Raw genomic sequence first — 72,089 nt, 5'->3', positions numbered from 1 at the left:
AGATTGTACATAATGTAAAACTGAGGGTTGGATCATTGTGAAATCATCCCTTGCTGTGTTCTGGACAATCTTCCTACTCCAATTGTCTTGGGTATACCTTGGCTTGTTAAACATAATCCGTTGGTGGAGATTATTGAATGGGGAGATTACTGCCATGAGAACTGTCTAGATATTTCCATTGCTGCTGTCTCTACGGAAATATTACCTGCTTTTCTGTCTGGTTTTGAGGACGTTTTTTCTGAGAGGGGTGTCAGGATTTGCCTCCTCATCATGCTTATGACTGTCCTATTAACCTGACCCCCTGAGCTAAACTACCGATGTCCAGACTGTATAATATTTCTAGCCCTGAGAGACAAGCCATGAAGGATTTCATTGTGGAAAGTCTGGAGAAGTGACATTTCAGACCCTCATCTTCGCCCGTGGTGGCAGGGTTCTTCTTTGTGAAGAAAAAAGATGGCGGTCAACATCCCTGTTTAGATTTCAGGGAATTAAATCAAATTACCATCCGTGATCCATATCCTCTTCCTCTGATTCCTGATTTGTTCAGTCAGGTTGTGGTGGGAGCTAAGGTATTCTCCAAGTTGGATTTAAGGAGAGCTTACAATCTGGTTAGAATCAGAGAAGGGGACTAATGGAAGACAGCGTTCAATACCCCGGAAGGACATTTCGAGAGTCTGGTTATGCCTTTTGGTTTCACCAATGCACCTGCTGTACTCCAGAATTTCATTTGATATTTTTCCTTTGGTGGGGAGGTTTGTGGTGGTCTATCTGGACGATATTTTAGTTTATTCACCTGATTTTGTGACTCATCGGGGGCATGTTAAGCAGGTGCTCCAGATATTAAGGGATAACAAACTTTATGCCAAACTAGAAAAATGTGTTTTCACTGTTCAGGAGGTGCAGTTTTTGGGGTACTTGTTGCTATTTTCAGGTTTTTGGATGGATCCAGAGAAGATCCGTGCAGTTCTTGACTGGAAACATCCCGAGGACCTGAAGGCTCTACAACATTTTCTGGGCTTTACTAATTTTTACAGGAAATTCATCCAAAATTACTCTGTTATAGTGAAACCCCTTACTGACATGACTAAGAAGGGGTCTGATTTTTCCATATGGTCGGATGCTTCCCTCCAGGCTTTTTCTTTCTTAAAGAATCATCTGCACCTATACTCAGTCAACCCGATGTTTCTCAACCCTTTATTGTGGAGGTTGATGTGTCGGATGTCGAGGTTGGGGCTGTGTTCTCTCAGGGTTCATTCCCTGGTAAATGGCATTCATGCGCCTTCTTTTCTAAAAAATTGTATTCGGCTGAGAGAAATTATGAGGTGGGTAATAGGGAACTTATGGCGATCAAATTGGCGTTCGAGGAATGGCGACATTAGTTGGAGGGGGCTGTCCATCCTATTACTGTAATTACTGACCATAAGAACCTGTCTTATCTCCAGCCAGCTAAACGTCTCAACCCCAGGCAAGCCATATGGTCCCTGTTTTTTACTAGGTTCAATTTTGTTGTCACTTTTCATCTAGGGGTCAAAAATGTCAAGGCTGATGCTTTGTCCCGGAGCTTCCCTAGTGGTGGTGACCATGAGAACCCTTCCCCGATATTACAGAAAGGGGTAGTCAGTTTGGCTCTTTATCCTGAACTGGAGGGTGAGGTGTTGGAGGCTCAGGAGGATGCCCCTGCCTCCTGCCCTTCAGGAAAGTTATTTGTACCATCTGATCTGTGCCGCAAAGTAATTAAGGACAACAAATACATATAAGTAAATACGATGATTGTGTCAATACCAAACAAATAACCAAAAGATAGACACATCCACCAAATATAATAATAAAATGTATCACTTCTATTCAATACTTGATAATAAAAATATAGTAAAAACACACAAAAATAGTAACAAAAGGGAAAGGTGATAAAGACACTCACATACAGAGAACACTTAGGGTAAAATATTATAAACCTATTAATTGGACAGGTATCACATGCGAAAAAATCAAATGTATCTTACGTGTATACATCCACAGAACAGTGCACTGTGCTATTGCATAAAGGGTAAATATATAAATAAATAGATATAAATATAATTATCATCATATTCATAATAAATAAATCCAAGTGGATAAATAAAGAATCAATATAACTATATGTATAAACATATTAGGGATATTGCACTAAGATAGTAAAACTCGCAAAGTGAAAGGTAAACAGAGAAATAGGTACTAACTAGTGTTGAGCGAGCACTAAAATGCTTGGGTGCTCGAAGCTCGGGCCGAGCTCACTGTGATACTCGGGTGCTCGACCCGAGCAACGAGCCCAATGTTAGTCTATGGGAGACCCGAACATTTTTGCGGCGGCTCCCCCGGCAGTCTGTAGAAAGCCTAAAAAGTGCCCAAAACGATAGTGACAGTGCTCAAATGACATGGGGACAGCATGGGGATCGCCCCTGGAAGCATTTCTGACCCCCAGGTCACTGCTGTCACCAACATGGTCAGAGGTATTAAGCCACTTTTACAGGCTCACAATAAAACGTTCAAAAACGAAAGTGAAAGTGCTTTCCTGTGAAATATGTTAACCCCTTAACGCCATGGGTCTTTCTGTTTTTGTGTTTTCCTTTTTTGCTCCCCTTCTTCCCAGAGCCAGAACTTTTTTAATTTTTGTTCAATATGGCCATGTGAGGGCTTATTTTTTGCGGGACGAGTTGTAATTTTAAACACCACCACTGGTTTTACCATATCGTGTGCTGGAAAATGGGAAAAAAATTCCAAGTGCAGTGAAACTGCAAAAAAAATGCAATTCCACAGTTGTTTTTTGGGTCCTTTTTTTACCACGTTCACAGATTGCTAAAACTGACCTGCCATCATTATTTTCCAGGTCGTTACGAGTTCATAGACACCAAACATGTATAGGTTCTTTTTTATTTAAGCGGTGAAAAAAAAATCCAAAGCTTGCTAAAAAAAAAACAAAAAAAATGACGCCATTTTCCGAGACCCTTAGCTTCTCCATTTTTCGGGATCTGGGGCCAGGTGAGGGCTTATTTTTTGCGTGCCGGGCTGACGTTTTTATTGATACCATTTTGGGGTAGATCCGATGTTTTGATCGCCCGTTATTGCATTTTATTGCAAAGTTGTAGCAAACAAAAAAACTTAATTCTGGCGTTTAAAATTTTTTTCTCGTTACGCCGTTTACTGATTGTATTAATTCTTCTTTTATATTGATAGATCGGGCGATTCTAAACGCGGCGATACCAAATATGTGTATGTGGTTTTTTTTATATATATATTTTATTTTGAATGGGGCGAAAGGGGGGTGACTTAAACTTTAATATATTTTTTATTTTTTTTATTTTTTAAAAAACTTTTTTTTACACTTTCTGCTTGCTTCTATAGTCTCCAAAGGAGACTAGAAGCAGCAGTTGTCTGATTGCTTCTACTGCATACAAGCGATGAGCAGATCGCTTGTATGCAGGAGAAATGCTCACTTGCTATGAGCGCTGACCACTAGGTGGCGCTCATAGCAATTGAGACATGACAACCACAGGCATCTGCTGCAGACCCTGAGTTGTCATGCCCACCTATTGGGGTCACGGGGTCACTGATGGACGGGGCTTAGGACTCCCGGAAGCGCGAGTTAAATGCCACTGTCAGAGATTTAACATGTTAACAGCCGCGGGTGGATTGCGATTCCAATAATCAGCTGACATGTGCTCGCTTCAGTGCGGGCTCACCGCCGGAGCCCACGCTGAACCGGCCTTCCCGACCTGGTGCATACTATTACTGACCAGGTCAGAAAGGGGTTAAGGAACATCCTTTCCAGGGTAAAGACTTGTGTATAAGGTAAAATAAATAACCAAAAACAAAAATACTCCTCCACACCTTGGGCTATGTTCACAAGTAGCATTTTTTATGCGTTTTTGCATGTTTGTATTGCTTTCAACCGTGACAAATGCATTCACCGGGAAATGTCATTTTAACATTTTACAACCTTATCTGGCCATGTGCTGTATGACACATGCATACAGTGCTGAAAAGACAAGGTATCAGCATGGGGAAGACCCCTGGAAGCATCTCTGACCCCCAGGTCACTGTCTAAAAGTGTGCCCATCAGAAGTGATCGTTGCCGCATCAGAAGATGCAGACTTGCAACTATCCCCGTGCAAGTCCTTGTCCCAGGGCAGTGTTCAATTGTACCTCCCCCATTCCTTGCAATGCAAGCGAAAATATGCAGCAAACCACCCACCCACCCGCAGGCTGCAATACCATACTGCTAGCTTTCACTTGAAATGGGGCCTTTTAGTTTGGAGGAGGCCGAAGCTGGCCACTACCTCATGGCCGCTTCGGCAGCGAGGTATCCATACTCTATCCCCAGCCGCCCGGCGGCCGGGTGTCCACGCTCGGTCCCCAGCCGCCAGGTGGCGGCCAGGTGTCCATACTCGGTCCCCAGCCGCCCAGATTTCTCCTGTCACCTTCCCCCACATTTTTCTTAGCCTGGCCTGCTTTAGGGCAGCACTGGACGAGCCCACCAGAGAACCAGACTCCTCCGGTGGGCCCTGGCTTCTCCATCAGGGGAGTTGAGAGTGCCTAGGTGAGGAGCATGATGATGATGATAGAAGTTAGCATCTGCTTTGTTTTCTTGGAATGCAAGCGCATGTATGTAGTAGCGGCTAGGCCTGAGGTGGTCCGCGTTTTGGCGCATATCCTACCTCCTCCGAGGATTGCTGGATGTTTTCCTGCTACTATCCCAGTTCTATGACTCCCGTTAAAACAAAGCTTCAGGTGATAAATGATGGATGAGGTGGTGGCAAAGGAGAAAGAGCAGGAGGAAGAGGGACCATTCACATCAATATCAGGCCAGTCAACCAGATATGTCTTGTAGGATATGTTTCTGTAACAAAAGGAGCGGTTCGGCTACACTGTTATAGGGCATACAGTGAGTGCAATGCCTACCAAAAATTTCGAGCCACTCCAATGCCCCTTGGAAATGACATGGAGGTCAGAGGGCGTTAACTAAACCTTTTTTTCCATTTATAGCAACTGGGTCTCCCGTGCACTGTTGGCCTAAGCAGTGAATGGAAGGCTTTCCAAAAATTATGAGGAACTGCAATGCCCCTTACAAGAGCCATGTGTGGCACCCCAGGGGTCTGGTCACCACAGTAATAGAGATATTACGTCGGAGAGCAAGTGGGAGGTTTCCTGGTCAGGATTCCTTAAACATGCAACATCCTCCTGCCCCAGTCCTGGGAGGGGAGAATTCTGCCCTTATAAACTGGATCTGGGGCGTGGGTTGAGTGAGTCCGAGAACAGTCAGAGTCAGAGTGAGAGCAAGGGAAAGTAACAGCAAGGAGCTCTGTAGGAGCTAGGAGCTAAAGACCAGGGGCTGGAAGCTGAGTAGAGCTCGCCCTGGCAGAAGACAATAGGAACCGGACACAGGAGTCCGAAGCTGTGAGGACTTATATATCCAGCAGCAGAAACCAGCCGGCAGGGGATTTCAGGTCCTCTGGCCATAGAAGCCCGGAGGCTCAGTCACAAGCAAGGGACCAGCACCTCCGTCGTGGAGCGGAGGCTAACAGAAGGCCCCAAGTCACCAGCCATACGGGTGAGCACTACACGGTACACTCAGGGACGTGGGCTACTTCTACCCGCTTACAGCAAGGTAGCCAGGAAGAGTGCAGACAGATGGGGAGGCCTACAACTCCACCTGGCCAGGGGAACTCCTGCTTGCTCACAGACTGACCAGGCCTCTTATGCTAGCCAGTACTCCCGGGAGGGTCTACCTTATAATCATCAGTAAAGACACTGAACTGCACTGCAAAGACTCTGAGTCGTTCCTGCTGCGCTCGTGCACAATCACCCCCATCATCCACACTCACTGCCCTGAGGCTATACTCCTCCCGAGGGGAGTTATCCCATTCTATGCTGCGCACACAACACCAGCCTCAGCGGTCTGCCTCGCAGCGGTTGTACTCCCTGACCGCAATCCACGGGTGGTGCAGTCGGACAATTAACCTCAAAACCTAAGAATGACTGCCACTGGTTTGACCAGCCTGAGCCACGGGACCGGGTCACCGCCACGGAGACTACAGACACCAGAGACCCGGCACCGGGTATCCCACACACGTGTACACACGGCCCAGGGGGCGCGTCACATGCAGTACATCATATTACAAACATAAGTCCCATTATTGGGGAGTGGGTGTCCCATAGTATTTGCTTATGCCTTGCAAGCAAAAGCTGCCAAAAATTAGGACGGAGCAACTTGCAATGCCCCTTACAAGAGCCATGCAGTACAGCATGTTACAAACATAAGTCCCATTATTGGGGAGTGGGTCTCCCATAGTATTTGCTTATGCTTTCCCAGCAAAAGCTGCCAAAAATTAGGATGGAGCAACTTGCAATGCCCCTTACAAGAGCCATGCAGTACAGCATATTACAAACATAAGTCCCATTATTGGGGAGTGGGTGTCCCATAGTATTTGCTTATGCCTTGCAAGCAAAAGCTACCAAAAATTAGGACGGAGCAACTTGCAATGCCCCTTACAAGAGCCATGCAGTACAGCATATTACAAACATAAGTCCCATTATTGGGGAGTGGGTCTCCCATAGTATTTGCTTATGCTTTCCCAGCAAAAGCTGCCAAAAATTAGGACGGAGCAACTTGCAATGCCCCTTACAAGAGCCATGCAGTACAGCATATTACAAACATAAGTCCTATTATTGGGAAGTGGGTGTACCATGGTATTTGCTTATGCTTTCCCAGCAAAAGCTGCCAAAAATTAGGACGGAGGAACTTGCAATGCTGGCACCCTGGTGGTATAGTGGTGGTGGAGGCTTATGATAAGGAGAAGGAGATTAAACAGCCGAAACGAGGAAGCGTATACCCATGTGTGGGTGTGAAGCGGTGCATGTGAATACACCTCCCGAAATATCACAGTGGATTTGACTTTATGTTTAGTGTTGAGCCACCCCCGTAGTGTTCGAGTTCGGTTCGGTTCGTCGAACACCCGTGTGTTCGCCGAACTGTTCGTCGAACTGTTCGTCGAACACCTTCGAACACCGTTAAAAACAATGGCAGGCAAACAAAAACACATAGAAACACATAGAAAACACCTTCAAAGGTGTCCAAAAGCTGACAAACTGCTCAGAAGACACAACTAACACATGGAAAAGTGACAAGTACATATAGTCATGCGAAAAGAAAAGAGGTGGAGGAGTAAAAGGAGGGGGAGACACAGATATAGGCATGTCATGCCCTTCTAAAATCCAAAAAGTGAGAAGCCGAGACGGCCAGTCCGCTCCTGCCCGTGCCACCTCCGTGTCGCCGGGTTTGTGCCAGAGCCGCGGTGAACCCTGACGGCCAGCCCCCCTCTCCCAATACTGGTGCCTGTCCGCTGGTGGGTCGAGAGAGCCCCCCTGTGGTGGAGGCAGCTCTAAGCTTTTTAATTTAAATTGTCCCTCTAATTTGAATGAATACACTTTAAATCCATTTACAAGGATCTATTGGAGGGCAAGTCTCATGCCAGCAGCCGCGTAATTCCAGCTCCAGTAGCGTCCACTAAAGCTGCTGCAGTTAAAAAGCTTTTATAAGGATCGAGCTCGGCTGTCCACCGCAAGGCATCCTAGTGCCAGTCCCAGCCCCTATGCCTTGGGGTGCCTCCTGATGCTCTTCACTAAGTATCCCGTGGTCCCGAAGCATTTCCTTTGAAAAAATTAAGTGTCCAAACTACAGGTGGTGTAGCTTGCTTAACAGCCGGGATAATCCGCTGACTAGCAGACACTGCTACTAGGCACAAAGTATTTCCTGGGCTAGATGCAGTTAAAAATTTGTAAGTAGATACTCTCGTTGGATGCTGAGAAAGCATTCCATAGAGTCTCCTGGCACGCCATATATGATTCTCTTAAAAAGCTTGGGGTAGGGGTCTAGGGGACCCTTTTATAGCCAAAATCACGGCCCTGTATCACAATACGTCACCTAGGCTGAAGATAAATGGAACTGTAGCACCGAGGGCTCGGTTGCTACAGACGTATTGCACCTCACCCAGAGGTGTGATATCTCACTCTCAGATAAGGATGGAGTGTGGATCAGGACCCGACACCTGCATGCATTACACCACATTGCCGTGGGGCAGGGCGACCAATATGCCCCTGAGATGGGCACGACAGTCCCTGTCCCTGGCTGGAGTGGGGGGAGGGAACACTGAGGAAGGGGAACCCTGCAGTGCAGGAGCAGGGAGGAAGCAGTTCCTGGGTGCATTGAGAAGGGAGTATAAAAGGTGGGCACCATCTTAGTTCAGTGCAGAGAAGTCTGAGCAGAAGTGGCAGGGAGCAGGGGCTCTGCATGAGCTCTGCTCCGGAGGCGGGCCTAGTAACAGAAGCCCAGACCTGCAAGAGGGAGAAGGAAGGAAGAGGAGCGGAGAAGGCTCCAGGAACGAGGAATGAAGGGATCCCAGGGGTGCGGACGGGCGAGTCGCCACCGCACGCCCGAATCCACCTGCGTGGAGGGGTCAGGCCAAAGGGGGAGACCGGTCCCCGAACTAGTGGAGGCAGGAAACGACCCTCAGATAGAAACCGGAGGCTCTGACATTTTATGTGGCGCAGCCCCTTGCTCCACCCGCTAGGAAGGCACCACATAGGGTCAGGGAAACTGGCGCCAAGTTTACCAAGAGGAGGCCCGAGGCAGCCGGACAGAAGTGTTGGTAAGAAAGGCCAGACAAAGGACACACAAAGGGGGTCCTGTGAAGCGCTCCAAAGTTATCTGGGAGTTGTCTGAGCCCCTCACCTGGTGAGCACAGTACGACGTGGGCAGCCGTTACCTGCAGACGTGGTCTGGATAATAAGAACTGTGAGTAAAGGCCCTGAACTGCATCACTGACTCCGTGTCGTTACTGCTGCTGCCCTGCACCATCACCCCCATCCTCCGCATACACTGCCCTGAGGCTATACTCCTCCCGTGGGGAGTTATGCTACGCTCTGCTGCACCCACAACACCAGCCTTAGCGGTCTGCCCTGTAGCGGCGGTTCACTCTGACCGCAATCCACGGGTGGCGTAGTCGGACATTTAAACATCAAAACCACATAAATAGTTCCGCCACTGGTTTGACCGCCCTGAGCCACGGAACCGGATCGCCGCCACGAAGACTACAACCACCAGCATCCACCAAAAAGGGTCCGGCTCCGGGTGTCCCAAGGCCCAGGGGGTGCGTCAGAACATTTTCATCACCTTTCACAATCACCAATGGGACAAGGCAGGGATGTCCTCTGTCCCCTCTCTTATACATCCTAGTGACGGAGCACCTGCTCTCATCAATTCGCCATAACCCCAATATTAGGTGGATTGAGGTGGGAGGCACCGAGTACAAGTGCTCTCTATTTGCTGATGATGTCCTAGTATATATCACTCAATCACATATATCCATCCCTGCTGTTATGGCTGAAATAGATCACTTTGTTACATGGTAAAATTTTAAAATCAATGCAGCGAAGTCTGAGGCCCTCGATGTCTCCCTCCCTAAATCCATATAGGATTCCATCCAGTCCAACTTTCCCTTTGCCTGGCCCTCACAGGGTATCAAATACTTAGGAATTCCTATTCATAGAGACCTCTCCCATCTATGTTATCTTAATTTTGGGCCCTTTATTGAACAATTCCATACAGACCACGGTTGGCAAGTTAGAACTGTAAGATTCACTACGTGAACCACTGGTGTTTTGTGGAAAAGCACATGTACACCGCGTTCCAAATTATTATGCAAAAAGTGTTTAGGAGTGATAAGGGAAGAATTTGTTTGTTTGTCAGTTAAACTCATTGATGGTGATGTGTGTCAGGGCTCTTTATATCACTGTAAGCAATTGCAGACACCTGTGCTAATTAGTTTGGCAGGTGTGTCCAATGAAAGGCAAGACTACTTAAGAAGGCTCTCTCACATTATTAAGCAGCCTACATTTTCTGCCAAAATGGGAAAGAAAAAGGATGTGTCGGCTGCTGAGAAGCAACAAATTGTGGAGTGTTTAGGTCAAGGCATGACTACAATCAACATTGTGCGATGATCAGGATGAAGTGTCTTGGCAATCAAGAAGTATGTAGCTGATTCACAGTACACACGTGTGCGTGCTGATAAGGGCAAATTGAGGACTCTTTCCTACAGGCAATTACGTCAGGTTGAAACAGCAGCGGCAAAAAAGCCTTGTCATAGCAGCAGACAAGTTTTTGAAGCTGCTTGTGCCTCCAACGTCCCCCGAACAACAAGATGCAGGGTCCTTCAGAGGTTTGCAGCTGTGCATATGCCATCCTGTCGACCTCCTCTATCCACTTCACACAAGCAGAAACGGCTCCAGTGGGCCAAACATTACATGAAGACTGATTTCAAAACTGTTTTGTTCACGGATGAGTGCCGTGCAGCGCTCGATGGTCCAGATGAATAGAGTGGAGGATGGCTGGTTGATGGACACCCCACGCAAACACGGCTACAGCGCCAACAAGGAGGAGGTGGAGTAATGTTTTGGGCTGGAATCATGGGGAGAGAGATTGTCGGCCCCTTTAGGATCCCTGAAGGCGCTAAAGATGAACTCCATAATGTATGTGGATTTTCTCAAACAGCACTTCCTGCCATGGTTCAAGAAGAAGAACCGTGTATTTCACAGCAAGATCATTTTTCTGCATGATAATGCACCATCTCATGCTGCACATAAAACATCTGCATCTCTGGCTGATATGGGCATAAAAGGGGACAAACTTATGGTGTGACCCCCATGCTCCCCTGACCTCTACCCCATTCAGAACCTTTGGAGCATCATTAAAAGGAGTGTCTATGATGGCGGGAGGCAGTTCACATCTAAGCAACAGCTCTGGGAGGGTATTCTGTCCTCATGCAAAACAATTGAAGCAGAAACCATCCAAAACCTGACAAATTCAATGGACGAGAGAGTTCAGAAGCTCCTTTCGAACAAGGGGTCCTATGTGAAAATGTAACATCACCTAGAATAAAGTTTTGAGTTGAAAACTGTTTGATTTCAGTTTCTAACAACCTGCTAATGCTTATAATTTCAAAAATGACCATTTTTTTGGTCTTTATTAAAATGAAAAGGTTGATCGAAAAGTTTGGGGGATCTAAGAGTGTGGCAACCCAGTAGTCATGATTACTTCGAATTCTGACAATATGAGGGTCATGCTGCAGGTAGTGCAGCAAGAAGGCACTTATGTGTCTTGCGCATCTTGGAGCCCCAAAATTATTTTCCGGGCTAGATGCAGCTAAAAATTATTTTTAATTTTAAATCTGGTGAAGCTTATTATAGATGGCCTAATAGGATCAGTGCTGCACACTGCTACAAAGCCCAAATTATTTTCCAGTCAAGATACAGATAAACATGATTAGTAATTTGAAAGCTTAAAACGGTTGGTAGGGTGATTTTAACCAATCATCAAGCTTTTACTCTCCCCAGGATGACACAGGGGTAGAAAAGTCGTTTCGGATCCATGATTTGTTCATCTTTATGAACGTGAGTCTGTCTACATTATCAGTGGAGAGCCGCGTGCGCTTATCTGTCAGCACACCACCAGCAGCGCTGAACACACGTTCAGACAGAACGCTGGCTGCGGGGCATGACAAGATCTCCAAGGCGTAAGTGGCTAGCTCCGGCCATTTATCCAGATTGGAAGCCCAAAAAGAGCAAGGGTCCAGTGACACAGTCGTGGCTTCAATGTTTACTTGGAGATACTCCTGTACCATCGTCTCTAGGCGTTGACTATGTGTCAGACTTCTTGTCTCCTGTGGCCTTGCAAAGGATGGGCTAAAAAAGTGGTGAAATGATTCCGCAAAATTGATGTTACCAGCAGATACTGTGGTTCTGTTACGGTTTGAGTGCTGAACACTTGACGGTCCCACGGTTGGCAAGTTGGAACTGTGAGATTCACTACGTGCACCACTGGTATTTTGTGGAAAAGCACATGTAAGATTCTGCAACAGTCTCTGCTGATACTCCTGCATGCGTGCATCCCTTTCTATGGCAGGAATAATTTCTGCAAATTTACTTTTGTACCGGGGATCTAACAGTGTGGCAACCCAGTAGTCAGGATTATTTCTAATTCTCACAATTCGAGGGTCATGTTGCAGGTAGTGCAGCAAGAAGGCACTCATGTGTGTTGCGCATCCAGGAGCACCAAGTCCCTGTTGTGTTGGTGGCGAGGTAACAATCATGCTTCCTTCCTCTGTCCTCTCCCCCCAACCTCGCACAACAGAAATGTGATCAAGGTCTCCCTCATCTGATGAGTCTTCCATCAGTTCGTCCTCCACTTCTTCCTGGGCTCCTGCACCTTCCTCACTAGTTTGGCTGCTACCATGCGCCCTGGTAAAACCATCTCCCCCACCCTCACATGCCTGCCGCATTGGTGCTGCCGACCGTCTGGACCTTGCAGATGTTAGCCCTTCCGCATACAACTCCTCCTCCTCTACTTCCTCCACCTCCTCTTGTGCCACCACCTGACTCCGAATTCTGTTTAACATGTGCTCCAGCATGTAAATCACCGGAATAGTCATGCTGATAATGGCATCGTCAGCACTAAACATCTTCGTCGCCATTTCAAAACTGTGCAGAAGGGTGCATAGGTTCCTGATCTGAGACCACTTCTCCAGCGTGATTTGCCCCACCTCTGAATCTCGTTGGCCCAGGCTATACGTCAGAACGTATTGCACCAGGGCTTGTCGGTGCTGCCACAGTCGCTGCAACATGTGCAGAGTTGAATTCCACCGGGTAGGCACATCGCATTTTAGCCGGTGAAGTGGCAGGCCCAACGACTTCTGTAGAGATGTAAGTCGCTGAGCTGCGGGATGCGAACGGCGGAAGTGAGCACACAGCGACCGTGCCCTCTGCAGAAGGCCATCTAGTCTGGGATAGTGGGCTAAAAATTGCTGGACAACCAGGTTCAACACGTGAGCCATACAAGGCACGTGTGTGACATTGCCCCGGCGAAGGGCCGCACCCAGGTTTGCAGCATTGTCGCACACGGCCTTCCCTGGTTTCAGGTCCAGTGGAGACAACCATTCATGAAATTGGTTCTCCAGAGCTGACCACAACTCCTCAGCTGTGTGACTCACATTTCCCAGACATTTCAATGTAAAAACCGCCTGATGACGTTGAGCCCTATTGCCAGCATAGTAAGGAGGTGTGCAGGATCCCTTCTGCGCAGTTAGAAAGCTTGTGGCATGACCAGACAGGCTTTGGGTGCAGGTGGAAGACCGAGAGGAGGTTGAGGAGGCAGAAGCAGTGGAGGAACTTTGACATAAAGAGGATTGACGCACAACTCGTGGGGACGGCAAGACTTGGACAGCAGCCCCTTGTCCTGCTGTCACCATAGTTACCCAGTGCCCAGTCAGCGACATGTAACGCCCCTGTCCATGCCTACTCGTCCAAGTGTCTGTGGTGAAATGCACCCTGTCACACACAGAGTTTCTCAAAGAAGCGGTGATGTTGTGTGCGACATGCTGGTGGAGCGCAGGCACACCTTTCTTTGAGAAGTAGTGCCGACTGGGCATCTGGTACTGGGGCACTGCGACGGACATAAGGTCTCGAAAATCCTCTGTGTCCACCAGGCGGAAAGGCAGCATTTCTGTAGCCAAGAGCTTGCAGATGGTGAAATTCAACCTCTTAGCTTTCTCATGGCTAGGAGGAAATGGTCTTTTACTTGTCCACATCTGAGGGACCGAGGGCTGGCTATTGTGCTTAGACGGGGTTGATAAGGGTGTCCCCGGCAAACTGCCGGTCTGTGAGGAAGATGCAGGCGGACATGTTAGGTTGCCTTGATCCAAAAGTGGTGCTATCGATGTCGGACAGCGCTCAACACCAGCTGGTGTTACCACCTCCAAAGAAAATGATGACCTGCCAATCACGCTGGCTGTTGCGGGTAAAGAGGTGGCAGGTCTGCGCCCCAAAACAGGTGTGACTGCTGTCCCCCCAGTCACAGAGGATGAAGAGGCCGCGGATGCACAAGATATGGCAGACGGTGATTGGCCCGGCCGGCTAGGCCGCATTGTAGCACACTGAGCTTCCCACTGCAACTTATGCTTCATGTCCATGTGCCGGTTCATGCATGAAGTACTCAAACTATGTATTTTTTGGCCTCTACTTAGCTTTTGCTGACAAATGTTACAGATAACACGAGTTGGGACATCTTTATCGATATGAAAAAATGCCCAGGCTATGCAAGGCTTAGCACCCATGCGACCTGAAGAGCCACCACGACTTGTGGTGAGAGGCAGAGTTGTGTTTGAGGATGCAGTTGTTGACGTGCTTCCAGTACTACGTCTCTGTCCAGGAAGGCGCAACCTGACCTCGTCGTCACTAGCATCTTCCTCCACCTCCTCTGCTGACCTCATCTCTTGGCTGACTGTGGGTTGACAGTAAGTGGGATCTCCGACCTCATCATCATCACCCTGTGCGTTATCACACCCGTCGTCCTCAGAGCCAACCTGTTCCTGCCCTGACAAAAAACTAAAGTTGTCGCTCCAATCAGGTATTTGAGTCTTATCATCGTCTTCCTCATTGTCTCCACCAACAGGAGTTACAGTTTGGGAATGAGGGTCTACATTATGGTCAGAACCTTCTGCGTCTGGTCCTGGATCCGACTCATAAAGATTCTGGGCATCAGTGCAGATCATTTCCTCGTCTGGATTCACAGAAGCGCTGGAGTCGACCTCTGATTCCCAGGCTATAGTATGAGTAAACAGCTCTGCAGACTCAACCATCTGTTCTACCTCATACTCAGACGGGCAGCTGGAGATTTGGGAGCTGTGAGGAAGCAAGTGCGATTTGGGTGACACCTTTGAGGACTGGAGTATTTGTGATGTTGAAGTTGATGTGGAGGAGAGCCCACTTAAAGGAGCACTTGATATCCGTTGAAGCACCTGCTGTTTTTGTGCCTCATCTGGAATTTGTAGCGATTGGCGTGGCCGTAAGAAAGGGATCTTATCACATTGTCCGCTAAAAGAAGTAGACATTTTAGTTTGGCTGGAAGATGGTCTTTCTTCTGCACCTACCCCACGGACACAACCTTTTTTCCCCTTCCCAACACGCCTATTCCCCTTTCCACCAGCAGCAGGCCTTTTTCCACTCATTTTGGTGGTTAACTAATTCACAACTCTGGAGTTGTTTGCACAAAAAAACAAAGGATGGTAACCGAGCAGAGCTGAGTGGCCAAACTGTGGTATTAGGCCAAAACTATTGGCTGGGCTAGATGCAGAAAAAAATTATTTTTAATTTGCAACCTGATGGAGGTCAGTATAGATGGACTAATAGAACAAGTCCCACACGCTGCTAGAAGCCCAAATATTTTTTCAGAGATAAATGAAGAAAAAAATTATTTTTAATTTGCAACCTGATGGAGGTCAGTATAGATGGACTAATAGACCAAGTCCCACACACTGCTAGAAGCCCAAATATTTTTTCAGAGCTAGATGCAGAAAAAAATTATTTTTAATTTGCAACCTGATGGAGGTCAGTATAGATGGACTAATAGACCAAGTCCCACACACTGCTAGAAGCCCAAATATTTTTTCAGAGCTAGATGCAGAAAAAAATTATTTTTAATTTGCAACCTGATGGAGGTCAGTATAGATGGACTAATAGACCAAGTCCCACACACCGCTAGAAGCCCAAATATTTTTTCAGAGCTAGATGCAGAAAAAAATTATATTCAGTTTGCAACCTGATGGAGTTCAGTATAGATGGACTAATAGAATGATGCTATGCCCAAAAGATTTTACTTCACTAGGTGCAGTAAAAAAATTGGTATTCTATACACAGGTGGTATATCTTGCAACACAGATAGGCTACTCCACTGACTAACACACTCTGCAATAGGCCAAAAAGGATTAGCTTTGCTAGATTCAGCCAAATGCTGTGAAAAAAACTTGCACAGCACTGGCACAGACCTGCCTGGCAAAAACTGATAGGAACTGATGTAACCTAGTCCTGAAAAGGACTCCAATTACAATTAGTCTTTACTCCCACAATCTATCTATTTAAGAGCACAGACCTGCCTGATAAAAGTCGTAGGAAATGCTGTAACCTAGTCCTTAAAAGGACTGCAATCACAACTATTCCCTACTCCCAAGCTATCTGTATATTTGTGCAAAAATTGGCTTGAAATTAACAAGGTATAGCGCACACAGCAACAGCGGTGCCGTCTAACACGCAGCTGCAGCAGTGAGAAAATGGTGGCGACGGGGAAAATGGCTTGGTCTTATAGGGCAAGGACATGTGACATACACTGCCAATCACACATGCCCTTGCTTGTGTGAAAAAAAGCACTTCGCTCCGTGTGTGCGCTGCTGATAGGCTGACAGATTGCACCTCCCCACTGCAAATGCGGGAAAGAGAAAAAAAAATGGAGATCTTCATTGTTCCTGCAGAGATCCATCCCCTGCCCCCCCCCCCGCCCCGCTGTACACTCAAACTGCGTATTAGCATTAATTTTCATCATTACTGAGAAAAAATCCAGTTATGATTTTGGTGCACGAACAGTTATCGAACATAACCTCGAACAGCCGAATTTTTCTCAAATTGTTCGTGTTCGCCGACCGGCTCGAACACCGCCCAAAACAGCTCGAATTTGAGATTGGCGAACAGTTCGAGAAGAACAACGCTCATCTCTATTTATGTTACTCTGCTGTCATTTGGTGGTGATGAGAAGTCTGGCCCAATCCAGCCCTTGTTCATTTTGATAAGGGTCAGCTTGTCAGCATTGTCAGTTGACAGGCGAGTGCGCTTATCAGTTATAATTCCCCCAGCGGCACTAAAAACACGCTCCGATAAAACGCTAGCGGCAGGGCAGGCCAGGACCTCCAAGGCGTACAGAGCGAGTTCATTCCAAGTGTCCAGCTTGGATACCCAATAATTAAAAGGCACAGAGGAATCACGGAGGACGCTGGTACGATCGGCAAGGTACTCCCTCACCATCTTTTGAAACTTTCCACTCCTTGTGAGAGTACCCTGCGCCTCAGGGCCTGTAAGCTGGGCGGGTGTCAGAAAACTGTCCCAGAACGTTGACAGTGTTCCCCTGCCTCTGCTGGATTGCAGTTGCATCTCTCTCGCCTGTACGCCTTGGTTGGGCAACGAACTGTGACCTCTGCTGCTAGCGTGTTCAGATGGGAATTTTTTTAAGAGTTCTGCAGCAAGGGCCTTCTGGTATTGCCCCATTTTTGTAGACCTCTCCACCTCAGGAATAAGAGAGTGAAAGTTCTCCTTGTAGCGGGGGTCTACAAGTGTCACCAACCAGTAATGACTGTCACCCAACATTTTGACAACGCGAGGGTCACGGTTAAGGCAGCGTAACATAAAGTCAGCCATGCGTGCCAGACTGGTAACGGGCAAGATTTACGTGTCCTCACCAAGATGACGACTGACCATGCTCTCCTCCTCCTCTTCCTCCTCCCCCCTGTCCTCAGGCCACCCACGCTGAATCGACGGTATGACACTTGTACAGGTACTACCGTCTACAACGCATGATAGCTGCTCCTGTTCTTCCTCCTCCTCCTCCTCTCCCTCATTGTCCCCCAATGCACGTTGGGATGAGAGGAGGCTGGGCTGTGTGTAATCGCCCGCTACGGCTTCTTGATCCATCTCATCATACTCTGGCTGCAATGCCTCCTCTTTAATTCTCTGCAGAGAGCGTTGCAAAAGACAGACAAGTGGGATGCTGACACTAATGATGGCGTCATCGCCACTTACCATCTTGGTGGCCTCCTCAAAGTTTGTCAGGATGGTACATATGTCAGACATCCAGGTCCACTCCTGAGGTCTTATGTGTGGAGTCTGACCTGAATATCGACGGTCTTGCTGCAGCTGGTACTCCACAACTGCTCTCTTCTGCTCACAAATCCTTTGCAACATGTGGAGGGTAGAGTTCCAATGTGTGGGGACATCACACACCAGTCGGTGTGCCGGAAGCTGCAAACGCTGCTGCAACACAGCAAGGGCGGCGGAAGCTGTAGCCGACTTGCGAAAATGAGCTGACAAGCGGCGTACTTTCACGAGCAGATCTGGCAACTCGGGGTACGATTTAAGAAACCACTGAACCACGAGGTTAAGCACATGAGCCAGGCATGGTACGTGTGTGATCTCACCTCGCCTCAGAGCCGCCACCAGGTTACGGCCATTGTCACACACGACCATGCCGGGATGTAGGTTCAGCGGTCTCAGCCACAGATCTGCCTGCTCTTTCACAGCTGTCCACAACTCACAAGCAGTGTGAGGTTTATCACCTAAGCTTATGAGTTTCAGCACAGCCTGTTGCCGCTTGGCGGAGGCAGTACTGCAATGCTTCCAGCTTGTAACTGATGTGGTGATATCTGAGATGGAGGCTGAACATGAGGAGGAGGAGGAGGAGGATGCGCAGGAGCTGTACACTGTGGGGGCAACTCTGACTGACATAGGGCCCGCAATCCTCGGTGTGGGGAGGATGTGTTCCGTCCCAAGGTCCGACTTGGTCCCGGCTTCCACTATGTTTACCCAGTGTGCCGTCAGAGAGATGTACCGTCCTTGGCCACAAGCACTTGTCCACGTGTCCGTTGTCAGGTGGACTCTCCCAGTAACTGCGTTGTTGAGGGCATGGCAGATGCTTTGGGACAGGTGCTTGTGTAGTGCGGGGATGGCACACCGGGCAAAATAGTGTCGGCTGGGGACCGAGTACCGAGGGACGGCCACCGCCATAAGATTGCGGAAGGATTCCGTCTCCACCAGCCTAAAAGGCAGCATTTCCAATGCAAGCAGTCGTGAAATGTGCGAATTTAGGACTGTGGCCTGTGGGGCGTTAGCTACGAATTTCCGCTTTCGTTCAAAGGTCTGGGATATGGACAATTGAACGCTGCGGTGGGACGTGGACGTGGACGTTGATGCTGTTTCTTGAGAAACTGCCATAACAAGTGAAGACTGAGAGGAGGGGGCATCTTTGCATGGAGTATGGACAGGGGATTGCCTTGCACACACAACAGGGGGTTCTATTGCACGCACAACAGTGGAAGAAGCAGTGGTGACACCCGCTGACACTGGTCGTGGACCCTGGGTTTCGCCCCACAAAGTCGGGTGCTTTGCTGCCACGTGCCTGATCATGCTGGTGGTGGTCAGGCTGGTAGTTTTGTCACCCCTGCTGATGCTGGCATGGCAGGTGGAACATATGGCCTTTTTGGGGTTATCAGCAGAGTCTTTAAAAAAATTCCAGACTCTGGAAGACCTACCGCTTGTACTGGCAACGTCCCTCGTGTTGGTGTTACGGGGAACGGTTGCCTGCCTTCTGTCTGCGGCCACCACACTGCTTCTTCCTGCCTGTTGGGGTACTCTGCCTCCCTCCCCCTGTGTGCTGCTGGCCTCACTCTGCATGTCCTCCTTCCACGTTGGGTCAGTTACTAGATCATCCACCACCTCCTCCTCTTCCACTTGCGCACCACGATCCTCCTCCTCACGTCCTGGCAATTGTGTCTCGTCATCGTCCACCTCTTGTGACAGATTGCCAACGTCGACTTCCTGTGGCCGTGGCTGTTCAAATATTTGGGCATCGCAACATGGGATCTCCTCTTCCACCACTTCAAGCGTATCAGGCGAGGGGCCCAAATATGGAAATGGACCAGTGAACAGCTCTTCAGAGTGCCAAGTGTGGGATCACTTGCTGTCTGACGACACTCGGCATGGTGGGAGGAAGGAGCATCAGGGTGAGGAGGAGTATGCGGTCGAGACTCATGGCTACTAAGACTTGACCGTGTGGAAGACAGACCGGAGGTGGTGGTGCCCAGGTAACTGGAAGTATTGTCTGCTATCCAATTAATAACCTGTTCACACTGATCAGTTCTCAATACTGGTGTTGTTCTGTGCTTCCCTAGTAATTCGGTCAAGAAGTGGGAGCGAGAAGATGTGGCTGTTGGTTGTGGCATATTTTCACCTTGGCCACGGCCCCGTCCTCTGCATGAACCAGCACTTCCACGTCCCTTGCCACGCGCCTTGCCCATTGTAAATGAAGTAAAATAGCTTACACTTGCACTATCAATGGAAAAAGGGTAATAAAGAGTAGATTAGAACCGTGGAAGAGGAAAACCATAGTTATTGTTTACTGGGGTATACCACACTTTTTTAAATAGAGATATTTGCGGCTGAACAGTGAGCGACACACTCAAACTGCTTTTTTTTTAGATACCAAAGGCCCAAAACTGGATAGTACAGCGATTTGACCCGTGGAACTGCGAAACCACACTGGGATGTCGGGCCTACACAAGACTATTTTCAACAGATATATTTTTGTGTCACAACAGTCAGGAGACACTACTGTTTTTCTTTACGGAAAAAACTACCAAAACCTGAATAATAGAGGTTTTTTACCGTGGGATGGCAAAACCACAGTTATTGTTTATTGGGGTATACCACACTTTTTTAAATAGAGATATTTGCGGCTGAACAGTGAGCGACACACTTAAACTGTTTTTTTTTAGATACAAATCCCCCAAAAGTGGATAATACAGAAGTTTGAACCGTGAAACTGCAAAGCCACACTTGTATTTCTCGGGCCTACACCAGACTATTTTCAACAGATATATTTGTGTCTGAACAATCAGGAGACACTATTTATTTTTTACGGCAAAAAATGCCAAAAGCAGGATAATAGAGATGTTTTACCGTGGAACAGCAAAACCACAGTTATAATTTACTGGTGTATACCAGACTTTTTTCAATATATACAGTACAGACCAAAAATTTGGACACACCTTCTCATTTAAAGATTTTTCTGTATTTTCATGACTTTGAAAATTGTACATTTACACTGAAGGCATCAAAACTATGAATTAACACATGTGGAAATATATACTTAACAAAAAAGTTTGAAACAACTGAAAATATGTCTTATATTCTCGGTTCTTCAAAGTAGCCACCTTTTTCTTTGATGACTGCTTTGCACACTCTTTGCATTCTCTTGATGAGCTTCAAGAGGTAGTCAACGGAAATGGTCTTCCAACAATCTTGAAGGAGTTCCCAGAGATGCTTAGCACTTGTTGGACCTTTTGCCTTCACTCTGCGGTCCAGCTCACCCCAAACCATCTCGATTGGGTTCAGGTCTGGTGACTGTGGATGCCAGGTCTAGTGTAGCACCCCATCACTCTCCTCCTTGGTCAAATAGCCCTTACACAGCCTGGAGGTGTGTTTGGGGGTCATTGTCCTGTTGAAAAATAAATGATGGTACAACTAAACGCAAACCGGATGGAATAGCATGCTGCTGCAAGATGCTGTGGTAGCCATGCTGGTTCAGTATGCCTTCAATTTAAAAATAAATCCCCAACAGTGTCACCAGCAAAGCACCCCCACACCATCACACCTCCTCCTTCATGCTTCACGGTGGGAACCAGGCATGTAAAGTCCATCCGTTCACCTTTTCTGCGTCGCACAAAGACACGGTGGTTGGAACCAAAGATCTCAAATTTGGACTCATCAGACCAAAGCACAGATTTCCACTGGTCTAATGTCCATTCCTTGTGTTCTTTAGCCCAAACAAGACTCTTCTGCTTGTTGCCTGTCCTTAGCAGTGGTTTCCTAGCAGCTATTTTACCATGAAGGCCTGCTGCACAAAGTCTCCTCTTAACAGTTGTTGTAGAGATGTGTCTGCTGCTAGAACTCTGTGTGGCATTGACCTGATCTCTAATCTGAGCTGCTGTTAACCTGCGATTTCTGAGGCTGGTGACTCGGATAAACTTATCCTCAGAAGCAGAGGTGACTCTTGGTCTTCCTTTCCAGGGGCGGTCTTCATGTGAGCCAGTTTCTTTGTAGCGCTTGATGGTTTTTGCAACTGCACTTGGGGACACTTTCAAAGTTTGCCCAATTTTTCGGATTGACTGACCATCATTTCTTAAAGTAATGATGGCCACTCGTTTTTCTTTACTTAGCTGCTTTTTTCTTGCCATAATACAAATTCTAACAGTCTATTCAGTAGGACTATCAGCTGTGTATCCACCTGACTTCTGAACAACACAACTGATGTTCCCAACCCCATTTATAAGGCAAGAAATCCCACTTATTAAACCTGACAGGGCACACCTGTGAAGTGAAAACCATTTCCGGTGACTACCTCTTGAAACTCATCAAGAGAATGCCAAGAGTGTGCAAAGCAGTCATCAAAGCAAAAGGTGGCTACTTTGAAGAACCTAGAATATACGACATATTTTCAGTTGTTTCACACTTTTTTGTTAAGTATATAATTCCACATGTGTTAATTCATAGTTTTGATGCCTTCAGTGTGAATGTACAATTTTCATAGTCATCAAAATACAGAAAATTCTTAAATGAGAAGGTGTGTCCAAACTTTTGGTCTGTACTGTATATATTTGCGGCTGAACAGTGAGCGACACACTCAAACTGTTTTTTTTAGATGCAAATGGCCCAAAAGTGGATAATACAGAGGTTTGAACCGTGGAACTGCAAAACCACACTTGTATTTCTCGGGCCTACACCAGACTATTTTCAACAGATATATTTGTGTCTGAACAATCAGGAGACACTATTTATTTTTTACGGCAAAAATACCAAAAGCAGGAATTATAGAGATTTTTTACTGTGGAACAGCAAAACCACAGTTATAATTTACTGGTGTATACCAGGCTTTTTAAAATATATATATATTTGCGGCTGAACAGTGAGCGACACACTCAAACTGTTTTTTTTAGATACAAATGGCCCAAAAGTGGATAATACAGAGGTTTGTACCGTGGAACTGCAAAACCACACTTGTATTTCTCGGGCCTACACCAGACTATTTTCAACAGATATATTTGTGTCTGAAAAATCAGGGAGACACTATTATTTTTTTTTTTACAGCAAAAAATGCAAAAAGCAGGATTATAGAGATTTTTTACCGTGGAACAGCAAAAGCACGCTTCTGTCTCTCTGGCCTACACCAGACTATTTTCAACAGATATATTTGTGTCTGAAAAATCAGGGAGACACTATTATTAATTTTATACAGCAAAAAATGCCAAAAACAGGATAATAGAGATGTTTTACCGTGGAACATCAAAACCACAGTAATAATTTACTGGTGTATACCAGACTTTTTTAAATATATATATTTGCGGCTGAACAGTGAGCGACACACTCAAACTGTTTTTTTTAGATACAAATGGCCCATAGAACTGCAAAACCACACTTCTATTTCTCTGGCCTACACCAGACTATTTTCAACAGATATATTTGTGTCTGAAAAATCAGAGGCACACTTTTTTTTTTTGGGGGGGGACACCAAAAGGTTAATAAGATGGGTATTTTCACATTGTGAAGGAGGAAAAAAAAAAGAGGATTTAGATAAAAAAAAGGATTTTTCCTGGCCCCCGGGACCTGGAGCTAAGTCCAGCAATTTCAGCAACAGGAGCAGCACACAAGACTGTAATGCAGCGTTTGCTGGTATAACCACTGCGTCTCCTATACAGCCTGCCTGCCTGCCTGATATACCTGGGATGGATATTAGTCCTGAGAAGGACTGTTTGTTTGATCTGGCAGCCTTTACAGACCCTACACTAACTATTTTGCACTATATATCTCTCCCTAAATCAGCAGCGCTGTCCCTACACTGTTTGATCCGGAGCGACTGTGTCCAAGATGGCGGCGCCCAGTTTAAATACTCGAGGTGACGCTGTGCGGACAGCCAATCACTGTAATGCCCACAAACAACATGGCTGCGGCATAACAGTGACTGGCTGGCAATCCCTGCATGTTCATTGGCTCTGTAAAGAGCGCCAAACATGCAGGGCGGAGACCCGAGCTCCCGCCCGAGTAACCCGGAAATGCTCGGTGCTCGCCGAACATCCCGAGTAGCGTGATGCTCGGGCGAGTACCGAGCAGTGTCGAGCATGTTCGCTCAACACTAGTACTAACCCAAAAGTATATAGTGTCTCATGTGTGAGTCCTGCATCCAACACGCGTTTCGCTGTCGCTTTCTCAAGGATCTTGAGAAAGCGACAGCGAAACGCGCGTTGGATGCAGGACTCACACATGAGACACTATATACTTTTGGGTTAGTACCTATTTCTCTATTTACCTTTCACTTTGCGAGTTTTACTATCTTAGTGCAATATCCCTAATATGTTTATACATATAGTTATATTGATTCTTTATTTATCCACTTGGATTTATTTATTATGAATATGATGATAATTATATTTATATCTATTTATTTATATATTTACCCTTTATGCAATAGCACAGTGCACTTTTCTGTGGATGTATACACGTAAGATACATTTGATTTTTTCGCATGTGATACCTGTCCAATTAATAGGTTTATAATATTTTACCCTAAGTGTTCTCTGTATGTGAGTGTCTTTATCACCTTTCCCTTTTGTTACTATTTTTGTGTGTTTTTACTATGTTTTTATTATCAAGTATTGAATAAAAGTGATAAATTTTATTATTATATTTGGTGAAAGTAATTAAGGAACATCATAACTCTGTGCTTGCTGGGCATCCAGGTGGTAAGGCAACACCGGACCTCCTCGCTCGTCATTTTTGGTGGCTGGGGTAGCATCGGGATGTAATTGAACATGTAGCTGCTTGTAGCATTTGCGCTCGTTCTAAGGTTTCGCATACTCGTCCGTCTGGTACTCTTCTTCTGCTACCTATCCATAGTAGGCCAGGAACACACTTGTCCATGGATTTTATTTCTGACCTACCAGGTTCTGCAGGCAAAATGGTGGTTTTGGTCTTAGTAGATAAGTTCAGTAAAATGGTTCACTTTATCGCATTGCCTGCACTTCCAAATGGCAAGACACTTGCTCAGGTGTTCATAAATGAGATTGTGAAGCTTCACAGGGTTCCCTCCGATGTGGTGTCTGATCGGGGGACCCAGTTTGTTTTCAAGTTCAGGAAGGCATTCTGTTCTCGACTGGGGGTGGAGCTGTCCTTTTCCTCTTCCTTCTACCCTCAGTCAAATGGTCAGATCGATCGTGTCAATCAGAACTTGGAGACATACCTCAGGTGTTTCGTCTCCAAAAATCAGGAGGATCGGGCATCCTACTTACCGCTGGCAGAATTTGCCATTAATAATCATCGTCAATCCACTGGCAGGCCACCGTTCTTCGGTGCATACGGTTATCACCCACAGTTTGGTACCTTCAGTGTGGGAGGAGCTTCAGGAGTTCCTGAGGAGGAACGGTTTGCTTCATCGCTCTCCTCGGTATGGCAGGGGTGTTCGGTGTAATTTGAAGACCATGGGAGACAGGTATAAACATATGGCTGACAGAAAATGCTTGCCAGGTCCGGACCTGAATGTGAATGACTTTGTGTGGTTGTCTTACAGGAATATAAGATTGAAAGTTCCATCTTGGAAGCTGAGACCTAGGTTTATTGGTACCTATAAAATAATCGCTGTCATTAACCCAGCAGTGTTTTGTCTTGAACTTCGTCAGGCCCTTAAAGTGCTGAATGTGTACAGAGTCTCTCCTCTGATAATGTTGAGGAAGAGAAAGACAGGATATGTAAAGTTTTAGCACCCAGTCTTTTGACCATAAAGAGATAAACCTTCGCTGGAGATGTCTGGCAATGGCTTACTCTGCTCTCCCCATACAGAACACATCTGCTCTTCGCTGAGGGTGCATGTATATGAGCAGGGGATTTGTGGGGAAATTAGAGTATACAGCTTCATACTGAGTAATATTTGTCCCAGTCCATGTCAGTCACTGCGCCGTCCTGGAGTGGGACAACAAGTTAAAGGGAACCTGTCATTTAAAAAAAAATGCTATTAACCTGCAGATATGGGGTTAATCTGCAGGTTAATAGTGCTCTGAAAGGGAATCTGTCACCAGATTTTTGCTACCTCTTCTGAGAGAAGCATATATAGGCAAAGAGATCCTGAGTCCAATGATGTGTCACTTAGTTTACTGGGTGCAGCAGTTGCGACACAAGAGTTCTTAGAATGCAGCAGAGCTAAGCAAGCTAACCCTGCCCACACCACAGCTAACCCCGCCCACACCACAGCTAGCCACGCCCATACCAGGCTCTCCCTGTACATAGTTTATTGACAGTGGGCTGCTTATCACAATAGGGGGCGGAGTCGGATCAGGGCTCACATGCTGCTGTAGTTCAGGTAATGATAATGTTCTAGTGATAAAACCTTCATTATAAGTAAACACATCCTAATAAGTGACACATCATTGAAATCTGTTTTTTAACCCCTACCTCACGCTGTCCTCAGATTGCATAGAAAAAACCTGGTGGCCGATTCCCTTGAAGCTGTGGAACCATCGCACTGAGAGCCCCGCTGTCGGGAGGAAATTAACTTTAGTCCTCCCAGCAGCCTCAGGCTTTCAATCATAGGGGTTGAGCCGGCTATCAGTCCGTGATGGGGGCATGGTTACAGCCGCCACTCAATGTGAGCGGTGACTGAAGCTGCGCCGGCCATGCCTTCATGACTGAAAGTCAGAGGCTCCAGGGATGAATAAAGTTCATTTCCTCCCAGCAGCAGGTTCTCTTTAATGGATGTGGGCTACAAACACCAAACTAAGTCTTACAGGTCCCCTATTTTTGATAGTGAAACATTGTCGATTAGTCATGATGAGCTCCTCCATAGCAGTAATCTCAAAATCTGACCAAAATGTGGGAGTTGTAGATGTAGGAGACCCTAAATGAGAACCCACCGCTCTACAGCTTTTTCCATACTGCTAACCACTCAGCGGGAACTTTACAGATTTCTAGATGCACTATGAAAATCATCACACATTAAATAACTTCCTCCATGATTTCTGCTGAGTTAATGAATGACTATTCTCATTAACCTGAGCTGCAAGCCCTCGGCCGTTCACATCACAAAGCCAAGAGAATCTGACCTGCCCTTCATTTGCATGGGAACAGCTGGATAAAAGGACCAGCGTTTCCAAGTCAGGGCTTTCACAGTTCTGGTGTGCTCTCATTACACAGGAATAATCTCCTCATCATCACCAATGGCACACAGCGGATTTCTTGCTTTCCTCCTTTTTCTTGGTTTGGGGGCTTCTCATGCCTCTGGAGAAAATATCACCGCCCTATGTGAAAGTATATTGAATACCGCCGTGAAGAATGAAAGCCTCGCCAATTTTACCTTGACTGTCTCCCCTGACAAACTTTCCAGCAATACAAATTACAGCGGTAAGTTTTTCAACTATTCTTCTATATCTTTGCAAAGCTTGTAGCCTCTCGAGAAATCTTGTCAAATATTGAAATTACAAGAGAAGTTTCTTTAAGAAGTTTCGAGAAGTTTGTGATGTTCCTAAGTAGGAAAATCTAATGTATTACACCATACATTCACAGACTAGTAACTGACCAGACGAGTTGCAAAGTGCTTATTTTGCAAGTGCTGAGGCAATGCTGTATTTATAGAGGTAGCCGAAATTATCATCAAGAGCTTTGAAGGTGTTAAGATTTCTGCCACTTTCTGAGTTAATACAATTTGCCTGCAGCCCTATGTAAAAGCCTCATCTGAAATAATTCAAATAGCTTGACTCCAATACTCCTGACATGCTACCGCATTGGTAACATTCTTCTTAAATTAATTACAATATCACCAATATTAAAAATGACAATTTTTGTATTTTTCTTTTATTTTTTACAATTTTTACAAAACTTTTGATACCATAAAAAGTAGATAGTAGGATTGGGAATGAACATGATACAGTATACAGATTTTCTATGCATTGAACTTTCTATCCACAATACTAACTCTTAATTATTATTATTATTATTATTATTATTATTATTATTATTAATAATAATAATAATAATAATTAGTATTGTGGATGGAAATGTATTAATTATTATTGTTGTTAATAACATAAACATTATACAGTACATCTAGAATTTCTGTGCATCTGACTTTCCATCCAATCCACCTTACAATGTATTATTATTATTATTATTATTATTATTATTATTAATTGATAGTATTATGGATGGAAAGTTATTAATTATTATTAACATTGTTAATAACATGAACATGATATAGTACTTATTGCATTTCTGTGCATCTGGCTTTCCATCCAGTCCACCTTACAAATTATTATTATTATTATTATTATTATTAATAATAATAAAAAATTATAAGGTGGACTGGATGGAAAGTCAGATGCACAGAAATTCTATAAGTACTATATCATGTTCATGTTATTAACAATATTAATAATAATGAATAACTTTCCATCCACAATACTATTAATTATTATTATTATTATTATTATTATTATTATTATTATTAATAATAATAATAATAATACATTGTAAGGTGGATTGAATGGAAAGTCAGATACACAGAAATTCTATAAGTACTGTATCAAGTTCATGTTATTAACAATAATAATAATAACTTCCCATCCACAATACTATTAAGTATTATTATTATTAATAGTAGTAGTATTATTAGTATTATCAATAATAATAATAATACTACTAATAATAATAATAATAAAATTGTAAGGTGGATTGGATGGAGAATCAGATGCACAGAAATTCTTTATATACTGTATCATGTTCATTCCCATTCATTTCTATGTACAATCTAGATACATTTCGTCTGATTTTCTGTACATGTAAATTGAGAATGACATTTTATTAAAAGTTACAATTTTTGTAAGTTGTTTATACATTTTTTTTCAATTTTTAAAATTTTGACAATATTTCTTTCATAAGTTTCCAGATGTGTCACAATAAAGTGGATTGAGTCAGTTTGGATCAATATGAAGACCTCCTGTAGATATAATTACAGATGTAGATCCCGCTCCCACCATTATAAAGTCATGAAATTCTCCTAATGCATTTATCTAATAATCCCATAGGATGTCATAGACAAAAATGATAGCAAAAGATTACATTTTTGTAATATGTTTGACCCAAGATGACCATATACTTTTGCCTCAACTCTTTTTACAAGCATAGTCAGCAATGCTTTATCAACGGCACCCCAAAAATGTACACAGCTCTGTAGACATTTCTTTCAGTAGGAATCATGGAGACATTAGTAGTTATCAAGCTGAGTTGACATTATGAGTAGTATTTCTCCAACCTGTCCAATCTTCTGCTTGGATCTTGATGTTCCTCAATGGCGCATTCATGATCACACCCTTCATTCTTCTTGCAGAATATAATGGCGCCATATCAATTATTTTTATTATTGTTCTAAGAATTTCTATTGTTATAATTTTTCTTCCAGGACATCCTTTCCAGACGTAAGGTCCTTTAACAAGAGCAGAACAAATATTCCCGATAATCGCCCCATGTAAAAAGCGATTAGCTGACAAAGAATAAAAATCATTGATTGTCGGCAGGACAACTCCTTGTGTAAATTGTTACGCAAACGATGATAGTAACAGTCCTCATGCCGGTAGTACAAAGTCGATGATCGGAGTAAAACAATTGCCAATCAACTTGTTAGGTCATCAATCGACATTGGTTTAGAGCATACAAAATCTGCCACTCTACTGTACATTTAGAAGGTAACCTTTCGACAAACTGGTGGACATGGTCTCAATAAGGATTCTTGATATCACAATCAGATTTGAGGGAAAGACCAAGGATCAATTTTTTTGTCTTTGGAATTGCATGCAAACTCTTGACCACTCTACCCTACATCTCTCACTGTAGAACAGCATAGGGCTTGAGGGAGATGTATCTTTGGTAGATGAAGAAGAATAGCAGGTTCATCTTTAAAATAAACATATTGAACCATAGTCAACCATTTATGGCACAATAGATGGATGTGTCACTTCAAGGTGGCTATAAAGAGGTCACATATTACCAAGAATGTCACAGTCGTAAGTCCAAGACCTTCTCGTGGTTCACCTAAACCTACATAAACTAAACTATCTTGGGTAATCTTGGGTTGGTGCTGGGACCATAACACGGTCACTAAACTGTGGCCTCATTATGGCTGTTTGTCTCTTGTTCATCAGTTATGCTCAATGTGTAAAAATTTTGGGTCATTCGGACAGTTAATTCCAGTTTTAACTGTATCGCATCATGGACAACCCATTTCTAACTAAAGAACTAAAGTCTATTTCATCTGCATAAAAGCAATACTCTACGTAATGCACAATGTAAAAGTATAAAAAGTTTAATATATGTATGGAAAAATGAATCTTTTATTTTCCTCGATGAATTATGATGTAACAGATCCCAACAGATCTTAGCAGATCACATTGGCTTGGACCAGTCACTTCTTTACTCTTATTTTTTTTTAGTTTTTGTATGTTTAAAAAAAAATGCATAACTTCAAATGTTTTTACACACTTTTTTTTATATTTTGATTTTTTTTAGTTTTTTTAGCTTAGACTTGTTTAAAAAAACAAAAAAAGTGTGAAAAATTCTTATCTAAACAGAATATAACTGTCCCATCAACATTAATAGATACGTTTTTTGTGATGGCTAGGAAGGGGAATAACACTCAGTCTTTTTTTGTGGGTTAAGGACCTAAAAAATTGTTAAGGACCTCGAAACTCACGGCACAAAGTCTCAGGTCAGGATGAAAACCAACTTTCATGGTAGACAAAGTAATACATTATGTGTAGTAAAATCATAGAATGTCCATAACAAATGGTCTAAAGAGAGATGCCATTAATGTAGCAGAGCCAGTTCGTCGGATGCAGCAGAGTTAAGTAATTTGTAACTAGTTGTTGCAATTTTCGTGATCTGCTACCTGTTCTCTTACATAGGACTGCAGGTAAACCTATTGCCTTTATATTAACTTATAGTTATATCACTGCAAATCTTAAAAACCCAACCCCATGGATCTAGCATAAACTATTCCGGAAATCTGTGACAGTGCCAGAAGCATTATCTGCTTCATTCCAAAGTCACAGAACCACTGCAGTCTGTGATTGCCTGCAGTGGTCAGATGACTAGAAGTGCACTTCATCTGAGAAATAGCCAATGACTTGCACTTCTAGACACCTGTTCGCTGCACTTATTGCTTCTAGAGCTGTCTAAACACCTCCGGAGCGAGGTGCCCTGGAGGATAAGTGTGCTTCCATTTGTTATTTTCAATCAATCCTTGCTTAAAACAAAATTATTTCACTGTTGGACAAACCCCTTAAAATGCGAAAATATTTTATTTTTTCTCAAACAGTGCCACTTTTGTCCAGTGGTTGTGGCTGGTATTGCAGCTAAGACTTAATTGAAGTATAAAGCACATGTCTACCAGTAGCTCAGTGTAGGGCATTTACAAGCAATGTTTCATTTCTTTGTTGCTTCATGTAAACCAGTGAATGTAACGTAATTAAAGTTTCCAATTTTATTGCTCTCCTTTATTCACAGGTCGGTTTATTTTAACATAAAATCTTAAAGTTTATAAGTTATTACACAAAAAACTGATTGAATAAAGTTGTGGTTGTAAACTACTACCACCAATTAATATAATTTTAGACTGTTTGTTTTATTACTATATACAGTCTAGTTACACAGATACCTGATTACGTAATGGAAACGAACCACTGGCTTTACTACTATCTTGCACGTTGCGGCAGCTATTGAGAGCACATAGGCAGTGGTCACACCAAGACCATTTTAGTCTAGTTTTTTCATCCCCCTCCCTGCCCAAATTTAATATTTGGCTTTGAATTGATGTGCTTGTTCTTGTAATTTATTGAACATACCTATCTCATCTATATGTTAAGCCTTAGGTATATAACTTCTGCAAATTGTCTCTTCAGAGAGGAAGAGGAGTAGAACTCTAGCGCCACCTATTAGAAGCAGCGATCCTAAAAGTTAATATCGACCTTTTAATGAGCTTTGCAATATGACTTATGATTAAATCCAAACCAGAATCTCAATTTGCAGAAACGGTGTTTCGGGGTGTTGCCCCTCATCAGTGCAAAGTATGAGAGCTGATTTGGCTAGGTGAGAGGCTTTGGACTCGGGTCTAAGGGGTAACGTTTCTCCTTGTGGAGAGTGACAAGCCAAGCCTGGTATGTCAGAGTGAGGAGACTTATAAGCCATGCATTCTCCTCTGGGAAATTAAATATGCAAATTGTCTCTTTAAAGAGGAAGAGGACTAGTACTCTAGCGCAACTTATTGGAAGCAGCAATCCTAAAAGTCAATATTGAGCCATTAACGAGTCTTGCAATATGACTTATGATAAAATACAAACCAGAATCTCAATTTGAAGACACGGTGTTTCAGGGTGTTGCCCCTCATCAGTGCAAAGTATGAGATCTGATTTGGCTAGATGAGAGGCTCTGGACAGGGGTCTAAGGGGTAAGGTTTCTCTTTGTGGAGAGCAACAAGCCAAGCCTGTCATGTGAGAGTGAGGAGACTTATAAGCCATGCATGCTCCTCTGGAAAATTAAATATGCAAATTGTCTCTTCAGAGATGAAGAGGACTAGAACTCTAGTGCCACATATTGGAAGCAGCGATCCCAAAAGTCAATATCAACTCTTTAACGAGCTTTGCACTTCCAATAGTTGGCGCTAGAGTTCTAGTCCTCTTCCTCTCTGAAGAGAAAATCTGCATATTTCATATCCCACAGAAGCATGCATGGCTTATAAGTCTCCTCACTCTGACATGCCAGGCTTGGCTTCTCTCTCTCCACAAGGAGAAACATTACCCCTTAGACTGCATCTAACTTCTATAATCGAAACCCTTTTGTTTAGAGGAGTTATTTGCTATCAGGAAGTAAAGCTCATCCTTGGTATAATGTGAAAGTTATGCAAATTTCTGATACAATCTGATACGTATTCATTCTTTTTGCACCATTTTATTTATATAAAAGTTTTGATATTTCAGGCATTTTATCTCAGTATTTTTGTATCCAGTTCATTGTAGATTTTTTGCAATTTTATATTACAGTAGTTTTTGTCGTTTTTCGGTTTTGCTTGACTTTTATTATCCATTTTCGGCCCTCATTTATTTGCAACTTTTCGATATGTGGCAAATTTTTTGTGCAATGGTAGTCCGGTAGTCCGGTACCCTAGCGGAGTACATAATAGGAAAGTGCATAACTTAAAGATCGTTTAAAGGTTTGACCATTGAAACCCTTGCAGTGTTAGGATTGAGGCTCTGGAACCCCGGAACCGGGGAGCACCATCTTGAATGGAGCTGAGATGCACAAATGATTGACCTTCGTTTTATTCACTGTCTATGGGACTGCCAGAGAAAACTAAATGGCAATTACCGCAGTACCATAGACAATGAGGTTGTGCATGCGCACCTCGGCTCCTTTCAAGATGGGTCGCTTCTCAGACGCCCGAGTCCAGATCTTAGAGTCACTGGGGTCCCAGTGGTTGGATAGTAAATTATCTCCTCTAGCATTTTTATAATCCTGGATAACCCTTCCAAGGGTTTGTCCAGGATTTAAAAAGATTAAAAAAACATGGCTGCCTTCTTCTACAAGCAGCGCCACACCTCTCTAGACATTGTGTTTGGTACAATAACAGAGGAAGAGTTTTTAGCTAAAAAAATATATTTTTAGCTTTGCTTATGTAAAGAGTTATTTAGTAATCAAAAAACATAAAAGATGACAATATCCAATATATTGGCAATGGAGCAGTACATGTAGTAAAATAAGATAGGTTCAAATGGATTTAAATGTATCAAGTTACAAATAATAGACAAAATGGTCAAATAACCTACATTATCTATATGGAAATACACATTTACTCTTTCACATGTGTATGGCAAAAAATTCCCTTACACATAATATGATGCACAGAATAGTGCTACCATAAATGCATATTTACCAACATGCGTTTCGCCTATGTTGATCTTGCTTCCTCAGGGGGTATAATTGTGTATGGTATTTTTTTTCTACACTATTCACTTTGATGGAGCTAAAATTTAATACCAGACACAACCTGTATATAGAAGTGGTGCTGTTTTGAGAACATAGTATCTTTTTCTCAATCTGGATAAACCCTTTAAGGGGACAAGATGCAATATCCTCTTCATTTTAATCTATTTTATTATTACATCATTACCATGTTCAAATAGAGTTTGTCTCCCCTCTAACATGCAAATTAAACTACTTAAACAGTTATATAGGGGACTTTGCACCCATAAAAGTCATATCGGCAGAATAGATCTGCTTTGAATTTAGTTGAGTATGAGGACACTTCGGTGCACCCCCTAAATTTGTATTGTGAGCAGTTTTCCTGATCCTGATTGACAGTGCCCTCTTATATGTGCACCAACGATAATCGCCCGTGACAAATCTTCTCCATCCCCTCCTCCTCGCTGACGCTAGTCACGGGCTACTCTTCTGAGGATATTAGTGCAGCATCCGCAGATAAGATAAGAGCACTTCCACATCCACACAGTGCATGCGCCTGCACTGATACTGTGGGAGGACCTCTGGGCTCCTTCAGTGTTAGTGTGCAAGTGCTGCAGAATGAGTTTAGGAAGCACTCTGGGGAAGCGAACGCTGACGATTAGGACCAGGGAAAATGCTCCAAATGCAAATTAAGTGGATGTGACGGTGCACTGGATGCATCTAACCCCTCTCATTTGCATGCAAAATAAAATGCTTCTTCAAATAAACTAAAGCACAGAAGTGTAAGTCCCCCATATAACAATATACAGTATGTTTAAGTAATTTCATTTGCATTTTCTTGGAGTGACAGATTCCCTTTATAGCCAATTTAAAGGGGTTGTACTAAGTTTATAAGTTATTCCCTATATATAGGTAAAGGATAACTTATTAATTGTTGGAGGTCTGACCACTAGGGCCACCACTGATCCTAAGAACATCGGATCAGTGGTCGAACATACGTGCTTCTGTTCCCTTATTGTCTATGAGATTTTATGGCAGTACTATAGAGATTGAATGGAGTGGAGGTGCACATGCTCAACCTTTATATCATCTGCATGGGTCTTGTTCTTGGGATCAGTGATGGTCCTAGTAGTGACATCCCTCAAAAATCACTACGTTATCCCATATCCATTAACTAATTGATGGGGAAATCTCATATACTTGGTGCAACCCTTTTTAAGAACCTTCTTCTAATTTAATTGTCTATATATGTAGTGTAGTGAACTACTATGGAGTAATTTTGGACCTTTGACACACCTGTCCTTAACATATAATTTTTACCTTGTTCCTTTTTCTAGTTCAGTTGAATGGAGATGGCAATTTCACAGTCCTCTTTAAAGCCGTTATTGAGTCCGTCTCAGTAGGAAAATGGTCTACAGAAATCGATAGCTGTGATGGAAGTCCCTTGTTTGTTAACCATTCCTTCAGCAGCAAAAACATCGTCACAACATGGACTTCACCAGTGAATGTGACCAGTGTAACAATTAAGTAAGTGGCCAATGAGCTATTCTGAAATTTTGGGGATTTTTTTCTGTCTCCGAAGCCCCTCTTACCATGGATCAGGAGTGTTCTTCAAAAAGAGAAACTTTTAAGTCAGGAACAAAATGATCTCCAATGTTATCTGAACAGGGGAAGAGAGATAAGATGCTGGCAGTCACTTCTGGCGGCACTTATCTCCTTGGCGAAAAAATAATTTTTCAGTGTGTCCTTCCCTTGTTACTTTCAACATCTAGATACTGTAGGTCAAACTCTAGATGGTTGGGAGAGATGTTGATTGCACACATTCGATTTCGGACTGCCGATCACATTGTTCTCCTTGAGATAAGCCCCCGGCCTACGTGTCAATCGTCAACTTTCTCATAGAGAACACAGGAGCTCTCAGCCGAATGAGCCCTCCTGTGTATGGAAGAGTCGGCTTAGATAGCTGTTGACAGAACAATCTTTCGGCCGATAGCCAGCTAAGTTATATGGTCGCCCTAAGAGTGTTGGCCAATGTCAAAAGGGTATCCATCAGATTTGACATGATGGCTGATGTTGGGCAGCATGGTATAGACTAGGAGGAGCTGACCTGATACATATATAGATTTGTGTAGTATAACCTCAGTTTTATTAATTAATTCTATTCTTCGGAGTCCAGTAGGTGGTCCTGAGTAACAGCTATGTCTGTATACACACTTATACAGAGAAGTCTTGGAATATAAGTACTTACTAAAACAGACATGTGAAGAGCACTCACTGATCATCTTTATTCACACATCTGTGCAGAGGATTTAAAGACATTTGTAAGAAAAAAAACAAGACTCAGTGTTATGGAGATGCAATAAAAATGGAATTTACAAAAAAAGTTGGACCTAGTTAAAAAAAAAACAAGGACAAGATTTAGACTATTCTCAGATCTCTAGAAATGGCAACATTATCAGACACAAGAGACCTAATATACAGAATATGCAGTCCTCATACACAATATACTAAAGTCAGCCAAACTCACCAATAACAGAGGGATTGGCAGACAGTCTAATGTTTATGGGGGCATCCCGACTCGTCCCCAAAAGTTGACGGTAGGGAAAAAAAAGATCTGGCCATTGGGATTTCAATGGCCGGTCTTTTTGTTCAGCGGGGAGATAAGCCGCCACCAGAGGAGTCCGGTAGTGGCTTTCTAATAGAGGAATTTGGAAAAAATAGCTGTGAATCAATCAATTGTTCACAATCACAACTATATAAAGGGTATAAGAGGCTTAAATGTTTTTGGTATGAAGCTGATACTATCTTTCTCTTGTTTTTACTTTTAAAGGGTATATGTGCAAAATAAAGGAGAAAATTACATTTTACAAAAAATCTTACGCGAAGGTGAGTTCACTGCTAATATTGTATCATAATATTAGAATATATTGATATTTTATTATTTGGTTGTGAAAACATCATTCTGCTAAACTAGCAAGCTATTAACATCTCCTTTTGGGGTATGGCATTTTGATAGTTGTTTTCATAGTTTAATACCCCAAACTTTTCCAGTGATTTTGTGTCCAAGTATTAAAGGGGTTTTCCTAAAATCACAAGTATTACCCTATTCATAGGATAGGGGATAACTTGCTGATCACTAGGGGGGCAACTACTAGGGCCCCTAATAATCTCGAGAATGAGGCACCAGAACCACAAAAAAGAGACTCTGCAATGTGTCATTGCTGGTAAATGCTAAGGGAGGTGGCACCAACTCTGCCTTGACAACAGTTGCATTACTAGGGTCCGATGGCCCAACTGCAAAATTTGGTCCTGGGCCCTCACCTGCTTATTTGTTAGATTTGTTAGATTTGTAGCATTCTGGAAACTATAAAACCATGCATATTCTCCCTCAATGTATTAAAGCCCCTTGTCCTGTCTCCTTCCAGTAATTATGTCCACAGTCCTGGTCCCTTCCAGTAATAATGTCCTCCTTCTTAATTAATGTCCTAGGCACCTTCCTGGTATAATGTCCCTCATCCTGGGCCCATTCCTGGTATAATGTCTCTCATCCTGGGCCACTTCCTGGTATAAAGTCCTCCATCCTGGACCCCTTCCTGGTATAATGTTCCCCTTCCTGGGCCCCTTCATGGTATAATGTTCTCCATCCTGGCCCACTTCCTGGTATAATGTTCTCAATCCTGGCCCACTTCCTGGTATAATGTTCTCCATCCTGGCCCACTTCCTGGTATAAAATTCCTCATCCTGGGCCCCTTCATGGTATAATGTTCTCCATCCTGGCCCACTTCCTGGTATAATGTTCTCCATCCTGGCCCACTTCCTGGTCTAAAGTTCCTCATCCTGGGCCCCTTCTTGGTATAATCTTCCTCATCCTGGGTCCCTTCCTGGTATAATGTCCCTCATCCTGGGTCCCTTCCTGGTATAATGTCCCTCATCCTGGGTCCCTTTCTGGTATAATGTCCATCTCCTGGCCCCTTCCTGTAATAATTCCCCCTTTTATCCTGGGCCCCATACTATAATAATGTCCGCCATCCGGAGCCCCTTCCAGTAAAAACGTTCCTCTTTCTTCTACAGCACATTTTAAAAATTATTATTCTTATCTTCCCTGCTTCTACAACGCGCAGCATCCTCTTCTATAGTCGGTGCAGAAGCCGACAGCTGATTTCGGCCTGCCGGCACGGCATGAGGTTTCATCGCTGCCATGTGCCGATAGTGACAAGCAAGGATACGTCAGCTGCCGTCTTCTGATTGGTCGGTGGCATGTATTGTAAAAGGAACATCTTTGCAATGCAATACATTTCAGATGAATGTGCGTCTGAGAACGCACATCCAGGTGAAATAGGCGTTGGCATTGGCGGCCCTTTCCAGCATGGGCTTGGTCACAGTCTCACCCTCTGCAACCAAAATTGTTACGCCCCTACTTGACAAGGGTATTTAATAGCAGGACTGTATTAGAGAATTGAATTGTTGCCCCAAGTGATTGAAACTCTAGCTATGACTTTGGTTTTACATTACATTATGGAAGTATGGTAATCTACCTCTAGACAAGGTAGACGGCAGCACCCGGGACAATTGCCTATATTGGTTATGTTTCATCAAAGCCATATGTTATATCAATTGGAATTACAGAGATGTTGCTGACCAGCTCCAAATACATTCTCCTGTATGTTTTCAAATTAAATTGAAACAATTTTTTTTTCATATTTTTTAGATTCTACCCCAGGTACCAATACAACGAAAGGTTAGTAAACCTAAGCAACCGGGTCTTAAGTTACTTGTTTTTTTCAGATAATAATCCAATTATATATGGAATAAAAGAATATTCCTGTAATAATGTCTACTAAAAAACAACTTGGATCATTTAAGTCTTCAATATGGTTCAGTGGTTAAGAGCACTTAGGTCCTTGGTTCAAATTTGCCACCATTTGCCTAGTTAAAATTGTATACTTTCCTTGAGTTGGCATGGGTCACCCCACGTTTCTCTTACATTTCACATGAACATATTATAAGGGATCGGCTCGCTGGTAGATACTGGTGCACACACAAGGATCCAGTTTGTTAGTTCATAACAAACGTGTGGCTTGTTAAATATCCATAAACCATCCAGCTTAACAAAACAAAACAGCGTTTTCTGGGTACAAAAGGTAAAACAGAACCAAAACAGAAAATAAACAGTCCATATCAATTACGGGCTCACCCATCTAAACATCAGACCTTCACTCAGCCTCTAGCAGAACCTGAGAGACACAGGCAAGGTCTTTTCACCTTGCACACACAGACCACTAGTAATACATGAGGACTTCCTTATATCTGCAGTATCAGGCACTGGGGTGGGATATGTGAGCAGCCAGTCCCGCCCAGCTCTCTGACTGCTCCTAAACCCTGGCCCTTGACAGACATGCCCTATTAACTCTCTGAGAACTATACGTGCTGGAGCCTGCTTTTCCGGGCTTATATTACCGAGGCTACCAGCCTTGATGATACATATCTCCCCTCGAGGACCTGTCTGGTGGCCATCTTACAATACTAATAGATTGATAATTTTGATGTGTGAATCACTTCAAGGCAAAATTTATTTGCTTAAAACGTTTTACTATTCAATTCTCAAGAATCCAGAAAAACAGCGGGTGGCCATCATTGGATCGATTTGCTCATCTCTACTTACCGTGTCTGGTTTTGGATCAGAAAAAAACTACTTGGGCTCTTAGAAGTAAAGTTGCTGAGCAATGTAAAGTCATTCAGAGCCTTCATAACTCTTTATAACTCGTTATCAAAATGAATAATTATTACCTGTAGTTATTATACTGGTTGGAGGAAATCCCCAAAATCACATCTCATTGCTTTGTCATTCATTAACAATACTAAACATATCCAAAAAAAATAAAGATGACACGCATTGTGTTTTTTTTTATTTTATTTTAGCACCAGCCACTGCTAACCACACAGAAAGTACTAAAGTTCCAGAGAAAGGTAGGTTTTCTGCAAATTTACAAATTCAAAAATATGACATCTCTTTGTTATTTAATTTGATTGTTAAAATTATTTTATATTTTTTAGCATTTATTTTTATATTATTTTTTTAGTCTCTTTTTTAATTTCTGATTGTATACATATATTTTTTTACATGATTAAGGGGACAGCCATCTTGGTTGAGCTACCTTAACAGCAGTTGTAGTGATTTTCTTAAAGAGAATCTGTCAACACAGAATGACTTATCAAACCAAGCACATGGGACGAGCCCCCTGGGGCCATGGGGTACTCAGTAGCAGGGCCGGTCAGTTCTATTGGGGTAGTCACAGTGGCAGTGACCCGATCCGTGGCCCAGGGCGGTCAAATAAGAAAAGTCAATTGGAGAATAATGTTTTGGGGATAATGATTCTTGACGCCACCGTGTCCTGTGTCCTCCGGGGAAGTGATCCAGCCAACTCTCAGATAACTTGGGTGCACTTGATCAGGACCCCCTTCTTGTGTACCTTCCCGGGTCGTCTCTCTTTGCTTGCCCTCCTGTCCTGCGCCTTACACACAGAGTCCCGAGCCAGCGGCCGCGGGCCTTGTCGGGTGATGTCCTTTCTGTCCCCTTTGTCCTATATGGCCATCTTTTCAGCGAATGTGTGTGGTTTTTGGCTACGGCACTTGAAGATACCGCAACCTCCGGTTTGCTAGCTGAGTCTTGCAGTCCTCCACTAGTATGGGGCTGGTCCCCTACTGCGATCTGATCCCTTCACGGTCAGCGTGAACTCGGGCCCAAGGGCGGACTCCGCACTTCCTGTGCCCCTAGGATTATTTCTCTCACTGGAGAACTTCTCACTGCTCCCTTGCTCCTACTGGGCCCCTTTGTCTGGACCCTACTCCTCCACGGTCCTCATTTACTGAACTCCTTCTAGATGTTTCTACCTGTCTTTTATACTCTCTGTCATGTGACCCACATCACTAACTGTCACTCTGCGTGGTCCCCTCCAACTTCAGTCCCTCCTTCAGTGCTCCCCTAAACTACTTCCTCCACCCACCTCCTCTACTTAGTGCCACCTTTCAAACAGGGACCGGGTCTGTGTACTCCCTTAGGAGCAATCTGGACCTTCCCTAATGGAGTGGTGTAGTGTTAGATGTGAGTGGTTGGGTCCCGGGTAGTGCTCCCTCCTTACCTGAGAGTGGGGTAGCACACCTCTGGCTGAGATGCAGTACCTCTGTGGCAACAGGACCCACAGGGGCGCCACACATGTGCTCAGAGCAACTTTGGCATGGCTGAGCAGTTCAGTGCACCTTCCCACCTACTTCTTTCTCTCTATGCCCCTCCCTTTTTTAATTGACAGCTCTGGATTTATAGAGCCAGAGATAGACAGAGATATATGAAAACAAGTAGGTGGGAAGGTGCATTGAACTGTTTGGCCACACCAAGGGTGCACCCAGGCCCTGTGCTTGGTGTGAACAGTCATTCTGTGCTTGCAAGCTCTCTTTAAAGCAAAACTGTGACGGAGTCCTAAAGCAAAATCTGTAGCAAGGCCACCCAACTATCATGTATCATTTATTGTATTGGTCTCCTTAAATCAGAGACTAAACTTTCTCATATTCCGGTGTCCAGCTATAACCACGACTTCTATATCCTTAATATTTAGCTCCAAAAACTGTCAAAATATTACCTGCATGCATTAAAAATTAGATATATTAGACCAGATGAGGCTGGTGTATTTACTTTGAAAAATCGATGTCAGCATGGTTGTATAATTTTATGCGAAAATTCAACCCAATCTCCACCCACCTAGCCTGATTGACAGCTCCTCAGTGCCCCTCCTCTGTTGAAGCTGCTGAGATCTCACACTGCTCAGTACAAGCTGCATGCATCAGTGAGGCTGAGAGACTAAAACTGAATACACTTGGACTGATGAGCTCTATCACTCTACAGCTCAACTCCTAAACTGCTCATTTTATTATTAGGATTATACCGCCATTCTGACATGGATTTTCAAAGTAAATACACCAGCCTCATCTGTGTAAGAGATCTTTTTAATAATGCATTCAGTTTGTATTATGACATTTAGGAACACCTAGAGTTTAAGTTTAAAAACAACTTATTAATTTCTATGGGGAACACTGTAAGTTAGAAAAACTGCACAATATGGTGTTGTAGGGTAACGCTACAATGGAAACTTAGTTGTACAGTAACAATTAGTGAAGCAGATTTTTAAATTCTGATGTGCCAAATTAATTTATAGTTTCAGCTCACTCATTGAATTTGGTGCATCTTCTCAGTGTCATACACCTCCTTGGGTTGCGCCAGAAATGTAATTCCAGTCTGGATTTATTTCACAAACGGGCGTAGTCATGCCCTGTCCCTACCTGATTACTCCCCAGCTCAGCCTATATTGGTGGAGCTGCCCGAGACTGGCATGAAAATGCCAAAAGTTCAGAATTTTTGCACAACTCCGCATTGCACAAAAATTCTGTGACTTTTCAAAGTGTTTTGCGCCTTACCAATTTTCTAGTAGAAACCCTGGAATGAATCGGGGCCAAAGTGTCTAAACTGGAGCCATAAGGACTGATGTCCAACATATTGGCTTTGATTCATTAAGAATGGTGTTGTACATGCTGGTGTTAATGAAGTGGCTTGATGGAGTTAGAAGAGCCTGAGTTGTTATTCTCACGCCACTTAATGTATCAGGAGCATCTTACATATGACGTGGGCCTCCGTGGGTCTCGGCAGAAATTTTGCTTTAGTCTGGGACTCTAGTAGGATTTCTGGCATAAGGTATACCACCTCTGGTATTGAGTTAGATGGCCCCAGAGGAGCTGGCCAAGACTGGCATAAAAACGCCAAAAGGCACAAAAATTTTCAAAGTGTTTTAGGCCAAAAAATTGACGTATACACATTTATGTATCGGCCCCATTCTCTGTCAAATCTTCTAAAGAAACAGATACTCAAAAGTTGATGACTTAAAAATTGTTTTACGGTTGGTGAAAAAATTGTTTTTCTACCGTTACTTACAAAATTATTTTTGTGATATAATTTCCATTGCAGTAACAACCCATCGCATAGTGAAAACCACAAGTGCAGCTTCTATAGAACAATCCAGTTTGGTATCTATGGCTTTAAGTCTGATCCTCGGTGTACTCCTGATCCCCAACAAGTATCTGTCATGATGAATTTCATACAGCAGGAACTTTCATGAACTTTCTCCCAAGTTTTTGATCTGTCGTACCAAGATTTTTCTTTTCGAAAATGGAAGCAATATAAATTCTGCTGTAAAATGTAACTATGCATTAGACATTTATCAATAGAAATCTGACAAGTTGGTAAAATTAGAATGAATTTTTTTAGCTTTATGAATTACAAAAATTTACAGAAAATTATGCAAACTCAAAGAGGGGTTTCCAAGAACATTGTGGTATTTGAGAAATTATCCAACTGCCTACGTGACCCTTTTTATGATAATGGATTATGTATTTTGTATCAGTTTTGACCCTTTGTAGTACCACACCTACTGGTGCAAAAAGCCCATGCTAGTAATTTATTGCCTGTCTGAGTGTTTTAGTACTTTCCTTTATTTTTCAGGCATTGTAGCTCAATGTAGGATGCTTATCATTGCCTCTTTCTATACTTCCAAATCATCATGCTTTTCACAGGATTGTCCCAAAGGGGTGGAAATAATGCATGTGCAATTTTTTTGGGTGCTCCTTGGTTTAAGGCTAGTTGAATTTTTCACAAATTTCACAAAGAATTCAGATTTTCCACAATCTGAATTTTTTTTTGCAAATTGTTTCTCTCAAATTCGGCAAATAGGTGGCCAGACTCATGTGTTCGGAAGGGGTTGATACAGGAAAAAAATATATATTTATATTTTTGTACCGTGTTAGCCAGTAGATAGAAAAATATTTAGATTTGAGAGTCCTCAGTGGTTGATACCTTTTAATGGCTAACTGAAAAGATGGTAACAGGTTGCAAGCTTTCGAGACTACTCAGGTCTGTTCATCAGGCTAGTATAACCCTCTCAACTCTAAATATTTTTCGGAAGGGGTTGCAAATTTTAAAAAACATAATTCTCACCCGGTACCTCACATGTACTCTTTAGTCTAGTCGTACCTGCAATCTTCTCCGAGCCATCTTTGGCATCTTCCAGCACCCAGCATCTTAGGTGGCTCATGCAATGACTAGGCTGAGGTGCATGCCATGCAATGTCCTAATGTCACAGTCTAGTCAGCTCTGGAGACTTTGAAGATGTCTGACGCCAACAAATGCCAAGAGCTGAAAGTTGCAAAAGATGGCTCAATGAAGACCACACCAGAAAACCATCAGAAAATAGTAGGGCTGCATAACAGGACAGGTGAAAGCCGGGGGATTATAATTTTTTTTACATGTGTTTATTATGCTCTGAGGTCTAGAGGGAACTTGGAACATAGCGTACATTCAATATACATAGAAAAAATTTAATGCAAATTCGAAATTCCATGCCAAATTCGACTGGACTGCCGAATTCGAATTTTGGCAGCATCAGTCATGACTAATGCTAACTTCAGCTGACATCCTAGAGTGTAAGACACCTACCTAATTTTACTACAGGTCTTTACTCTGCAGTTCATGTATCGTCTAAATATTAAAAGGTTTTTCCAAATTCAAAAAATTTGTTCATATGTAGTTCAGTTTCGAGAAAGGGTTCGTTATGAACCTGAAACGTGTTAATAAAGGCTAGTTGATGTATTACCACACTTGAAACTACTTCTTTTCCCAGCAGCGCGGTCTACCAGAACATCTGTCTCCAACTTTTCCTCAGGTTCAGAACATTGATGGACCATCCTTAGGTCAATTGAGGGTCTGACTCTCAGCACCTTGACAGATTAGGCCATATAAGGGTCACAGTACTCATTGAGCTTTTGCCTTATATACATGGTTGTGGTTGTGCTTGGTATTATAGTGTTATTCGATTGAAATTAATAAAATAACACTTCGATTCTCAACTCAACACTGGTATATAGGTGGGATGCCAGTAAAAAGAGCAATAGAGGTGGCAGCGCTGGCCACAATCAATGACATCCCCTTTAAACAGCTGATGAGATGGCTTCTCAAATCAGATACTAACCGATCAGTATTCTAAGGATGAACCATTCATTTTGCAAACATGGAAAACCCCTTTAATGTTTGCTGCACAGTATCATAATCATGGCACCGTCATCTAACTGCACTGCCAATCGATCATCTAATCCAATCTTAAAATGATATAGTTTAGAAGTGCGATGATAATATTTTAATAACTATTTGCACATTTTTTTCCATTTTCCTTTCCTGCACATATGGTACAATAATGTACCATTTACTATATGAAGTAGATAGAAGACAGCATTTTGGATTTTAATATTTGCATATATATATTTTAGTTTTAGGTTATGCCATTGATTTGTGTTGTGTCTGTGCTTGGTTAGCTATTAAGTTAGTTAATGGCCTCTGTGTTAGTGGGAACCCTGGCTACTTATCCATTCCAGGTATGATCGCTAACATAGTTAACAAGTTAATATTTAATTTTCCAGCAAAGATAAAATATATAATCAGCAAGATATAGTGCGCGTATCTATCTGCCTTAAAAGTATTAATACAGAAATGACATGAGATGTAATTAATCATTTTTTTATAGCTACTGTATCTGAGACTGTCAGACCACATTGATGATAAGTAATTGAAAGTTAAAATGTAACCATGCACGAGTTATAGGGTGTTCACAAGGAAATGATATCACTCACCCCTGTCCACCTCCACCTCTTGTTCAAATGAAGAATCCAGGCGCCTGCGTTTTACATATGTTTAAGTACTTGGACCTTGACATAGTCATATTTAATTGGATTTACATTTTACTGCTTTTATGTCTATAGACATATAGGCTTTAAACTTTACCGTCTACAAGAATAATAGATAGAAAGAGACGAATAGGACGTTAGAGCTGAGATGCCATGTGGCTTTAGTATTAGTACGAAGGGCAGTGCGGAATCAGTGATATTATCTCGGATAGTAACTATGAGAACAATATATATGAAACTCTAAATTGGCGCAAATCACATGTGACTAGAGATGAGCGGAATAAATATTTCAAAGCAAATCAAATTCGCTTCAAGCTTCACCAAATTTTCGTATTCCTTAGAACTCAAATTTCGTGATTCGATCCTTTCGAATCAACAGAGTTGCCAACGTGATTTTGTATTTTTTTCTGGACAACTTATCAAAAAAAATATTATGGACAGCCAACATTTTTTTACGTACACATTAAAAAACATATACAGGATACATGGCTCATAATACTGTAGCCCATAATTTTGATATGAAGACACTAAATACATTCGCTGTGAACTTTAAGATGATGATAACTTATAGTCCAGGCATTTATGGACGGTTGACAACCTTGTGAATGAAGCTAAATAATGACCTGCTAGCCACTATTTTTCTTGATTCTTTTAAGGCCTGGGAAGGGGTTATAGAATATAAAAACATTATACTCTTTTCATCTATTTTGACACAGTAGTTTTGCCTAGTCCTCCATTGGCTTACTGACTCCCTCTGGCTCCCTTCACTTTTGTTTTCAGTCTACATGTCGCCAATGATTAAAACACACATTAAAAAACGAACACACTCCAATTAAATAAGATTTATATAAAAACTGCATGTAAGAGTAAATGGCACAACTATTCAAAATCTGAAAACTCTTTTAAAAATATTAAGTAATACTAACATATCATTATATCATTATTTAAGACTTGCATGTACAGTGACTGTATTATATTTGCTCATACCTAATAAAAGATTTATAGACTTACTGTAAATGGTTTGTTTTATTGGGCCCTTAAATAATTACTGTAGTGCATCTGTCACACTCAAACTAAAGTCTACAAATGCTATAGTTGCTTTTAAAATATAAAAATGTCTGTCGGACCCTTAATCAACTTTCGATATTTGTTTGTGTATATATTAGCAATTTGTCATGTAAGATCTACTTTTTTAAGTTTGCAGTTTACATTTAGGGATCTTTTAATTAAACAGGTAGATCGGGTATATAGACGACATCCTCAGCCAGATCTAAAAATTAAAATGGCACAAAGGTAGTTCAGTTATATAGATTTTATCTTAAGGTGGATCTAAACAAATAGGACACAGTGTAGGTATATAGATTATATCTTCAATTAAAAATATTTAAACAGTACCCAGGTAGTTAAGGTATATAGATGACATCCTAAGACATATCTTAAAAAAAGACACAAAATATAGATATATAGATGACATACTAAGGCACACAAAAAACGAAAAAAGTCAAATGTAGGTCAGATACATAGATAACATCTTCATGCGGATAAAAAAATCACCATGTACCTCCTTGGCAGATCTAAAAGTTAAAATGGCACACATGTACTTCAGGTATATAGATGACATTTTCAAGACGATCTAAAAATTCAGATAGAACTGTTGGTCTAGGTATAGAAATGACCTCCTCAGGCAAATCAGAAATGCTCCAATAAAAATAAATATGATCCAGAATACTACCTTCAAGTTTTAACTCCAAAAATCCACAATTTCTTTTTAGAACTTGCTAAAAATGCCATATTCACATAGAAGAAAAATGTCTGTTATTCATAGAGTGATTTTCTAATCATGGAATGTAGTTAAAAAAAGTATCACTTTTTTCTTGCTATCACATTTGATGGATAATGCATTGATCAGACCGAGGAATAAAGTCACAATTAGACGGGCTGATAATTTGATACAAGCATTTGTTAGAACACTTGTTCCTGATTATCGGCATTTGTAAACACACGAGGAATCACCCGATGAACGAGCAATATAACCGTTCGTCTGGTAACTACATCATCAATGTTGATATTAATAACATCATTGTAGGCAAAACATTGTTCTGTGTACTACAGATAATGATGATATTGTATGCGCACAGAACAATTGTTTTAACGATCGCTCTGTACACATAGAATTCTGGTCTGCCAGTCTAGACAGACCTCTAAATGGTCATTGAATTACCTTGGTCAGTTCCTCTAAATAGGCTTTAAAGTGGTATTAAGCTAAAAAAAATGATTCTATGACTATTGGATCAAAACGTGTAAAATTGTTTCTAGGGTGTATCTTGGCGTTTCTAACATGATGAAATAAAAAAGAAAAATATTAAATTATTCTTGGAGACTGAATGTAGGACGACATATTTTTCTGCTGGATTGCTCACGTGCTGCCTATTCAGATGCCTTACACCAGGTTTAAGGCTGGGATATATTAGTACAAATGAGGAACAGAAGAATAAGCTGAACTGCTGATATACAAAGATCAAAAATGCGAGCTAACAATTCTACCAAACCTTAGGGGCAATAACTCTCACTGTCGACAGTGTAGCTTGAAGCATTCATGGGGAAAGTGATATTGAGGAAGGAGGTTGCAAAAAAGGAGAAACTGGTTTAAGCAAAAAAAGGAAGAAGTTATAAAAATCACCCTCATTTACTTGGAACATAACTAGAATTGTGTACAAATATTGTCCAAACACGCGGAACTTTATAGAAAAACTATGATTTAAGTTTGCGGAATATACAGTATTACCTACTCTATAGCATTATTCAGTATGCAAGCTGGACAAAGTAGATGGTTGATTAAGGCAATATGAAGGCAAGGGTAAAATCAAATTTTGTCTTTCATTTTTTTTTTTAAAAATTAGTATTTCCCCATATAAATAAAAATACTACGGATTGAAAGCAAAAGGTGGAATGGGGGAAAGAATGGATGGGAGAGAAGATATTCTGAAGCCACCACCTTGGGGCAACAACAGAGCTCTTCTTATCATTGACCTTGTTTTTTGTTATACCTGTTTCATCTGTAGTCTTTATCCAATGGATGTCCAGATACTGAAAAACGACAACTCTCAGCATGTCAAAAATCTACTCTTCTGTCATATATTATTAATTTGACCCTATTAAAGTTACGTTTGCGCATGTGGGTAAAAGTGTTATCCCAGATCGCCAAACCGTGCCAACTCATAGAAAGCATTAATAAATAGGAGAATAAAGAGTTTTAAGGCATTAAAAAAGTATTTCATTTATTATTATATCAAGCTAAAAAGCATACACAATATACAAAATATTAGGACAAAATGACTTTGTGAGGGTAGCATAAGGCACTGGTAACAAAGGCCTAAATAGCAAACAAATTGGCATATCCAACTTGGTAAGGGCATGCATATATTGGATTATAATAAAATATCAATGATATGGATAGTTCAGAATGTACACAGTGAATATGTAGTAAGCATATATTAATGAACATTTTGTAGATAATTGCAATCACGGTGTAGATTCAAAGAGCTATCAAATTGACATCCCTGTCCTCCAATGGTACCATATACAAAAAGTAAAAGGGAGAGAATAGGAAGTCAATAGCTTACCAAGTAAAGAGCCAAGGACCAGAGCCTAATAGAGCGCAATAACAGACCCCTGTCATATAGTAGGGTATATTTACTCAAATTGAATCATAATTCTGGAGCAAATGTCATGTGTCGCCATAAGTTTTACAAGCAGTCTTTTGTTCCTCATTTGAAGAGATGGCTTGGCATAACTTGGTGGGGGTATGACTTAAGTTGCGCCATATTGTGACAATGGCCCAAAAAATTGTAAGCCAACTAAGCGGTGGTAAAAAGTTAAACAAAAGTATATAGATGCATCAAATCATCCATCTACCATGAGCCATTGTGATAAATTTGAAAAAAATTACGATTCAGAAACTTGCCCCAAAGTACTTGGGCTTTTAAACATTACAGTATGTAGATGTTACCTGTAGTTGGATTTGGTCCCAGGACTCCAATGAATGAGCAACCATGCCTCTCAGTAAATCATTTATCAAATACAGTCTTCTAATGCTACATGTACATGGCACAACCACTGGTATGGAGCTTGTATGGTGGCACATCGAGTCCTTACAGCTCAGTGCAATATACACTTCACTTGCCATTGAATGACCTATATTAGCCAACATTCCAAAATTCTCTCAATACTATATACTATACAAAGTTCTAAAATCTACTTAATATAGCCACCAATGAGGCAAGTGTCTGTAGGATATCAAAGTCATACGAGGGTGTAGTAGAGCCCCACAGACATCTCACAAGGTCATCTGATCAGCAAAAATAGCAGGAAATAGAGAAAACGATAGGCATGCCAAGGAATGTTTCTAGCAGTGAGTGCACATACATTATCAAATAACAGTCATAAATTTTTAATGGAATGTTGTGTTTCACTTTGAAAGTTAATATTTAACACTTTTGTCCCTCAGGTGTGTACGATATAGTAAGATAAAGTAGTGGTCTGCTTACATAGTAATGAGTGCTACTGTTATTTAACTTCTCACATGTTATAAAGATTAAGCCAGGTTCTTTAGGTTTCCAAAATGTTTCCAAAATTTTTCAAGTGGTGCTTGTTATGTGCTTTGTAGAGGGACTCAGCAATAGTGTTGAGCCACCCCCGTAGTGTTCGAGTTCGGTTCGGTTCGTCGAACACCCGTGTGTTCGCCGAACTGTTCATCGAACTGTTCGTCGAACACCTTCGAACACCGTTAAAACCAATGGCAGGCAAACAAAAACACATAGAAACACATAGAAAACACCTTCAAAGGTGTCCAAAAGCTGACAAACTGCTCAGAAGACATAACTAACACATGGAAAAGTGACAAGTACATATAGTCATGCGAAAATAAAAGAGGTGGAGGAGTAAAAAGAGGGGGAGACACAGATATAGGCATGTCATGCCCTTCTAAAATCCAAAAAGTGAGAAGCCGACACGGCCAGTCCGCTCCTGCCCGTGCCACCTCCGTGTCGCCGGGTTTGTGCCAGAGCCGCGGTGAACCCTGATGGCCAGCCCCCCTCTCCCAATACTGGTGCCTGTCCGCTGGTGGGTCGAGCGAGCCCCCCTGTGGTGGAGGCAGCTCTAAGCTTTTTAATTTAAATTGTCTCTCTAATTTGAATGAATACACTTTAAATCCATTTACAAGGATCTATTGGAGGGCAAGTCTCATGTCAGCAGCCGCGTAATTCCAGCTCCAGTAGCGTCCACTAAAGCTGCTGCAGTTAAAAAGCTTTTATAAGGATCGAGCTCGGCTGTCCACCGCAAGGCATCCTACTGCCAGTCCCAGCCCCTATGCCTTGGGGTGCCTCCTGATGCTCTTCATTGAGTATCCCGTGGTCCCGAAGCATTTCCTTTGAAAAAATGAAGTGTCCAAACTACAGGTGGTGTAGCTTGCTTAACAGCCGGGATAATCCGCTGACTAGCAGACCCTGCTACTAGGCACAAAGTATTTCCTGGGCTAGATGCAGTTAAAAATTTGTAATTAGATACTCTCGTTGGATGCTGAGAAAGCATTCCATAGAGTCTCCTGGCACGCCATATATGATTCTCTTAAAAAGCTTGGGGTAGGGGTCTAGGGGACCCTTTTATAGCCAAAATCACGGCCCTGTATCGCAATACGTCACCTAGGCTGAAGATAAATGGAACTGTAGCACCCTGAGGGCTCGGTTGCTACAGAGGTATTGCACCTCACCCAGAGGTGTGATATCTCACTCTCAGGTAAGGATGTAGTGTGGATCAGGACCCGACACCTGCATGCATTACACCACATTGCCGTGGGGCAGGGCGACCAATATGCCCCTGAGATGGGCACGACAGTCCCTGTCCCTGGCTGGAGTGGGGGGAGGGAACACTGAGGAAGGGGAACCCTGTAGTGCAGGAGCAGGGAGGAAGCAGTTCCTGGGTGCATTGAGAATGGAGTATAAAAGGTGGGCACCATCTTAGTTCAGTGCAGAGAAGTCTGAGCAGAAGTGGCAGGGAGCAGGGGCTCTGCATGAGCTCTGCTCCGGAGGCGGGCCTAGTAACAGAGGCCCAGGCCTGGAAGAGGGAGAAAGAAGGAAGAGGAGTGGAGAAGGCTCCAGGAACGAGGAACGAAGGGATCTCAGGGGTGCGGACGGGCGAGTCGCCACCGCACGCCAGAATCCACCTGCGTGGAGGGGTCAGGCCAAAGGGGGAGACCGGTCCCCGAAACTAGTGGAGGCAGGAAACGACCCTCAGCTAGAAACAGGAGGCTGTGACATTTTATGTGGCGCAGCCCCTCGCTACACCCGCTAGGAAGGCACCACATAGGGTCAGGGAAACTGGCGCCAAGTTTACCAAGAGGAGGCCCGAGGCAGCCGGACAGAAGGGTTGGTAAGAAAGGCCAGACAAAGGACACACAAAGGGGGTCCTGTGAAGCGCTCCAAAGTTATCTGGGAGTTGTCTGAGCCCTTCACCTGGTGAGCACAGTACGACGTGGGCAGCCGTTACCTGCAGACGTGGTCTGGATAATAAGAACTGTGAGTAAAGGCCCTGGACTGCATCACTGACTCCGTGTCATTACTGCTGCTGCCCTGCACCATCACCCCCATCCTCCGCATACACTGCCCTGAGGCTATACTCCTCCCGTGGGGAGTTATGCTACGCTCTGCTGCACCCACAACACCAGCCTCAGCGGTCTGCCCTGGAGCGGCGGTTCACTCTGACCGCAATCCACGGGTGGCGTAGTCGGACATTTAAACATCAAAACCACATAAATAGTTCCGCCACTGGTTTGACCGCCCTGAGCCACGGAACCGGGTTGCCGCCACGGAGACTACAACCACCAGCATCCACCAAAAAGGGTCCGGCTCCGGGTGTCCCAAGGCCCAGGGGGCGCATCAGAACATTTTCATCACCTTTCACAATCACCAATGGGACAAGGCAGGGATGTTCTCTGTCCCCTCTCTTATACATCCTAGTGACGGAGCACCTGCTCTCATCAATTCGTCCATAACCCCAATATTAGGTGGATTGAGGTGGGAGGCACCGAGTACAAGTGCTCTCTATTTGCTGATGATGTCCTAGTATATATCACTCAATCACATATATCCATCCATGCTGTTATGGCTGAAATAGATCACTTTGTTACATGGTCAAATTTTAAAATCAATGCAGCGAAGTCTGAGGCCCTCGATGTCTCCCTCCCCAAATCCATATAGGATTCCATCCAGTCCAACTTTCCCTTTGCCTGGCCCTCACAGGGTATCAAATACTTAGGAATTCCTATTCATAGAGACCTCTCCCATCTATGTTATCTTAATTTTGGGCCCTTTATTGAACAACTCCATACAGACCACGGTTGGCAAGTTAGAACTGTAAGATTCACTACGTGAACCACTGGTGTTTTGTGGAAAAGCACATGTACACTGTGTTCCAAATTATTATGCAAAAAGTGTTTAGGAGTGATAAGGGAAGAATTTGTTTGTTTGTCAGTTAAACTCATTGATGGTGATGTGTGTCAGGGCTCTTTATATCACTGTAAGCAATTGCAGACACCTGTGCTAATTAGTTTGTCAGGTGTGTCCAATGAAAGGCAAGACTACTTAAGAAGGCTCTCTCACATTATTCAGCAGCCTACATTTTCTGCCAAAATGGGAAAGAAAAAGGATGTGTCGGCTGCTGAGAAGCAACAAATTGTGGAGTGTTTAGGTCAAGGCATGACTACAATCAACATTGTGCGATGATCAGGATGAAGTGTCTTGGCAATCAAGAAGTATGTAGCTGATTCACAGTACACACGTGTGCGTGCTGATAAGGGCAAATTGAGGACTCTTTCCTACAGGCAATTACGTCAGGTTGAAAGAGCAGCGGCAAAAAAGCCTTGTCATAGCAGCAGACAAGTTTTTGAAGCTGCTTGTGCCTCCAACGTCCCCCAAACAACAAGATGCAGGGTCCTTCAGAGGTTTGCAGCTGTGCATACGCCATCCTGTCGACCTCCTCTATCCACTTCACACAAGCAGAAACGGCTCCAGTGGGCCAAACATTACATGAAGACTGATTTCAAAACTGTTTTGTTCACGGATGAGTGCCGTGCAGCGCTCGATGGTCCAGATGGATGGAGTGGAGGATGGCTGGTTGATGGACACCCCACGCAAACACGGCTACAGCGCCAACAAGGAGGAGGTGGAGTAATGTTTTGGACTGGAATCATGGGAAGAGAGATTGTCGGCCCCTTTAGGATCCCTGAAGGCGCTAAAGATGAACTCCATAATGTATGTGGATTTTCTCAAACAGCACTTCCTGCCATGGTTCAAGAAGAAGAACCGTGTATTTCACAGCAAGATCATTTTTCTGCATGATAATGCACCATCTCATGCTGCACATAAAACATCTGCATCTCTGGCTGATATGGGCATAAAAGGGGACAAACTTATGGTGTGACCCCCATGCTCCCCTGACCTCTACCCCATTCAGAACCTTTGGAGCATCATTAAAAGGAGTGTCTATGATGGCGGGAGGCAGTTCACATCTAAGCAACAGCTCTGGGAGGGTATTCTGTCCTCATGCAAAACAATTGAAGCAGAAACCATCCAAAACCTGACAAATTCAATGGACGAGAGAGTTCAGAAGCTTCTTTCGAACAAGGGGTCCTATGTGAAAATGTAACATCACCTAGAATAAAGTTTTGAGTTGAAAACTGTTTGATTTCAGTTTCTAACAACCTGCTAATGCTTATAATTTCAAAAATGACCATTTTTTTGGTCTTTATTAAAATGAAAAGGTTGATCGAAAAGTTTGGGGGATCTAAGAGTGTGGCAACCCAGTAGTCATGATTACTTCGAATTCTGACAATATGAGGGTCATGCTGCAGGTAGTGCAGCAAGAAGGCACTTATGTGTCTTGCGCATCTCGGAGCCCCAAAATTATTTTCCGGGCTAGATGCAGCTAAAAATTATTTTTAATTTTAAATCTGGTGGAGCTTATTATAGATGGCCTAATAGGATCAGTGCTGCACACTGCTACAAAGCCCAAATTATTTTCCAGTCAAGATACAGATAAACATGATTAGTAATTTGAAAGCTTAAAACGGTTGGTAGGGTGATTTTAAACAATCATCAAGCTTTTACTCTCCCCAGGATGACACAGGGGTAGAAAAGTCGTTTCGGATCCATGATTTGTTCATCTTTATGAACGTGAGTCTGTCTACATTATCAGTGGAGAGCCGCGTGTGCTTATTTGTCAGCACACCACCAGCAGCGCTGAACACACGTTCAGACAGAACGCTGGCTGCGGGGCATGACAAGATCTCCAAGGCGTAAGTGGCTAGCTCCGGCCATTTATCCAGATTGGAAGCCCAAAAAGAGCAAGGGTCCAGTGACACAGTCGTGGCTTCAATGTTTACTTGGAGATACTCCTGTACCATCGTCTCTAGGCGTTGACTATGTGTCAGACTTCTTGTCTCCTGTGGCCTTGCAAAGGATGGGCTAAAAAAGTGGTGAAATGATTCCGCAAAATTGATGTTACCACCAGATACTGTGGTTCTGTTACGGTTTGAGTGCTGAACACTTGACGGTCCCACGGTTGGCAAGTTGGAACTGTGAGATTCACTACGTGCACCACTGGTATTTTGTGGAAAAGCACATGTAAGATTCTGCAACAGTCTCTGCTGATGCTCCTGCATGCGTGCATCCCTTTCTATGGCAGGAATAATTTCTGCAAATTTACTTTTGTACCGGGGATCTAACAGTGTGGCAACCCAGTAGTCAGGATTATTTCTAATTCTCACAATTCGAGGGTCATGTTGCAGGTAGTGCAGCAAGAAGGCACTCATGTGTGTTGCGCATCCAGGAGCACCAAGTCCCTGTTGTGTTGGTGGCGAGGTAACAATCATGCTTCCTTCCTCTGTCCTCTCCCCCCAACCTCGCACAACAGAAATGTGATCAAGGTCTCCCTCATCTGATGAGTCTTCCATCAGTTTGTCCTCCACTTCTTCCTGGGCTCCTGCACCTTCCTCACTAGTTTGGCTGCTACCATGCGCCCTGGTAAAACCATCTCCCCCACCCTCACATGCCTGCCGCCTTGGTGCTGCCGACCGTCTGGACCTTGCAGATGTTAGCCCTTCCGCATACAACTCCTCCTCCTCTACTTCCTCCACCTCCTCTTGTGCCACCACCTGACTCCGAATTCTGTTTAACATGTGCTCCAGCATGTAAATCACCGGAATAGTCATGCTGATAATGGCATCGTCAGCACTAAACATCTTCGTCGCCATTTCAAAACTGTGCAGAAGGGTGCATAGGTCCCTGATCTGAGACCACTCCTCCAGCGTGATTTGCCCCACCTCTGAATCTCGTTGGCCCAGGCTATAGGTCAGAACGTATTGCACCAGGGCTAGTCGGTGCTGCCACAGTCGCTGCAACATGTGCAGAGTTGAATTCCACCGGGTAGGCACATCGCATTTTAGCCGGTGAAGTGGCAGGCCCAACGACTTCTGCAGAGATGTAAGTCGCTGAGCTGCGGGATGCGAACGGCGGAAGTGAGCACACAGCGACCGTGCCCTCTGCAGAAGGCCATCTAGTCTGGGATAGTGGGCTAAAAATTGCTGGACAACCAGGTTCAACACGTGAGCCATACAAGGCACGTGTGTGACATTGCCCCGGCGAAGGGCCGCACCCAGGTTTGCAGCATTGTCGCACACGGCCTTCCCTGGTTTCAGGTCCAGTGGAGACAACCATTCATGAAATTGGTTCTCCAGAGCTGACCACAACTCCTCAGCTGTGTGACTCACATTTCCCAGACATTTCAATGTAAAAACCGCCTGATGACGTTGAGCCCTACTGCCAGCATAGTAAGGAGGTGTGCAGGATCCCTTCTGCGCAGTTAGAAAGCTTGTGGCATGACCAGACAGGCTTTGGGTGCAGGTGGAAGACCGAGAGGAGGTTGAGGAGGCAGAAGCAGTGGAGGAAAAATGACATAAAGAGGATTGACGCACAACTCGTGGGGACGGCAAGACTTGGACAGCAGCCCCTTGTCCTGCTGTCACCATAGTTACCCAGTGCCCAGTCAGCGACATGTAACGCCCCTGTCCATGCCTACTCATCCAAGTGTCTGTGGTGAAATGCACCCTGTCACACACAGAGTTTCTCAAAGAAGCGGTGATGTTGTGTGCGACATGCTGGTGGAGCGCAGGCACACCTTTCTTTGAGAAGTAGTGCCGACTGGGCATCTGGTACTGGGGCACTGCGACGGACATAAGGTCTCGAAAATCCTCTGTGTCCACCAGGCGGAAAGGCAGCATTTCTGTAGCCAAGAGCTTGCAGATGGTGAAATTCAACCTCTTAGCTTTCTCATGGCTAGGAGGAAATGGTCTTTTACTTGTCCACATCTGAGGGACCGAGGGCTGGCTATTGTGCTTAGACGGGGTTGATAAGGGTGTCCCCGGCAAACTGCCGGTCTGTGAGGAAGATGCAGGCGGACATGTTAGGTTGCCTTGATCCAAAGGTGGTGCTATCAATGTCGGACAGCGCTCAACACCAGCTGCTGTTACCACCTCCAAAGAAAATGATGACCTGCCAATCACGCTGGCTGTTGCGGGTAAAGAGGTGGCAGGTCTGCGCCCCAAAACAGGTGTGACTGCTGTCCCCCCAGTCACAGAGGATGAAGAGGCCGCGGATGCACAAGATATGGCAGACGGTGGTTGGCCCGGCCGGCTAGGCCGCATTGTAGCACACTGAGCTTCCCACTGCAACTTATGCTTCATGTCCATGTGCCGGTTCATGCATGAAGTACTCAAACTATGTATTTTTTGGCCTCTACTTAGCTTTTGCTGACAAATGTTACAGATAACACGAGTTGGGTCATCTTTATCGATCTGAAAAAATGCCCAGGCTATGCAAGGCTTAGCACCCATGCGACCTGAAGAGCCACCACGACTTGTGGTGAGAGGCAGAGTTGTGTTTGAGGATGCAGTTGTTTACGTGCTTCCAGTACTATGTCTCTGTCCAGGAAGGCGCAACCTGACCTCGTCGTCACTAGCATCTTCCTCCACCTCCTCTGCTGACCTCATCTCTTGGCTGACTGTGGGTTGACAGTAAGTGGGATCTCCAACCTCATCATCATCACCCTGTGTGTTATCACACCCGTTGTCCTCAGAGCCAACCTGTTCCTGCCCTGACAAAAAACTAAAGTTGTCGCTCCAATCAGGTATTTGAGTCTTATCATCGTCTTCCTCATTGTCTCCACCAACAGGAGTTACAGTTTGGGAATGAGGGTCTACATTATGGTCAGAACCTTCTGCGTCTGGTCCTGGATCCGACTCATAAAGATTCTGGGCATCAGTGCAGATCATTTCCTCGTCTGGATTCACAGAAGCGCTGGAGTCGACCTCTGATTCCCAGGCTATAGTATGAGTAAACAGCTCTGCAGACTCAACCATCTGTTCTACCTCATACTCAGACGGGCAGCTGGAGATTTGGGAGCTGTGAGGAAGCAAGCGCGATTTGGGTGACACCTTTGAGGACTGGAGTATTTGTGATGTTGAAGTTGATGTGGAGGAGAGCCCACTTAAAGGAGCACTTGATATCCGTTGAAGCACCTGCTGTTTTTGTGCCTCATCTGGAATTTGTAGCGATTGGCGTGGCCGTAAGAAAGGGATCTTATCACATTGTCCGCTAAAAGAAGTAGACATTTTAGTTTGGCTGGAAGATGGTCTTTCTTCTGCAGATGTTACTGTTGCTTTAACACCTACCCCACGGACACAACCTTTTTTCCCCTTCCCAACACGCCTATTCCCCTTTCCACCAGCAGCAGGCCTTTTTCCACTCATTTTGGTGGTTAACTAATTCACAACTCTGGAGTTGTTTGCACAAAAAAACAATGGATGGTAACTGAGCAGAGCTGAGTGGCCAAACTGTGGTATTAGGCCAAAACTATTGGCTGGGTTAGATGCAGAAAAAAATATATTCAGTTTGCAACCTGATGGAGGTCAGTATAGATGGACTAATACAACAAGTCCCACACATAGCTAGAAGCCCAAATATTTTTTCAGAGGTACTGTAGATGCAGATAAAAATTATTTTTAATTTGCAACCTGATGGAGGTCAGTATAGATGGACTAATACAACAAGTCCCACACACAGCTAGAAGCCCAAATATTTTTTCAGAGGTAATGTAGATGCAGATACAAATTATTTTTAATTTGCAACCTGATGGAGGTCAGTATAGATGGACTAATACAACAAGTCCCACACACAGCTAGAAGCCCAAATATTTTTTCAGAGGTAGATGCAGAAAAAAATATATTCAGTTTGCAACCTGATGGAGGTCAGTATAGATGGATTAATAGAACAAGACCCACACACAGCTAGAAGCCCAATATTTTTTCAGAGGTAGATGCAGAAAAAAATATATTCAGTTTGCAACCTGATGGAGGTCAGTATAGATGGACTATTACAACAAGTCCCACACACAGCTAGAAGCCCAAATATTTTTTCAGAGGTACTGTAGATGCAGATAAAAATTATTTTTAATTTGCAACCTGATGGAGGTCAGTATAGATGGACTAATACAACAAGTCCCACACACAGCTAGAAGCCCAAATATTTTTTCAGAGGTACTGTAGATGCAGGTACAAATTATTTTTAATTTGCAACCTGATGGAGGTCAGTATAGATGGACTAATACAAGAAGTCCCACATACAGCTAGAAGCCCAAATATTTTTTCAGAGGTAGATGCAGAAAAAAATATATTCAGTTTGCAACCTGATGGAGGTCAGTATAGATGGACTAATACAACAAGTCCCACACACAGCTAGAAGGCCAAATATTTTTTCAGAGGTACTGTAGATGCAGATACAAATTATTTTTAATTTGCAACCTGATGGAGGTCAGTATAGATGGATTAATACAACAAGTCCCACACACAGCTAGAAGCCCAAATATTTTTTCAGAGGTACTGTAGATGCAGATAAAAATTATTTTTAATTTGCAACCTGATGGAGGTCAGTATAGATGGACTAATAGAGAAAGTCCGACACACTGCTAGAAGGCCAAATATTTTTTCAGAGCTAGATGCAGAAAAAAGTTATATTCAGTTTGCAACCTGATGGAGGTCAGTATAGATGGATTAATAGAACAAGACCCACACACAGCTAGAAGCCCAATATTTTTTCAGAGGTAGATGCAGAAAAAAATATATTCAGTTTGCAACCTGATGGAGGTCAGTATAGATGGACTAATACAACAAGTCCCACACACAGCTAGAAGCCCAAATATTTTTTCAGAGGTACTGTAGATGCAGATAAAAATTATTTTTAATTTGCAACCTGGTGGAGGTCAGTATAGATGGACTAATACAACAAGTCCCACACACAGCTAGAAGCCCAAATATTTTTTCAGAGGTACTGTAGATGCAGATACAAATTATTTTTAATTTGCAACCTGATGGAGGTCAGTATAGATGGACTAATACAACAAGTCCCACACACAGCTAGAAGCCCAAATATTTTTTCAGAGGTAGATGCAGAAAAAAATATATTCAGTTTGCAACCTGATGGAGGTCAGTATAGATCGACTAATACAACAAGTCCCACACACAGCTAGAAGCCCAAATATTTTTTCAGAGGTACTGTAGATGCAGATACAAATTATTTTTAATTTGCAACCTGATGCAGGTCAGTATAGATGGACTAATACAACAAGTCCCACACACAGCTAGAAGCCCAAATATTTTTTCAGAGGTACTGTAGATGCAGATAAAAATTATTTTTAATTTGCAACCTGATGGAGGTCAGTATAGATGGACTAATAGAGAAAGTCCGACACACTGCTAGAAGGCCAAATATTTTTTCAGAGCTAGATGCAGAAAAAAATTATATTCAGTTTGCAACCTGATGGAGGTCAGTATAGATGGATTAATAGAACAAGACCCACACACAGCTAGAAGCCCAAATATTTTTTCAGAGGTAGATGCAGAAAAAAATATATTCAGTTTGCAACCTGATGGAGGTCAGTATAGATGGACTAATACAACCAGTCCCACACACAGCTAGAAGCCCAAATATTTTTTCAGAGGTACTGTAGATGCAGATAAAAATTAGTTTTAATTTGCAACCTGATGGAGGTCAGTATAGATGGACTAATAGAATGATGCTATGCCCAAAAGATTTTACTTCACTAGGTGCAGTAAAAAAATTGGTATTCTATACACAGGTGGTATATCTTGCAGCACAGATAGGCTACTCCACTGACTAACACACTCTGCAATAGGCGAAAAAGGATTAGCTTTGCTAGATTCAGCCAAATGCTGTGAAAAAAACTTGCACAGCACTGGCACAGACCTGCCTGGCAAAAACTGATAGGAACTCATGTAACCTAGTCCTGAAAAGGACTCCAATTACAATTAGTCATTACTCCCACAACCTATCTATTTAAGAGCACAGACCTCCCTGATAAAAGTCGTAGGAAATGCTGTAACCTAGTCCTTAAAAGGACTGCAATCACAACTATTCCCTACTCCCAAGCTATCTGTATATTTGTGCGAAAATTGGCTTGAAATTAACAAGGTATAGCGCACACAGCAACAGCGGTGCCGTCTAACACGCAGCTGCAGCAGTGAGAAAATGGTGGCGACGGGGAAAATGGCTTGGTCTTATAGGGCAAGGACATGTGACATACACTGCCAATGACACATGCCCTTGCTTGTGTGAAAAAAAGCACTTTGCTCCGTGTGTGCGCTGCTGATAGGCTGACAGATTGCACCTCCCCACTGCAAATGCGGGAAAGAGAAAAAAAAATGGAGATCTTCATTGTTCCTGCAGAGATCCATCCCCTGCCCCTCCCCCCACCCCGCTGTACACTCAAACTGCGTATTAACATTAATTTTCATCATTACTGAGAAAAAATCCAGTTATGATTTTGGTGCACGAACAGTTATCGAACATAACCTCGAACAGCCGAATTTTTATCAAATTGTTCGTGTTCGCCGAATGGCTCGAACACCGCCCAAAACAGCTCGAATTTGAGATTGGCGAACAGTTCGAGTAGAACAACGCTCATCTCTACTCAGCAAGATTGGCACCAAACCAGAAAAAGGCGCAGCCACAGATGCACTTGGCACAAGCTGCCCAGCTAGGCGAGCCCTTGAGGGTCGGGAATACTCTTCACTCAGCTCCCATTAAATGGAAGGGGGACTCTTGCAGAGCCCTTCCCAGGCCCACTGTCATCAAGGACCAGGTGAGTACCTCTGCAAGAACCCTAGGAAGTGAAACCAGAAGAGAAAATGAGAAAACCCCTGAAAAGATAGCAAGACTAACGTTAGCACCACTCACCACCACAGCACATAGGAACTGCAATAAACAGCAAAGAACTCAGCAGGGAGCAGGATTAAATAGTCAGCCTAGTTATCAGTTGTTGAGTACCTCCCAATCATCCCCAGACAGCCACTCCCTGCTAGCTTGCACAACAGAATGAACATAATTCCACCACTGCTTAGTGCCAGACAAAGCAGCATCCTGTGTTGCCTGGCAACCGGTAAAATCAGAGAGAGAAATGACATCCTGCGTCATCAGACATCCTACAACTCCTGAACGCGATACTCCATAAGATTGGGACAGTCACCATGCGTGTCACGCGCCCCCTGGGCCGTGGGGTACTCGGTGCCGGGCCGGTAGATGCTGGGGGATGTCACAGTGGCGGTGACCCGGTCCGTGACGCAGGGCGGTCAATAAAAATGGGTTTATTTACAGGGGATTATAGTTTATAAAGTTCGTGACGCCACCTGTGGTATGCGGCTAAGGGAGCCGTCGCTGCGGAGCAGGTCCTCTGGAGCTGATGTTACTGCAGCAGGGATGGTGTGGCTCTCCACAGGTAGAGCTTTGCTCCAGGGCAGTGTAGATGTTGTAGGTTGTGCTGGGCGTTGTAGTGCAGGAGCTGATGGCGCAGCAAGAAACACAGAGACAAGGAAGTGCAGTCTTCAGGGTCTTTACTCACGGTTATTGCAGTCCAAGTGACAGGCGCCAAAGTAACTTCCCTCGTCGTGCTGCGCTTACTCAGGGAGGGGTTCAGTCCACCCTCAGATATCTGTGGAGTACTTAGCAGGACCCCCTTCTGTGTCCTCTCTCTGGCCATCTCCCTGCACCTCATACCTAGTGTCCCAATCTGGTACCTGCGGGCCTTGTCGGGCGACGTCTGTTCCGTCCCCTGGGTCCTATATAGCTACCTTCTTGGTGAGACTGATATGGACTGTTGGCTGCAGGACTTGAAATACTGCAGCCTCCGGTTTCTAGTTGAGTCATAAAGTTCTCTGTTAGTTGAGGGACCAGTCCCCTTTGTGTGGCCTGACCGCTCCACCTCCCGGTAGATTCGGGCATACGGGTGGCCTCCAGCACTGCACGTACCCCTGGGGTCCCTTCTTCCGTTCCTGGAGCCCTCCTGCTCCCTCTCCTCTTTCTCCAGTCCTGGGCCTCTCCTCAGGCCCTCTGCCTGAGTAGTGCTCCTGCAGAGCCCTGCTCCACTCCTCTCACTGTAGACTGTTCTCTCTCTCTCAGACTGACTGAACTGAACTCACTTTCTAAGATGGCTTCCCTTTTTATACCTCCCTCTCAGGTGCTCCCCTAAGCTACTTCCTACACACCCATACCCACTACATAGTTCCTGCCCCCCAGCTAGGGACCAGGGACTGTGCTCTCCCGTAGGAGCAATCTCGCCCTACCCCCACTGTGGGTATGTGTTGGATGCAGGTGTTAGGGTCCTGAGCTGTACTCCTTCCTTACCTGAGAGTGAGATACCTCACCTCTGGTTGAGATGCAGTACCCCTGTGGCGACCGAACCCTCAGGGGCACCACACACCCCCCTGGTAAAACACAGCACCCCCGCGGGCTGGAACAGAGTAAAAATAGGGTATTTTAGACTTACAAAATTTTAGAATGCTTTCACATATAAGATCACAAACACAGCATCTTTTCTTCCCTTTTTGGGAGGCACATTTTCTTGAACGTTACTGGTTACGTTTTTTTTATCAAAATATTATAAAACTTTCTTCACATATATAAAACATTATAGAACTCTTTCAATAAAACTCTTTTCACTTGTATAAACACATCTTCCGCATATAAAACATTTTTCTCATAAACATTCTTCATACTAAACATTTGTTAACAGGTTACAGCATGATCTGCAACCAGGTGTCCACTTTCTCCATCAAGGTGCAAACCAGCAAACTTGAATATGAGGGACCCGTCCGAAAACTCTCAACGTAGGCCCTGGGCGTGGCTGCAAGGCATAGGTGATCCAGGTGTTGGACCACGTCTTTGGCCACGCCAAACGGGTTTTTGTTCTGAGGTCATTTTTGTATATATAAAACAAATAGAGGGCACTTTAAGAAGCGCAATTATGTACAATGGAAAGTTTTTAGGGAGATCACCGTCCTCTACCCCAATATCTCTATACCCTTACCGGGTAACTAAATGAACAAAACTTCCTATACCTTTCCGGGTAACTTATGTACAGTTTTTGAAACACCAACAGTTTAACAGGGGTGCTCCCTCCGGGGGAACTCCTGATTTTTGCAGGCTGACCCAGCCGGGTCTTCAGCCTGGGGCTCCAGGGGAAGGTCTCCTTTCTTTACCACGTGATATACTTGCAGGGCATACCAGCCGCGCTCGCCCTTGTGCCGGGTAGTGTTGAGCCACCCCCGTAGTGTTCGAGTTCGGTTCGGTTCGTCGAACACCCGTGTGTTCGCCGAACTGTTCGTCGAACTGTTCGTCGAACACCTTCGAACACCGTTAAAACCAATGGCAGGCAAACAAAAACACATAGAAACACATAGAAAACACCTTCAAAGGTGTCCAAAAGCTGACAAACTGCTCAGAAGACACAACTAACACATGGAAAAGTGACAAGTACATATAGTCATGCGAAAAGAAAAGAGGTGGAGGAGTAAAAGGAGGGGGAGACACAGATATAGGCATGTCATGCCCTTCTAAAATCCAAAAAGTGAGAAGCCGAGACGGCCAGTCCGCTCCTGCCCGTGCCACCTCCGTGTCGCCGGGTTTGTGCCAGAGCCGCGGTGAACCCTGACGGCCAGTCCCCCTCTCCCAATACTGGTGCCTGTCCGCTGGTGGGTCGAGAGAGCCCCCCTGTGGTGGAGGCAGCTCTAAGCTTTTTAATTTAAATTGTCCCTCTAATTTGAATGAATACACTTTAAATCCATTTACAAGGATCTATTGGAGGGCAAGTCTCATGCCAGCAGCCGCGTAATTCCAGCTCCAGTAGCGTCCACTAAAGCTGCTGCAGTTAAAAAGCTTTTATAAGGATCGAGCTCGGCTGTCCACCGCAAGGCATCCTAGTGCCAGTCCCAGCCCCTATGCCTTGGGGTGCCTCCTGATGCTCTTCACTAAGTATCCCGTGGTCCCGAAGCATTTCCTTTGAAAAAATTAAGTGTCCAAACTACAGGTGGTGTAGCTTGCTTAACAGCCGGGATAATCCGCTGACTAGCAGACACTGCTACTAGGCACAAAGTATTTCCTGGGCTAGATGCAGTTAAAAATTTGTAAGTAGATACTCTCGTTGGATGCTGAGAAAGCATTCCATAGAGTCTCCTGGCACGCCATATATGATTCTCTTAAAAAGCTTGGGGTAGGGGTCTAGGGGACCCTTTTATAGCCAAAATCACGGCCCTGTATCACAATACGTCACCTAGGCTGAAGATAAATGGAACTGTAGCACCGAGGGCTCGGTTGCTACAGACGTATTGCACCTCACCCAGAGGTGTGATATCTCACTCTCAGATAAGGATGGAGTGTGGATCAGGACCCGACACCTGCATGCATTACACCACATTGCCGTGGGGCAGGGCGACCAATATGCCCCTGAGATGGGCACGACAGTCCCTGTCCCTGGCTGGAGTGGGGGGAGGGAACACTGAGGAAGGGGAACCCTGCAGTGCAGGAGCAGGGAGGAAGCAGTTCCTGGGTGCATTGAGAAGGGAGTATAAAAGGTGGGCACCATCTTAGTTCAGTGCAGAGAAGTCTGAGCAGAAGTGGCAGGGAGCAGGGGCTCTGCATGAGCTCTGCTCCGGAGGCGGGCCTAGTAACAGAGGCCCAGGCCTGCAAGAGGGAGAAGGAAGGAAGAGGAGCGGAGAAGGCTCCAGGAACGAGGAATGAAGGGATCCCAGGGGTGCGGACGGGCGAGTCGCCACCGCACGCCCGAATCCACCTGCGTGGAGGGGTCAGGCCAAAGGGGGAGACCGGTCCCCGAACTAGTGGAGGCAGGAAACGACCCTCAGCTAGAAACCGGAGGCTCTGACATTTTATGTGGCGCAGCCCCTTGCTCCACCCGCTAGGAAGGCACCACATAGGGTCAGGGAAACTGGCGCCAAGTTTACCAAGAGGAGGCCCGAGGCAGCCGGACAGAAGTGTTGGTAAGAAAGGCCAGACAAAGGACACACAAAGGGGGTCCTGTGAAGCGCTCCAAAGTTATCTGGGAGTTGTCTGAGCCCCTCACCTGGTGAGCACAGTACGACGTGGGCAGCCGTTACCTGCAGACGTGGTCTGGATAATAAGAACTGTGAGTAAAGGCCCTGAACTGCATCACTGACTCCGTGTCGTTACTGCTGCTGCCCTGCACCATCACCCCCATCCTCCGCATACACTGCCCTGAGGCTATACTCCTCCCGTGGGGAGTTATGCTACGCTCTGCTGCACCCACAACACCAGCCTTAGCGGTCTGCCCTGTAGCGGCGGTTCACTCTGACCGCAATCCACGGGTGGCGTAGTCGGACATTTAAACATCAAAACCACATAAATAGTTCCGCCACTGGTTTGACCGCCCTGAGCTACGGAACCGGATCGCCGCCACGAAGACTACAACCACCAGCATCCACCAAAAAGGGTCCGGCTCCGGGTGTCCCAAGGCCCAGGGGGTGCGTCAGAACATTTTCATCACCTTTCACAATCACCAATGGGACAAGGCAGGGATGTCCTCTGTCCCCTCTCTTATACATCCTAGTGACGGAGCACCTGCTCTCATCAATTCGCCATAACCCCAATATTAGGTGGATTGAGGTGGGAGGCACCGAGTACAAGTGCTCTCTATTTGCTGATGATGTCCTAGTATATATCACTCAATCACATATATCCATCCCTGCTGTTATGGCTGAAATAGATCACTTTGTTACATGGTAAAATTTTAAAATCAATGCAGCGAAGTCTGAGGCCCTCGATGTCTCCCTCCATAAATCCATATAGGATTCCATCCAGTCCAACTTTCCCTTTGCCTGGCCCTCACAGGGTATCAAATACTTAGGAATTCCTATTCATAGAGACCTCTCCCATCTATGTTATCTTAATTTTGGGCCCTTTATTGAACAATTCCATACAGACCACGGTTGGCAAGTTAGAACTGTAAGATTCACTACGTGAACCACTGGTGTTTTGTGGAAAAGCACATGTACACCGCGTTCCAAATTATTATGCAAAAAGTGTTTAGGAGTGATAAGGGAAGAATTTGTTTGTTTGTCAGTTAAACTCATTGATGGTGATGTGTGTCAGGGCTCTTTATATCACTGTAAGCAATTGCAGACACCTGTGCTAATTAGTTTGGCAGGTGTGTCCAATGAAAGGCAAGACTACTTAAGAAGGCTCTCTCACATTATTAAGCAGCCTACATTTTCTGCCAAAATGGGAAAGAAAAAGGATGTGTCGGCTGCTGAGAAGCAACAAATTGTGGAGTGTTTAGGTCAAGGCATGACTACAATCAACATTGTGCGATGATCAGGATGAAGTGTCTTGGCAATCAAGAAGTATGTAGCTGATTCACAGTACACACGTTTGCGTGCTGATAAGGGCAAATTGAGGACTCTTTCCTACAGGCAATTACGTCAGGTTGAAAGAGCAGCGGCAAAAAAGCCTTGTCATAGCAGCAGACAAGTTTTTGAAGCTGCTTGTGCCTCCAACGTCCCCCGAACAACAAGATGCAGGGTCCTTCAGAGGTTTGCAGCTGTGCATACGCCATCCTGTCGACCTCCTCTATCCACTTCACACAAGCAGAAACGGCTCCAGTGGGCCAAACATTACATGAAGACTGATTTCAAAACTGTTTTGTTCACAGATGAGTGCCGTGCAGCGCTCGATGGTCCAGATGAATGGAGTGGAGGATGGCTGGTTGATGGACACCCCACGCAAACACGGCTACAGCGCCAACAAGGAGGAGGTGGAGTAATGTTTTGGGCTGGAATCATGGGGAGAGAGATTGTCGGCCCCTTTAGGATCCCTGAAGGCGCTAAAGATGAACTCCATAATGTATGTGGATTTTCTCAAACAGCACTTCCTGCCATGGTTCAAGAAGAAGAACCGTGTATTTCACAGCAAGATCATTTTTCTGCATGATAATGCACCATCTCATGCTGCACATAAAACATCTGCATCTCTGGCTGATATGGGCATAAAAGGGGACAAACTTATGGTTTGACCCCCATGCTCCCCTGACCTCTACCCCATTCAGAACCTTTGGAGCATCATTAAAAGGAGTGTCTATGATGGCGGGAGGCAGTTCACATCTAAGCAACAGCTCTGGGAGGGTATTCTGTCCTCATGCAAAACAATTGAAGCAGAAACCATCCAAAACCTGACAAATTCAATGGACGAGAGAGTTCAGAAGCTCCTTTCGAACAAGGGGTCCTATGTGAAAATGTAACATCACCTAGAATAAAGTTTTGAGTTGAAAACTGTTTGATTTCAGTTTCTAACAACCTGCTAATGCTTATAATTTCAAAAATGACCATTTTTTTGGTCTTTATTAAAATGAAAAGGTTGATCGAAAAGTTTGGGGGATCTAAGAGTGTGGCAACCCAGTAGTCATGATTACTTCGAATTCTGACAATATGAGGGTCATGCTGCAGGTAGTGCAGCAAGAAGGCACTTATGTGTCTTGCGCATCTCGGAGCCCCAAAATTATTTTCCGGGCTAGATGCAGCTAAAAATTATTTTTAATTTTAAATCTGGTGAAGCTTATTATAGATGGCCTAATAGGATCAGTGCTGCACACTGCTACAAAGCCCAAATTATTTTCCAGTCAAGATACAGATAAACATGATTAGTAATTTGAAAGCTTAAAACGGTTGGTAGGGTGATTTTAACCAATCATCAAGCTTTTACTCTCCCCAGGATGACACAGGGGTAGAAAAGTCGTTTCGGATCCATGATTTGTTCATCTTTATGAACGTGAGTCTGTCTACATTATCAGTGGAGAGCCGCGTGCGCTTATCTGTCAGCACACCACCAGCAGTGCTGAACACACGTTCAGACAGAACGCTGGCTGCGGGGCATGACAAGATCTCCAAGGCGTAAGTGGCTAGCTCCGGCCATTTATCCAGATTGGAAGCCCAAAAAGAGCAAGGGTCCAGTGACACAGTCGTGGCTTCAATGTTTACTTGGAGATACTCCTGTACCATCGTCTCTAGGCGTTGACTATGTGTCAGACTTCTTGTCTCCTGTGGCCTTGCAAAGGATGGGCTAAAAAAGTGGTGAAATGATTCCGCAAAATTGATGTTACCAGCAGATACTGTGGTTCTGTTACGGTTTGAGTGCTGAACACTTGACGGTCCCACGGTTGGCAAGTTGGAACTGTGAGATTCACTACGTGCACCACTGGTATTTTGTGGAAATGCACATGTAAGATTCTGCAACAGTCTCTGCTGATACTCCTGCATGCGTGCATCCCTTTCTATGGCAGGAATAATTTCTGCAAATTTACTTTTGTACCGGGGATCTAACAGTGTGGCAACCCAGTAGTCAGGATTATTTCTAATTCTCACAATTCGAGGGTCATGTTGCAGGTAGTGCAGCAAGAAGGTACTCATGTGTGTTGCGCATCCAGGAGCACCAAGTCCCTGTTGTGTTGGTGGCGAGGTAACAATCATGCTTCCTTCCTCTGTCCTCTCCCCCCAACCTCGCACAACAGAAATGTGATCAAGGTCTCCCTCATCTGATGAGTCTTCCATCAGTTCGTCCTCCACTTCTTCCTGGGCTCCTGCACCTTACTCACTAGTTTGGCTGCTACCATGCGCCCTGGTAAAATCATCTCCCCCACCCTCACATGCCTGCCGCCCTGGTGCTGCCGACCGTCTGGACCTTGCAGATGTTAGCCCTTCCGCATACAACTCCTCCTCCTCTACTTCCTCCACCTCCTCTTGTGCCACCACCTGACTCCGAATTCTGTTTAACATGTGCTCCAGCATGTAAATCACCGGAATAGTCATGCTGATAATGGCATCGTCAGCACTAAACATCTTCGTCGCCATTTCAAAACTGTGCAGAAGGGTGCATAGGTCCCTGATCTGAGACCACTCCTCCAGCGTGATTTGCCCCACCTCTGAATCTCGTTGGCCCAGGCTATACGTCAGAACGTATTGCACCAGGGCTTGTCGGTGCTGCCACAGTCGCTGCAACATGTGCAGAGTTGAATTCCACCGGGTAGGCACATCGCATTTTAGCCGGTGAAGTGGCAGGCCCAACGACTTCTGTAGAGATGTAAGTCGCTGAGCTGCGGGATGCGAACGGCGGAAGTGAGCACACAGCGACCGTGCCCTCTGCAGAAGGCCATCTAGTCTGGGATAGTGGGCTAAAAATTGCTGGACAACCAGGTTCAACACGTGAGCCATACAAGGCACGTGTGTGACATTGCCCCGGCGAAGGGCCGCACCCAGGTTTGCAGCATTGTCGCACACGGCCTTCCCTGGTTTCAGGTCCAGTGGAGACAACCATTCATGAAATTGGTTCTCCAGAGCTGACCACAACTCCTCAGCTGTGTGACTCACATTTCCCAGACATTTCAATGTAAAAACCGCCTGATGACGTTGAGCCCTACTGCCAGCATAGTAAGGAGGTGTGCAGGATCCCTTCTGCGCAGTTAGAAAGCTTGTGGCATGACCAGACAGGCTTTGGGTGCAGGTGGAAGACCGAGAGGAGGTTGAGGAGGCAGAAGCAGTGGAGGAAAAATGACATAAAGAGGATTGACGCACAACTCGTGGGGACGGCAAGACTTGGACAGCAGCCCCTTGTCCTGCTGTCACCATAGTTACCCAGTGCCCAGTCAGCGACATGTAACGCCCCTGTCCATGCCTACTCGTCCAAGTGTCTGTGGTGAAATGCACCCTGTCACACACAGAGTTTCTCAAAGAAGCGGTGATGTTGTGTGCGACATGCTGGTGGAGCGCAGGCACACCTTTCTTTGAGAAGTAGTGCCGACTGGGCATCTGGTACTGGGGCACTGCGACGGACATAAGGTCTCGAAAATCCTCTGTGTCCACCAGGCGGAAAGGCAGCATTTCTGTAGCCAAGAGCTTGCAGATGGTGAAATTCAACCTCTTAGCTTTCTCATGGCTAGGAGGAAATGGTCTTTTACTTGTCCACATCTGAGGGACCGAGGGCTGGCTATTGTGCTTAGACGGGGTTGATAAGGGTGTCCCCGGCAAACTGCCGGTCTGTGAGGAAGATGCAGGCGGACATGTTAGGTTGCCTTGATCCAAAGGTGGTGCTATCGATGTCGGACAGCGCTCAAGACCAGCTGGTGTTACCACCTCCAAAGAAAATGATGACCTGCCAATCACGCTGGCTGTTGCGGGTAAAGAGGTGGCAGGTCTGCGCCCCAAAACAGGTGTGACTGCTGTCCCCCCAGTCACAGAGGATGAAGAGGCCGCGGATGCACAAGATATGGCAGACGGTGGTTGGCCCGGCCGGCTAGACCGCATTGTAGCACACTGAGCTTCCCACTGCAACTTATGCTTCATGTCCATGTGCCGGTTCATGCATGAAGTACTCAAACTATGTATTTTTTGGCCTCTACTTAGCTTTTGCTGACAAATGTTACAGATAACACGAGTTGGGTCATCTTTATCGATCTGAAAAAATGCCCAGGCTATGCAAGGCTTAGCACCCATGCGACCTGAAGAGCCACCACGACTTGTGGTGAGAGGCAGAGTTGTGTTTGAGGATGCAGTTGTTGACGTGCTTCCAGTACTACGTCTCTGTCCAGGAAGGCGCAACCTGACCTCGTCGTCACTAGCATCTTCCTCCACCTCCTCTGCTGACCTCATCTCTTGGCTGACTGTGGGTTGACAGTAAGTGGGATCTCCGACCTCATCATCATCACCCTGTGCGTTATCACACCCGTCGTCCTCAGAGCCAACCTGTTCCTGCCCTGACAAAAAACTAAAGTTGTCGCTCCAATCAGGTATTTGAGTCTTATCATCGTCTTCCTCATTGTCTCCACCAACAGGAGTTACAGTTTGGGAATGAGGGTCTACATTATGGTCAGAACCTTCTGCGTCTGGTCCTGGATCCGACTCATAAAGATTCTGGGCATCAGTGCAGATCATTTCCTCGTCTGGATTCACAGAAGCGCTGGAGTCGACCTCTGATTCCCAGGCTATAGTATGAGTAAACAGCTCTGCAGACTCAACCATCTGTTCTACCTCATACTCAGACGGGCAGCTGGAGATTTGGGAGCTGTGAGGAAGCAAGTGCGATTTGGGTGACACCTTTGAGGACTGGAGTATT

The 72,089-nt window shown here is 44.2% G+C and overlaps 1 protein-coding gene across 1 annotated transcript; it reads left to right on the top strand.

The window, feature by feature from the left end:
* The first annotated feature begins 26,823 nt into the window (after positions 1-26,823).
* On the top strand, positions 26,824-46,518 carry LOC141172593 (uncharacterized). The gene is made up of 6 exons (XM_073656981.1): positions 26,824-27,123; positions 35,064-35,253; positions 36,557-36,612; positions 38,435-38,464; positions 39,646-39,693; positions 42,737-46,518. Exons 1-6 carry the CDS (start codon positions 26,940-26,942, stop codon positions 42,856-42,858), a joined length of 630 nt encoding a protein of 209 aa, XP_073513082.1. The 5' UTR covers positions 26,824-26,939; the 3' UTR covers positions 42,859-46,518.
* Positions 46,519-72,089: the final 25,571 nt, after the last annotated feature.

Source organism: Phyllobates terribilis, unplaced genomic scaffold (genome assembly GCF_046119375.1).
Source record: "Phyllobates terribilis strain yellow unplaced genomic scaffold, ASM4611937v1 Scaffold_12__6_contigs__length_324123572, whole genome shotgun sequence".
NCBI classification, from domain to species: domain Eukaryota; kingdom Metazoa; phylum Chordata; class Amphibia; order Anura; family Dendrobatidae; genus Phyllobates; species Phyllobates terribilis.
Note: the sequence above shows the minus strand (reverse complement) of the source record. Positions and strands in the feature narration are given on the sequence as shown.

Coding starts and splice junctions, on each gene's coding strand:
- LOC141172593 (XM_073656981.1), top strand. CDS start 26,940: ATGGCACACAGCGGATTTCTTGCTTTCCTCCTTTTTCTTGGTTTGGGG. Junction 27,124..35,063: donor CAGCAATACAAATTACAGCG/GTAAGTTTTTCA, acceptor TCCTTTTTCTAG/TTCAGTTGAATGGAGATGGC. Junction 39,694..42,736: donor TACTAAAGTTCCAGAGAAAG/GTAGGTTTTCTG, acceptor TTTCCATTGCAG/TAACAACCCATCGCATAGTG.